The sequence below is a fragment of the Desmodus rotundus genome, chromosome 3 (assembly GCF_022682495.2).
Source record: "Desmodus rotundus isolate HL8 chromosome 3, HLdesRot8A.1, whole genome shotgun sequence".
Lineage (NCBI taxonomy): Eukaryota > Metazoa > Chordata > Mammalia > Chiroptera > Phyllostomidae > Desmodus > Desmodus rotundus.
The window spans coordinates 139,147,761-139,219,849 of NC_071389.1; the positions used below are offsets into that span (position 1 = coordinate 139,147,761).

The window sequence follows — 72,089 nt, forward strand, 5'->3', positions numbered from 1 at the left end:
ATTTCAGTGAACCAGATGGATTTGCTGATAGATGTAACAATCTTCTATTAGCTCAGTCCCTAGGGAAGAGGCAGGTGACAGAAGGATTTAGGCAGTGAAATGAACCTGAGAACAAAAAGTGGTGTCATTGCTTGGAGCCACAGTGCTGTTCAGGTGCTATGGGCTCAAGTTTCCCAGGCAGGTGACTGTGAGGACAATTCAGCTTACTCTACCTCCTTAAGAGGTTTTGAACTCTGCAGTGTGATTTCTCCACATGTGGGCTGCTTCCTGAGATTAGTTTGGCCTTCCTGAGATATGTCTGGCTTTATAAAAGCTGCAAGTGAATACAACAACTAGTACTGTATGGTAATTTAAGGACATTATACTCTTCAGAAGACAAAATGCTGTTCAGGTGCTACTTATCTGTGCCAATTGAGTAAGAAAGGGAGATGATTCATAGCCCAGTCCAGTGGGATAAGTGAAAGGCCTGATTACATCTTGGTTCCAGGCTGTCTTGTGGAACAAATGCCTTGGCATTGGTGGGTTCCAGAAGGACTGTAATGATTGCACATTGTCCAAGATTTAACTTGGGATTGGCTTTTATGAGAGTGAACACACAGATGTTAGATCCATTGTGGACAGGATCTTTTCTGTTTACTACCTGAGGTAGATTAAATATTCCAGTTAAATATGTAAATTGTAGCTCCAAAGAAATCAGATGGAGATGGCTATCTTTATGGCAGCTGGCTAAATGGCAACTATCTAAATAAAAACAAAGGAGACGTTATGATTTCCCCGGAGCTAAGGGAATATTTCCCCGGAGCTAAGAGAATATTAACAAATAAAAAGTTTTAGTGCATTAAGATAAGTCATCTTTGTATACATAGCTGTCTCATAAATATATTATGACACAAACCAATTGGTAATAAACTTTTGGCAGGGTTCATTACACTAAGTTTATAAATCAAGCTTCTAGACTTAAGGAGTACCAACCCTTTGTTCTGGGAAGCTGCAAATGAGAAAGTTTTGATAAGAAAGTGCTAGAAAGACTCCAGCTGTTAGCCATTATTATGTTTCTTTTGAATGCACTACACAAGGCACGTACAGTTACAGGGAGAGCATCTGAGGAGATTAAATACCATGGTTACACTAACGCACGCCTATCTCAGGGGACCAGCACTCACTTTTCTTTCATAAGGAACGCCTCCTGCAGATTCCCTGCCTCACCTGGTGCGCTGTTGGAATCTGCAGGGCCTCAGGTCACCTTCAGTAGTGCTGGAGGATGGAAGCTGAAGGGGTTCAGAACAGGTCTCCCCAGAATGTGCCACTTTGGCATGCAGACTATTTTGAGCGGAAGACAATCAAGGCCCAGAAGATGAAGAACTTTTCCATTAAGGCAGAACAGATGCTAGGGGCAAGATAGCTAATAATCCATTTGAGTGTGAGTCAAGAATGTGTGTGGCAGCTGAAACATCTTCACACACAAATGGTACATTGCTGGAGGTAGAATGACATCCAGATAACTACTGTTTCAAAGTGATGTTAATCGTCTTTAATACAATTAAATCTAAAGTCTTCCACCCGTGTGGAAATCATCTGAGCTCAGAAAAAGCATATCTGAATACCAATGAGGTGGTAAAAATCATTAATTGTTGCAAGCTTTCTTAATGCCCATTTCATTTTTTATTTTTATTTTTTTAACCTACTACTGTAAGCAAAGATTACTATTTTGAGAACTTTTAACTTATTCGAGAACTTATTTTAAACCAGGTTTCCAGAACCTCTGTGTGGCAACCAGGGCAGATTCTCTGAAGGGCCAGCCTCTCACTGGGCAGAGTTTTCTGAGGTAACAGGCCACCGTTTTTCCCTCCTCCTGTAACAAGAAGCCAAGAGGCACAAATTCCTACTTAGGCCACAGGAAAATGACTGGATTTGATTCTTCAACTCACCACATTTGTCATGCGCTGCAGTCAAGCTACAGTCTTTCCTTCACACTTGAGAGGTGACGAATGTTGGAGGGGAGGGCCCCGCTTTGGGGGCTCTTGCTTTCAGTGTGAGAGGGCAGCCTGTTCAGCCAGCCGTCAAGGGATCAGGCAGCCCCGTGGCACTCTCTTCTAAAGAGTGAAGACTTAGAGTTCAGGTAGGTGTATGCACAAGCTGTTATTTCTGGGGAATACTTGACTGATTTTCAAAGAGACATAAGTTAATACAGCACTTCATTATGTGTGCATATTCAAAACTGTAACGAAGAGAAGCACGTGACTTTCACAGCGCACCCTGTCTCCCGAGTCTCCTAGGGCAGGGCAGTGGCCAGTTAACACGCATGCTTATTTCACAATGGACTGCTGATTGTCAAAGCGATTCTAGTGACTTCATTTATAAAATGGGAGTGGGGGTTTATGGGGTGGGACCAAATGTTTTCTTACGTCTCTTTTGTGATTTATTTAGAATCAGAAAAATACCCACCCCCGACATATTGCATCTTTATTTAAAAAAATATGATCCCTATTTATTCCTTTTTCTTTATGACCAAGAAAAATTATTTTGTATCACTGAAGTCAGGGTGAGTGCTGGAATTTCCTTTTCTTGGCTCTTCAGTGTATATTTCAAAATACAGTCTTCCTTGGTTACATTTTGCATATCTCTGTATGTGAAGATTACTCTGGGTCAGTTATCAGTCATGGGCAAGTTACTTACCCGCTCTGTGCCTCAGTTTCCTCATTTGTAAAACAAGAATAATAATATTTCTACTTTATAGAATTGTTGTGAGTATTAAACAAATTGATATATGTAAAGCTCCCTTAGATGAGTACTTGGCATATAGTATAGTGTTTATTATTATTATTATTATTATTATTATTATATTATGACCAAGGTTTTCAAAGTCTTTACTATTTACCTATGGCTTTCCTAAGCACAGGGTAGAGAAGTAGTGGAGCAGAGACACTGAAGTTTAGGAAACACTACAACCTTCTAGGATCTTATAATCTAATGCACGCAAAAAATGACATATATTGGGAACTACATGGAATAATATGCTATAATATGTATTTGGTATCAAATGCTGATTTCAGGTGCTGCAGTAATAGAAAGAATGAGATCAAGTGGGATTATACACCTCAGGGAGATTGAACTGGGCTGAAGAATAGGTAGGGTTGAGATAGGTAGAGAGAAGTGATGGGGGGGAGCATGCCAGAGAACATGCAAGAAAGCAGAGAGACCAGAAAGAGCATGAAATGGTCTTGGGACAATGGAGGAACAGAGCTGGTAAAGCAGGTGAGTGGAAGAAAATAAGGTTGTGCAGAATGGAGTCATATTATGTAAATCCTAGAAAGTTCTCTCTACTTAGAGGATTCTTCACCTGATGGGAATGGAAACAGGGGGAAGTGAAAGTTTCTGAGTAAAGGAGAGAAAATAAACAAGGTCTCAGAGAAGATTTCCATGGTTTGGGGGTTGGAGGCTTTCCACAGAGACTAGTGAGGAGGTGGCTGCTCTGATCGTGTTAGTGCGGGGAGATGGGGGCTGGTCTGGAGCATAGCAGAGGGATGACGAGGAAAAAAAGACTGAAGTGGCATTTCACGGAAAAATTAGTGGAAAAGTTAGCAAGACCTAGTCTGTCAGCTGACTGGATAATGTTCAAATCTGTGGGTCTGAGAATTAGAGATATCAAAGAATAACTGGAGGAGAACTAATTAAAGGGGGAGAGAAGCAACTAAGGAGTTTGGAATTGTGTAAATTGAGTTTGCAGTGATAGTGTGATCTCCAGAAACGATAGCTAACATTTATTTACTATGTGCCAGGTACTATGTGTTCCCACATATAAACTCATTTAATGCTCATGGAAACTGTTTGAGATTGGTATTACTATTACTACCATTGAAGGATGAGAAGTTAAATATTGCTAAACTGAGATTCTATAAGGTTAAATTGAGATTTAAATCCAAGCCTCTGATTCCAGTGCTTATATTAACCACTACAGTTACTTTCAGGAAGTCCACTCTGAAAAGAAGCGAAGACTGAAAATAACAGTTGGGAGTCGTCAGCAAAGAGGTGTTAATTGCAGTTATGGGAATGAATGAGCTTTCTGAGGGAGAAAGTGTGCAGAAAGGGGAGCAGATGGCCAAGACTAAATGCTGAGGGAGGTCCACACTGAGAAGTCAGCCATAGGGAAGGTGCCCAGCCCAAGCCTGCAGGCCCCCAGCCTGTTAGGGTGAACAGATCAGATAACAGGCTGCAGGCTTGGCCTTGGAAGGACTGGTTTGGGGAGGGACCTGCAGATGGAAATTAGGGTTAAGGAGAGAAAACTTCAACACAGACTGGAGGGGTAAGTGACTAAGTTTGTCAGAGAAATGAAGAATAAAGAAGGGTTTGTTTTTCTTTTCTTTTTTGTTTTTCCCCCAAATAAGAGAGACCTATAACTCAAGAAGCTAGAGGAAAGAGGGAGAAGGCAATATGAAGAAGGGAGTGAATACATGCAGAGAAAAAAGATCTTGTATTAGTCATAAAAAGGAGAAATATTACTCTGGCTGCGAGGACTATTGAAATGTCAAGTCTCAGGGTTGGAAATGGGCCTTAAAATCTGGTCTCCAGTCTGGCCCTTGTGATGCACTCTATACAGGAGGATAAACTTGAACGTGCATCCCCCCAAGTTCATTTATTCAGCAAAGAAATACATGTAGCAGCTTGACTTGTATGTCTTTTAGGCATTTCAAATTAATAAGTGCAAAATAACTCCCAATTTTTCACCCTGCATCTGTACCTTGCATTGAACAGTTTTCTCCTCCATCCTTCTAGTTGCTTGGACTAAAAAGCTTGGCTTCATCCTTAACTTATCTGTTTTTCTAAAACACAACATCTAATCCATCAGCAAGTCTTGTCCGTCTTTAAGATTTATTGATAATCTGATCACTTTTCATCGTCTCCATTGATACCCTACTCCACTGATACTAGAAATCTGTATATATAAGTATAGGTACCTGACTTTTTAAAAAGTCACGTTGTTACAAAAAGTGGAGGTAATTACTATTTATTTTTTATAAATCAAAATTATACCTATTTTTTTAGTCAGATCGGCAAAAAATATGTATTTTTGGTGCACCACAGAATTTTAGTAGCTAGTTTATGTGTGTCATGAGATGAAAAAGGTTGAAAATCACTGCCCTTCCCTAAGCCGCCAATTGTGTTTGCCTGGACTAGTGTGGTCTCCCTGCTCCCACCCTAGTTCCCTGACAGCCTATTTGTCTCCAGAAGCAAGGGTAGTTCTGCAACAATGTCAATCATATCGTGACACTCCGATGCCCAGAACTCTGCAATGGATTTTCATCTGTCTCAGAATAAAACCCAGAGTCCTTGCCATGGTCTGTCTACAAGAGGTTATTGCCTACCATTTCTCCCTAGGCTTCCTCTGCTCCGTATGCGTTGGCATTCTTGAACAAGCCAAGGATGTTCTTGTGCCGGGACCTTTGTAAAACACATGCTGTTCCCTATGCCTTGAGTCAGTCATTCAACAAATGTTTCTTGAGTGCCTACTATGTGTCGGGTACTATTCTGGGTAGCTGGGATACATCAGTATGCAAGATAGTTAAATAACTTTGTCCTTGCTCTGCTTATGTTTTCAGCATGTCTGCATCTGTTGTTCCTTTTGCTCAACTGCCACCTTATCAGAGAGGCCATCCCTTTGCTTGTTTTAGTCTTTGCTGTAGTTCTAGGATAAGACCCAGCACATAGAAGGTGCTTTCAAATATTTGCTGAATAAAATAATGCACGTGCTTGGTGAGCACTTTTAATTTGGAAACACATGTTTTCAATTCTGGGGCCTTTCCTTGCATTTAAAAAAAAATAATTTCTTTCTCTACATTCCCCCCCCCCCCCCCGCTTTTCTCTTTCTCAAACTCCTAGTATAATGTCAGAATTTGGAACTCCTCAATGACTGTTGATTTTTATTGTCTTTTATTTATTTTTAAGGATTTTTCTTTTTGATCTAACTTCTGGAAGATAACCTCAACTTTACTTTCTTTTATATGGCAGTTTAAAATTCTGCTATGTGTTTAGTTGCTAAGAATTCTTTTATGTTCCCCCATTGTTCCTATTGAACTGGTATAATCATTTTACTTATAAGCTAGACTGAAAAAAATAAAGCAGAAATTTACTTTGTTCTTTCCCATCTCTCCCTGTTAAATCCCATTCCTGGATGTAATCTCAGCTAACTACCAAACCTTTTCAGTAATTCTTAGATAGGAAAAAAAAAATCCCTTGTTCACTTTTAGTCACAAAAATAGCCTCCTATTGGTGGCTTTTATTAAAGTTCCAATATAGAATAATACTCTGAGGCAGTTCCTTTTTCCTTTCCTTCTGCCACCCCTCCCCCACCCCCCAAATTGTGCCTGACTGGTGAGAGAAGCATAACTGACTTCTCTACTTCTTGTTTTACCGCCTCCTTCAATATCGCCTTGTTTTCTGGGTGCCATTTCTGACCTTGCCATGGCCAGGCTTAGAAGAAGAGGGGACTAATGAAAAAGTCCTTTTGTGGCTTGTGCAGCCTGTAAACTGATGACTTCCTCCGAGGTGGCAGGTGCACAATTGCTGGCTCTTTCCCTTGAGGGATGTTTTGGAGGTGTGCCCACTGAGGACCTCTGACTGTGGCTCCCTTGGTGTGGGTAGGGCTGCACCCCTGCAGCCACCATGATCCCACCCTTGACACCCGAACTTCTGGCAACCCACCAGTGTGTCACATTTACCCTCTCGGCAATGCCCTTAGGTAGGAAGGAACAGACCCCAAGTTGGCTCCCTCCCATCTGTTTAACTTGATCCACAAGGAAACTGAGACATTCTTGTCCTACTGTGGGCAGAAGTGTCATTTGTTCCTAATGCATCCATCTCTCTTCATTCTGCCATTCCACCAGCAACTATGGCTGTAATAGTTTAACATCGTGTTTCCCCAGGCAGGAAATAGACAATAGCCTTTGTTTCCCAAGGTGCGGCTGTCCACATGTTCCCTTGAAGCTGTTCTCACTCAGCTGGCGATAATCAAAAGAATATTCTTCCCTTTCTCCAAAAGGAGGGTTCAGGGTAGCATGGTGTAGGGCACAGTATGTAAAAAACTGTGGTAGTGAGGAGTGTAGATATTAATTTTTCTCCAACTAGTGGAATAAAAGAGACTTTCTAATAACGTAGCTCTGTAAGCTGCCTAGCGGTTCACCTGATACCATGGGCAGTAGAAATGTCCCACCTTGGCCGCAACCAAAGGAGACATGTATCCCCGGCAAGTCCCTTTAATTTTGAGATCTGTATCTCTTACTCACCACGTTCTAGAATAGTCAAAACATATGCCTCTTGTATGCACAGAGACAGGAAGTAACATTAAGAGAAATGTTATGACAGGCAATCAGTATTTATATATATTTTCAGGGGCCATCAGAGAATACTTGTTAAATGTGATCATGGGCATCAGACAGACCTGGGTATGAGTTTTAGCTGTGCCACCTCTTAGTGTGTGACCTCAGGTAAGTTAATGAACATCTCAGATTTTTAACTGCCAAAAAAAGTTAATGGTAGCACTTACCTCCTAGATACTAGTTGTCTGTGTGCTGCATTGTCTACTGGTAACTTGGCCCCATCAACATCACTCCTAGCTAAGGCTGGAAACTTTCCCATAATCCCCTTTCCTATATGGTTCTGGGTTGGAGTTTGTGAATGAGACTGAGTTTGTGACTTGTGCAAGACTTGGAATGCAGAAGTAAAGAGAGACCATTGTTTTGGGGATAATGGTTGCTAAGGTTCATCAGGGCTCAGCAGACGTGGGCTCACAGCCCTCTGCATGTGCTCTACTCTGTAGCTATGGCAGAATTCTTGGACAATACTGGCCTTCCCCCCACCCCACACCCTCGCCCCAACAATGAGCTGAGTTTCTACACCCACACTCCGAGGCTTCGGACTGAAGACATCAGTGACTCGTTCCACACTCATCTGCTGCCACCTGACCTTTACTCCCCCAGCTCCTCTCTCATCCATTAAGCTGTCATCTCCATACATGAAGCCCCTCTCCACTTACAGTGACTGTTTCCCTAATGGAAACATTGTGACACAGAATATACAGCCTTAAGACACGTAGGAAGCACTCCATAAATATTAGACAATAAGAAGAAGGAAAGGTACTCATAGTAAATTTGAGACTGGGAAATCCGAATGTGAGTTCCACTGTTTAAGAACAGCAAGGATGAGTGGTACAAGAGCAGACTAATACTAAAAATTGCTCATATTTCTACAGCACTTTTCAATTCATGATGTATTTGTACAAACCTTGCTAAGTTTTGCTCAGATGAAGCATAGTTGGAAATGGACACTTGCTTTCTTAACAACAAAACCCCATGATCAAGAGAGCATCATAATTCGAATAGGAAAGTGGCTTATACTGTAAAGAGAACATTTATTTGAAACATAAATTATTTCACAGAGTTTTCTCTCATCAAAAGAGAATGAAGTTGACCTCTGACTCATGGGCCCTCCAGTGTCATGGGGGGAGCCTTGGAACTCAATGAACAGCTGTCCATGTAGCACAGGGGTTAGATTCCAATCAATTTATAAAACACACTTTATGACATGCACATTTCCTATTGTACTGCATGGTAATTTGGCATAAATGGTAGTAGCCAGTTTATAGATGACTAATAATTGGAATTAACTTTAAGGAGACAATATTTTTTCCTCCTTGCTTCATTGATATTGACAATTTTCCTTAATATTGTGTTTTATGTACCTATAGGTAAAAAGACTAGTCCTAGGCTCAGCTCCTCAGGTCCAGTTCCTTTTCCCTTGCTCCCTTTAGGGTTGGAGTTCTTAGGCTCCTCTCAGCTCCATCCTTCCTTTTCTTATGAAATTCATAAAAAGAATGTCCTTCTGGTCCCTTCAGGCATCTGGCTTTTCCAATTGTTTGAAGGGCACCAACATCACCAGCATCTCTGGAAGCACAAAGCTGTGGACCGTCTGCTACAGGCCAAAGCATAACAATGTGTCACACGGAAAGGTAGAGGAGGCAGCCAATGGAAGGGAAAGTAGACAGCAAGATTCAGGGGTTTTGTTTCTGGGGTTTTGAGTCAGGACTGGGGGCACTGGTGCTGACAGGTACCCTCCTTCACTCCTAAAGTTTTGAGGACTGAGACTCTAAGAGCTGCATTGGAACTGGCTCCTCTGTTCCACTGGGAACAGGTACTTTTGTCTATGGCTTCAAATATGTGCTGCTTGTTAGGAACACCGAGTTGCTTTAGGAGCTTATGATGATGTACTGTTCATATCCTGCCCCAAGGAAAGATAGTTGCTGTGGCTCCTAGGAATACACTCCAATGTCAGCCCTTTAGGGATTACTTCCACTACAGAGAGCCATCTTCCCCAAGGCCATGCCCTCCCTAGGGAGGTCCATTATGGCCCAATGCAGGACAACTGTGATAGGCCATTTTAGTTCTGGACTCCCATGGGGTCAGCTGAGGCTGTTATCAGGCCTGCCTTGCAGCTCGACTTCTCCTCAGTTCTGCTCCCTTGCCGTCTCCCTCCTATAGGTGTTGATCCCAAAAGCCCTCACTAATAAACATTCACCACGTTCAACTTCACTGTGTAGTCTGCTTCCCAGAGAACCCAGACTGCACCAGACTCTGCCCTCCATATCACCAATATTTGTCAATATCTCTATTTCACATGTCTCCTCTGTTGTGCTCTTTGACCTCATCAGTTTTACTCACTTATTATCATTTTATGAGGGTTTTAAGAGGGAATAGAGAAAAATGAAAGTGTCTGACCTGTCACTGTATTGGTCAGAGTTAAATTGCAGAGAACATAATTTATTCTATTTATGTAAAACAGAAAGGCTATTTTCAGGATATTCAGTGCTGAGGCAAATTTATTGCAATAATGGCCCCAATTTTTCATCTTTCTTTAACAATGTGACTTTATAACTCCTTCCATTCAGGAGTTGACTCTATTTCTCTACCCCTTGAATCCTGGCTAGACTTTTTTTTGACTTGCTTTGGCTAATGGAATGTTCTAGAAATGATGTGCCATTTCTAAGCCTAATTCTCAAGGGATCTTGCATACTTGGCTCTTCCACTTGGAACTCCATGAAAACAATTCAGGCTAGCCTGCTGGACGATGAAAGCCCACATGGAGCAGTGATAAGACGTTTGAGACCAGTCGTCCTCTGGCTAACCTATCCGATGTCTGACCATGAATAACATGAGCAAGCTCAGTGAGATCAGACAAGCTCAGCCTAGACCAGTAGAACTGACCAGCTGACCCACAGATTAATGAACAACAAATGGATATTGTTTTAAGTTGCTGTGTTTGGGGATGTTTGTTATACAGCATTATTGTGGCAATAGATGATTGAAACAAGTAGCTTACATCATTGGGAAGGCTAAATAGACTCCAGGGCCAAGATTCTTAGGAAGGTAGATAGGTAAGTGTCCTCTGATCTGACCATGACATCTGGTTTTAAGTGGTCAGAGAATAAATGCTTCTAAATCTGCAGAGTAGGCAATTTTACAAAAGTCTGTGTGTCTATAGGTGCTTTTGTAGGGATGGTAATTTAAGACAATGAATAATCAGTGAAGAAAAGGGAAGGCAATTCTTAGATAACAGAACCATCAGCAGTGAAGGTGTTAACATGAATTTTAGGCCTCCAGATTTTGTTCCCTGTGTCTTGTTCAGCAGAGACACAATATATTATTATGATGGCCTGCAGTGGTTTATGCCTTACTGAGAATTACTTCACTCAGCATAGCTTTGTATGGCTAGGAGTTCCTCAGGCTCACACACACACACAAACACACACACACACTATGTATATATATGTTCATGCTGTCAAGAGAACCTGGAGTGCTCCAAAAGGTGCCCCACTGATTCAAAAGGCAGATGGTTCTTCGTCAACAAGGGCAACCCATGGCTGTAAGTCTGGAGGGCTAACTGCACTTGGCTCACTGGTAAGTCTTAATCAGAGAGCCTGTTTATTCTTACTGACGTTAAGGTACAATATCAGCAATTTTGCTTCTGAGACAGAATTCATTGATTTAATTTTCTCATTTTTTTTCAGTTGTGCAATCACAAATTCATGTGAAGAAAAAGAAGTTAATACCTATGGAAAAATGACAAAGAAAGTGTTTTTTCTAGGTGATTCTCAAGACTGAGAGCCTTTTGGCAAAGGCTAAGCTCAAGATTACCAAGGAAAGTCCAGTTAAGCATGACCCCTGAGGAAAAGCTCAAGAGCTTTACTAAGCCTGGAAATTGAAATTTCAAGTTACCTTGTAAGGTATTTCAGAGAAAGTTATATATATGCAAGTACAGGCTGAAATGTTGAGAAAACTGTAGTTTCTGCTTTACTTTGATTTCTGAAGCAACAAGGAAATAAAAGACAGACAACAGACAGCAAGTAATTTACCTTTTCGGGAACCAATATTGAGAAAATGTTAGTTAAATCTTCCCCAGGATAATCTGGCCTGGATTCAGCTACCTAGGTCAGAACAAAAGAGAAAGTGAAAGGTCCTCCAGATCAGGTGTTTCCCAGGATGGAATTTAAAAGCAGCTCCCTTATCCTGTCTGCCCTTTAATCCCGAGTCATAGAACAAATTTTCTGGCACTAGATTTAAAAGCATCTTCAGAATAGAAGGGTGCTCACATTTAGCCCCTTCCTTGCTTTCGTTTTTCATTTCCTGTGGTCTTTGTGTCTGTACCCCCAAATTGATTATAATCAGATTTGAAGGCAGGAGCTGTGTCTTAACTCATCTTTGTATATTTTCTTATAACTCTTATTGTTTGACTCTGTTTCTATTTGTATATAATAAATTTTTGTATGTTAAATAAAATTAAATATAGTTAGAGGCAATTACAAATGATACTGTTTTACTTGCTACTAAGAAAACAAAGGGAGAGTGTTAGATTTGTGATGTCAATGACTTCCTGTTTTTAATAGAATGAGTAGTATATTTATATTTCAAGTGCAAATAAAAGTTGCTTTAAAGGATTTTGATGTTTTCATCTCAAAGAAGCAACAGCCTTATTGTGATATATATATAAATCAAAGTGAATTTAAGAAGGTTCGATGGAAGGAGTTATGTAAAGAGGAAAGCCCTAATAATAGTTACCAATACCTTAAAGTTTCCATATATTTATAAGTCGAATAAAATGTTTTTCATCTTCATAGCTGCTGCTAATGCAGTTGAACTCACGAGTGAGGGGGAAAGTGTCTGTGAAAGATGTCATTACATGATATTTTTTTCTTCATCTTTCTTTTACTCCAGCTTATGGTACAGTATCACACTCTTCTACACCTTGCTTTTTTTTAAGATCCTACACTGCTAGCTTCCTGTTCGGTCTGCTAAGAAAGGACCCTAGTGACCAGAATGCTCTCTTTTCCTTATTGTTAAGGTGTTACTCCATTGTGTGCACTTCTTTGTAGTCTCCAGGGTTTCTTCCCCCTTTTCCTTTTTTTTTTGTCATTTCCAATTTTGTCCCCTCAGAGGTACCAGCACTAGCCAAGCCAGTGACCCCTTCTCAGAGCTGACCATGAGGCCTCTCCAGCAGACTTCTGTGTTCATGTAACCTCAACATTTCCCTCTATTCTTCCAGCCTCAGGGGTGTGAACTGTTTCCTGGAATATTAAAAAACAGATTTTTTAAAATCCTTACCTGAGAACGTTTTAAAATTGCTTTTACATAGTGAGGGAGAGAGAAACATTGATGTGAGAAAAAAACATTGATTTGTTACCTTCTTGTACACACTATGACCGGGGCTCAAACCCACAACCTTTTAGTCTACAGGATAATGCTCCAGCCAACCACAGTGGCCAGGATGCTTCCTGGAATTACTATCCTCTCTCTCTCCTTTTAGCTTTTTAAAGTTCTCTGATAACTAATTAACCAAAAGCTTGTATTAAGTTTTATTTGTTGAAATTCTTCTGATGGTTTCTATTTTCCTGGCTGGACCCTGATGAATATAGTACTTAGAACCTGAAGGGGGTCCACCCCAACAGGGACTCCCCTTGGATCTGCCAGGTTAGAAGACCTGAGGAGCAGAGCAGCCTGCAGGGGCACGTGAACCTACTGCACAGCCTATTCTTGCTCTGGATCCTAAAGAAACTGTCATGTATTTAACTAGTCTCCTGCAGATGGATGTTTACATTGCTTCTAACTTTTGTTACTGTAGACAATGCAGTAAACAAGCTCAAATAAATATTTTTCACATATGGGCAAGTATAACGTCATGATAAAGTTACAAAAGTGGAATTGTTGGGTTAAAAGAAAGGATTGCACAGTTATTCTTTATAGAGGTTGTAACAATTTAGTCTCCTGAAGGCAATAAACAGAAATTTATTTGTCTGAGAAACAGAGATATTAACAAAGGGAAGAGGGAGCCCTTGTCCCGGTAAGAGAGAATTAACTGGTGGAAGAGAGAAGCTCATCTGAGTACAGAATGAGATCGACCGAGGAATTACTTTCTGGCCCAGACTCCACATACTTCACTTTGAGCCCTTTGGAGAGAAGGGAGGGTAAAATACAAATGGAAAAGTTCTTTTCAATATTTTGGTACTCACTTAATAGAGGGTAACACAAAAAAGGAAGAAAGGCTTGCCTGAGATGACCAACAGGGTCGGGCTGTCTGAGGAGGTTTCATGCTGGGCCCAGGCAGACTCAGTACCCAGCAAATGTGCCTGTGGTGACCAGCAGCAAGAGTGACATCTACAGAGAAGCAGCAACTTAAAAGATAAGCTTACAGATAAGCTATTGGCAGTGCTGCTGGGCATCGTTTACGTGGTAGCTGCAAGCACACGTGAGACACTTTCTAGGGATGCCCCAAAACACTTGCGTGGAACTTTGTAGGATACTGGGTCTGTTTCCAGCAGTATCAGAGTGTAAGAGCAGGTACAGGCTACAAACCCTCATTTGCTAAGGCTGTCCCTTTTTCTCACTTCTACATCTTTGCCTCAAAAACGGGTAGGCTTTCACTGAAAAATAAAGTAAAATATTCTCTTCCTTTAACACATATTAGCAAATTCAGGCTGCAACTACATTATTTTTACCATCTGCTGGCTGGTTTTCTTGTCAATTATTCCCTGTTCAGCAGAGCTCTCCTCCTGCAGTTATCACTGCCCTTGTTCCGTACAAAGGCTACATTCCACATGCCTGCTTTCCCTGATTTCACCACAGGATCACGTGGTCAGAACGCTGTGTTCAGCCCGAGCTGTGTCTTTCCCACCCTGTGAGATCTGGGCTGCTTTCCTGCAGAGGACTTTCGCTTTATGTTCCATTGTGTCTTGTTTGTGCCGTTCTTAATTTCCACAGCAGAGACGCTGTCATCACCAATTAACATTTCTCAAGGGCCTCCCTGCATGCATGGCACAAAGGGCCTGATTGAATATTCTCTTTGTTTCAGATGTCAGGTGGATCCTTCAAAAGAATTTTTAAGTATCTCAGTGATGATGGAGAAGAACAGAGATATAAATGAGGATTCAGGAAGACAAGCCTTTGCAGAACATGCTTTAAAAACCCCCACCAAGCACTGGTATTAATTATTTGAAAATTTAAAAGAGGGGATATACTTTTCTTCAGTCAACAAATGACAAAAGTAAAAGGCACTGAATTCCTTGTCCCTGGAAGAAGCCCGGCACCATTCCATTCAGACATCTGTCTGCCCTTCGATCATCCCATTTCCCCCTTATTTCAGTCCCTCTAATCTTCAAGGCTGAGTCTGAATATTTCCTCCCAAGGCTTTTTCTACTCATCTCTGCCCTCAGGGATGACCCCCTCCTCCAATTCCTATAGCTCTTATCACTTACACCTGTCATTTGGAAATTTACCACATGACACGGCATACCATTATTGAATAAATATGTATTCTCCTCGAGTATATTAGAGAACTGTCGAGACGATTTCTTACTCATTCTCAGGGTCAGCACAGTGTTCTGTCAATGGTGGAATCATGTTATTAATAGTAAGTCTATTAAAATCATATAGAATTTAAAAAAAGAGAGAGGAGACACTTGAGAGTCACCAACACCATTAATGTTTTCCAATCTGAGTTATATGTACAGTTTTTTGAGGCGGGATGATGGGAGGCAAGAACACCCCTGAAAGTCGGCAGTTTGCGTTTCAAGATTGAATAAAGAGACGTTTTGGGTTTTTTTTGCCCTGCCTAAGCTGTATTTATTTTTTGGCGTTTCCTTGTCGAAGGGACAGTTAAGTAGTCGAACAGGGCTTTCTTTCGATTGTAGCAACTGACATTCAGGAGAATATACCTAAACATTTTTACTTGGGAAAAACGAGCATTCGGTCCGTCATACATCCTGTAGTTAAGAACACACCTTCATGCTTTGTGACGTCAGGAACCTCGGCCCAGCGAGGCCGGCCACACACAAACCCGACCGGCAGCAACTGCCACTGTGGCGCTGGAGCCCGCGACACCAGCGGCCAGAGAGCGATCCTGTAGACGATGCTCCCGCGGGGCCCCGCCCACCGCGGTTCTGGGAGCCTCATTGGCTGGTCTTCCGCCCGCCGTCTCCATTAGCCTTCCGGATTTGGCACGGGAGGCGGGCGTCCCCCTTTCGGGCAACGATTGGGGAAATCTTAATGACGGCAAGCAGTTTTCCAAGTTTCTATTGGTTTTTAGGCTTCAGAATGGGCGGGGAAAGGTAGAGCGACGTGACTCAAGGAGGGAAGAGAGGAATGCGCCGGCGCGTAGTCGGGGACGCCAGGCTGAGGGTTTTGCTAGGGAACCGACTGTTGTTTGCCCCGCCCCCTCGGGGCTTTTTGTCCCATTAACTGTCGGAGCGCGGGGGGCTCCAGCGCCGGGCGACATGCCGGTGCGCTTCAAGGTGAGGCCGGGGTCCCCGGGCCCGAAGGCTGTTGGGGGGAGCCGTGGCGAGGCGGGTGCGGGGCGCGGGGGGCCTCCCCGGCGTTCATGCGCTGCGCCCCTCGGTCCCGCAGAGTCTGTCTGCCCCCCGAATCTGCCTGCCACCGTCCTGCTCTCCTGGCTCTCTCCGCTCACACTCACTTCCGAGTTACCGTGTCGTAGAGTTAGATGGTGCTGAGATAGGCTTGGGAGGCTCAGAGGAGTGGAGAAGGAGAGAGAGGACTTTATAACGGGCTTCAGATTGGGACACGGGTGGCCACAGCTTGGCATTTACCACCTTTCCCTTTTAAAACTTTAAAGTGCGTATGTCTTTTAAAGGCTTGAGAAATGGAACCTTGGCAGGATAAAGACAGGGTATAAGAAATACACATTATTCATAGCTGTGCATTTGGTTCGTTAAAAGTTCCAGGTAGCTGTCAGGCAGGGTCAAGCACCCTTCAACATTTACAGTTGACCACAGCTTTCCACAAACCCTTACTGTCTTTGCCTTTTTATTTTAAGGGTTTGAATTCAGAATGGGAGGGGAACTTCTTTTTTTAGTTCACTCTACAGAATTTTGGAAGTTACTAGGCATAATACATAATACTGTGTATTCGAGACCTTAATTAGGATAATTACAGTAATGAAGATTTAGTTTGTCACTGTTATTAGAGAAGAGCTCAGGCTTTGGAATCAGCCAGCCAGCGTAAGGGCAGACATCTGGCCTCAGATTCTGGCTAGCATCTGCCTCAAGTGGTTGTGAGGATTAAAGGATATGACACGTGAACTGCTTAGTACAGGGCTGGGTAAATATTAGCTATTATTATTAAAATTTTTTTTATTGTGCAATCACAGTTGTCCCCATTTCCCCCCTATTACTCTCCCCTGACCTACCCACCCCCCACCTTCCACTTTCAATCCTCCCCGCACCTTGTCTCTGTCCACGGGTCCTTTATACAAGATCCTTGACTTGACCCTTCCCCTTCTTTTTCCTGTTAAGCCCCCCTCTGGTTACTGTTAATTTGTTCTTTTTTTCCATGTCTCTGGTTCTATTTTGCTCACTTGTTTGTTTTGTTGATTCCTACCCTTCAAAACAGCATGGATGGATCTGGAGAGCATTATGCTAAGTGAAATAAGCCAGGTGGTGAAATACTAGCTATTATTAAGGAGATTTTTGTTGAATTATCAATCTTAACTCTTACAACTCTTTTTAGAGGTTCAGAAATTATTTCTACTGATGCCTGCTTTAAAACAACATTCATTAATTGCATTGTAGTCAAACTGTACTTTGCATTTACAGGGGCTGAGTGAATACCAGAGGAACTTTCTGTGGAAAAAGTCATACTTGTCGGAGTCCTGTAATTCCTCAGTGGGACGAAGGTACCCATGGGCTGGACTTAGATCAGATCAATTAGGTAAGTCGGGCAAACTGAAATTCATTATAACTTGAATAAGCCTTGGGGTAAGTTTGCAAAATGATAAAAAATTGTGCAGCATTTGTCAATTGGCCTGGTTGACTTATGCATTAGTTTATTTAACAAATATTTATTGAGGGTTTACTCAATAAATGTTGAGGGTTTAGGCCAGGAGTATTCCTAGCTTCTAGGGATATAGCCTCAAACTAGATAAAGACCCTTAACAGTGGTGAAGAACAGTGAACAAGTAACTCAGTAAATAAATTAGGGGATTTCAGGTTGTTATATAAAATTGTAGACTAGCATGATAGATAACTTGAGGGAGGGATGGATTGGAGGAACTATGCTGTAGATTTGATATTTGAGCTGAGACATGAAAGCTGAGAGTAATAAGCCTGGGAAGGAGCACTCCTAAGGTGTTGAGGAATTGAAGCTTAGATACATTAAGTCGGTTGTGCCAGGTTCACAGCTAGTAAATAATAGAACCCTGATTTGAAGTCAGATCTGTACTGTTCAAACCCCATGAATTCAGAGGCCACATTTTTGTCAGCATGCACACTTCCTCCCTGTATACCAGCGAAGTTAGAGCCCTGTTTCCTGGAGCGTGCTGGGGGGAAAAGAGGTAGACTGACTGTTCTACCCGCTTGCTTAGTTCTCGCTCACTGTAGTATAAGATCTCTGCGAGCAAGGCTCTTGTCTGTTTGTCTTCACCACCTCGTTACTGTGCAGTACCTGACGCACTCTAGTGCTTATTAAAACTAGAATGAAGGAATAAACCTGAGCTTGAATCCACATTAGCTGTGTGACCTTGGGCAAATTTGGCCTGTTTCTCCAAGTGGATTTAGGAAGCGCATTGCACAGGATTGCTGGGAGGGATTAAATGAGATGTTGCCTGTTAATGGCCAGGGGCATATATACAGATGAAGGAATGCTGGTGCCTCCCGTGTGACGTGTGAGAGTGCCTCTGTGTGGTATAGAAGTTCCTCAAATGTTAGATATTTTAAGCCAGGAAAAGAATAGGCTTATGAGTGGGATACCAAGCCTGGGAAATTAGTAAAATGAGAGTGTTTCCAGGATTAGGTTTGGAGAATAAAGGGAAGAGTTGGCTAGAGGGGTGGCTCTTTTAGGGATCGTTTGAAGTGTTAGGATCCTTCGCCCAGAGCCTGACTTCAGGCTGGATGTCCCTACTTCTTGGGCAGGATGGTGCCCATAATCCTCTCCAAATGACCAGAAATTCCACAAATTTGAGGCTCCATTAGATTAAGAATCCAAAATAAATCTTGTTAAAGTCTAGATGCCCTGCTGGGGGCCTAGAGGGATACTATGACACTGGGAAATTGGGTAACCAAATAGTTGCCCCCATGACATTTTAGCTTAGATGAGGTGTACTTGAGGGTTGAGAGGTGATTAAGTGAGACCGTGGGAGCAAAGCCACTTTGGAGAATGATTCATTACAAAAGGATGGATAGTTTAGGGGAGGAGACATGATAATGGGGAATGTCGAATATTAGGGAGGGGGAGGCCAGAGTGAGAACTCCAGGATGTTCCTAAAGGGAGGCGGGAGGCAAGCCAGAAACAGCAGCAGTGTTGCCTGGGCCTGGCTGGACATTCTGTTAATAGAGTGGGTTTTGTCCCCGTCGTGTATTTTTGCTGGTCCTGGGAGACAAGGGCAGGCCACTTGAGAATCGCCCCCTTTAATTTGCTCTGCTACCTGAAGCCTCTTTCCATGTTAAAGCAGGGAGGAGTCTAGGGCAGTGGTCTTCAAACTTTGAAGCTTTCATACTCCCTAAAAGAACTTAGAAGGTCTTTGTATTGCTTTACATTTTTAAGTTGATATTTAATTGTTTTTATCCTAAAAGTAAAAAATAGCTTTGAAGAATGTGATTTCTGGTATATTAAATATTGTACATGTATTTTGTTAAAACTGGAGCTGCTGGAGCTGCCACTTAGCTCAGTTTACGGTAAATGTTCATCATAGGTAAAGTTGGTAAAGGTTGTCCTCCTTGGCAAAACTAATGGAAATTATTTCCTGTGAGAGAAAAGGTCTAACTTTTTCAATCCAAAGAAATGTGTTAATATGCATATATACGTTTCACATCATAGCACTCTTATACCTGAATTTTAATTCTAAGATAGGTAGATGGAAAGATGTGAAACTGGATGAAATAAGGTGCTGTTCCTTTGTTATTTCTAATCTCTGCCTTCTTTGTGTCGCTGTCAAATATTCTCCCTCGGGAATTAGGCTTTCTTGAATTGTCCCTTTGTTTTCTTTCCCTACCTATGAGATATTTTTTATTCCCTGGGGCTGGTTGAGAGGTGTGTCTTTCTTTTGTGAAGTGGGGAAGGGGTGATTAGGAAGGGGATGGTGGGAAATAAAACTCCAGATGGCAGATGATCTCTGCCATCTCTTACGGAGATCAGTGTCAGGAAGTGAGACATATGGAAGTTAGGATCTGGAAAATGATTCCCTGAAGCTGCCCACCCCCTCACCCCCGCCCCCAATGTCTGTATGTGCCGCTAGACATATATGCACTCAGTTTGAAGACCACTAGTCTAGGGAAACCATGTAAGGTTGGGGACTCTGTGTTCAACGGCTGAAACATCCATGACAGCGGCTAAAGAACCCTGGCTTTTATTTACCTCTTGCCGGATTTTCTTTCACTCCCGTCTCCTTCCCTTCCCTTCTGGTCTTATCTTTTTTCCCCCACCCTGCCCAGTCTCCGTTCTATTTAAAGAATGGCCCCAAACTGGGGCAGTATCTTAGTGGCTGTCATTCCACAGAGCTCCTCTTACCTGGGCAGAAGGTTAAGTTTTTTCGGACATTTGCTTGCCAGACAGAAATATAGAGAAATAGTATCTCAGCTCTTGTTTAAAGGGTTCATTCTCTTTAATTCTCAGGAAATCAAGGCAAATGTAGAACCAAGATCCAGCATAATGCCATCTCATCCCTTCTCATCTTGGTCTGCTCTGCATAAGAGAAGCTTTGTGAAAAGTTCCAAATTTTGACACTACCAGGGCCCATTGTTCTGTTAAGTAGCACAGTAAAGTAATTAGAAACGGAGGCAGCAGCGTGTGCTGCCTGACTTGCCAGGTCCATCACGTTGCAGTTCTAGTGACTTGTGTGAGGCTAACTTGAACATTGTGACCCTAATTAAAAAATTTTAATGGTCAAACTTATCATATTTCTTTGAAACAAAATTAAAGATTTCATGTTGAAAAACTATGCTTATGTTCTCCACTGAATTTTAAATTTCATTTCTCCTCTCATAGGTGTTACTAAAATTTGTCTTTGCAACTTTTTTGGTAGTCACTACTTTTGTTTGCTCTATTTTGTAGGAATCACGAGAGAGCCAAGTTTTATTTCAAAAAGAAGAGTCCCTTACCATGACCCACAGATTTCAAAATCTCTTGAGTGGAATGGAGCTCTCTCAGAGAATGATGTGGTTGTGTCACCACAACCTCAAGCCCCAGAAACACCAGAGTCACAACAGGCAGAACACAAAGAAGACGTTCACCAAGAAAGAGTTCTTGCACTAGAAGCCTCCAGGGTCCCCAAGGGAACCAGATCTCACTCTGCAGAATCCAAAGCTGAAGGGGCTTCAGATATTGTGGAAAATAATAAGGATATAATAGGAAACCATATACCAGTTAGTGAAAATGTGCAAGTGGAACATTCTACCAAGCTTCTCTCAGAAAACATAGATAATAAGGTAAGTATCTTCACCGTATTTGTTTACAAAAGCATAGAATTCTTTGTAGATTTCATCATTTTCAAAATATTTCATTTTGTGATTAAAATTTTTCTATTGTTGTTTTCTTGTCTATAGAGTAGTTAACAAGAGGCTATTGATTTTATTGTGAACTAGTTCTTTTCTTGATAGTCACTTTGTACTAGTTATACTAAGGTATCTCTTCATTGGGTGGACAGCTTGCTTCTGGATTTTATTCATCATATATCAGCACCTGAGTCCTAAGGGAGAGATCAAGTTGAGACAGAGAAGGGGAGTAGGTCATTAGTGCTGGCAGGGACGGTGAGCTGGCTTCTACTTAGGCTCTTTTCAATTTATTATTGTATACCTGCAAGGAAAAAAACAACAACAACAACAGAATCTCAATTGATGAAATGCAAAAAAAAGGAGAGTTTTGGCTGGACCTCAAAGACCTTGTAGTTCTTCTCTCTTATGTCATAGCTGGCCTGCAGAAGGTCCCTGAGAGCACATAAGTGGAGGCTGCAGGGACCTGTGCAGACATCTCACTGCCTCCCACATTTTTCTCCTTGCCACTGTGCTTCTTCCCCATTTCATGTCCTCCGCTGACTGGACCCACCGAGAGCCATTTAGAAGTGTTGGAGAAGAACCCATGGCTTGTGAAAACTAGGGGGCCTAGGGGAATCAAAAAAAGTGATGTGTGAGTCTGGTGGGCAGGGGAAGGGGTGTCCCAGAAGCAATGTGTGCATAAAGCAAGGGGCTGTTGTTTCTTAGTAATAGGTTTAATTATAAATAATTGGTAAGAAGGAATTGAGACATGTTAATATTTGGTGGGATGCATAATAATTTCTTGACAGTATTAGAAAAGGAATTTTAAATAGTTTGACAATTTAAAAGGGAGATTTTCAATTGAGAAAAGTTAGTTGTACAACAATGAGGATATAATTAAGTAATGCTGTACTGGATGTTTATTTTACCACAGTAAAAAAAATTTTTTGGATGGAAATTTTCAATGATTTGGAGTGGGATTTGTTTTCCTTAACAGTTGGATAGATTTCTACAGAAGAAAGCTGGATTGAATGTTGTTCCTTCACATAGTGTCTTGAGAAATTCTGAATATCAAAGACAGTTTGTTTGGAAGACCCCTAAAGAAACTGCTCCAGTTTTTGCAGCCAATCAGGTAGCTCAATAGATATAGTATGTTTTTTATTATGTTTAATCTAGTTATGCAGATTTACATAGAACTAATTGCTGAAAGAAATGAGATACTTAAATAGGCCTGGAGGTGGGTTCTAGCAAAGTGAAAATGAGAGTGTTGCTAAAATCATTCTATTACTCGTGATTTATAGTAGTAACAGTGTACTGTCCTAGGCTGCTGCTCATCATTGTGGCCATATCCATTATATATACCAAATATGAGACAGATAATGAAAACATAGGCACTGGTAAGTTTTTGTATGCTGGGAGTTCTCTTATTTATTAAAAAAAATATTGAATTGGTTTGATTATGTGTACAGTTGACCAATATATTGTAGGTTTTCTGTCCTATAAGGAAGACAGAAAACATATGTTTACATTATAATTGCTTTGGATATTTATTTAGTAAATATAAAATATTTTATAGTAATAGATACATAATTTTATCGTTTCATTAAATGAAGTGTAACAGGAACTGACAGTGTAACTATATTTTTAAAATTCAAAAGCTATAATGATAACTAAATGTGATATTAGATTCCTTGTATGCCTGCACAATTTTAGTACTGGATTACCATTATTAATAAATCCTCTTTTGTTTCACTACCGCCTTCCTCTAAACTGTTCTTCAGCTCTTAACTCTCATTTACATTCCTAAACATACTCCAAGGTCTAGGTAGGAAATACTTCCATTGAAGATATCCCCAGAGGCTCCTGACAGCCAGACTTTTGTTTCTCCTCATCTTTGTGTTTTTCTTTATGAACATACTTGTGTGCACACCGTGCACACCCCCTCACATTCATTTACTATATTTCCCTGAGGACTAAGAGGACAGATTCGGCAAGGCAAGAATATCAGTCATCTTACACCACGATAATAGTAGCAGTGATCCTATAAATTGTGGAAGCTCTGGTCTTATTTACTTGTTATTCAGTTTTATAAAAAAGCCTAAAATTTATATAACATTTTAGGAACATATAAAATAATATAAAGTGATATGTACACTTTATGAACCTAGTAAATAGGATCAGTACTTCTTTCGCTGGTTTACAAGTATTCTTGGATAGTAAGTACACCTAAAAATTACTTAATACTTGAAAATTGTGAATTCTTCAGTTTTCATAGAGTATTTCACTTTTAAAATAGAACTGATTCAAATTAAAGCCCCATTAACAACTTTTATATATTTCAGTGAAAGTATTATATAAAAGTGTTTTTTTAATAGGATCAGAAGTATAATATAGATCATTAGCAACACTTTAGTAGTTTTATTGCTTTCATTATGAGGGTTTCAAAGAATTTGAGTGGAATGCAAATACTGTTTGTTACTTCAAAGAATATCAATTTCAGGGTCTATGGACTGAAGAGCTCTGTGACAGAAATTGAATGCTTGTTGATGGGGACCTCTGAAAGAGCTATTTAGTTCTGTTTTATCAGACACCTGTTTTCTGAAAGGATGTCTTGTATTAACATGTAAATGAGTTAGAGCAATTTTCGCTGGAAAAATACTACAGGTTATACTGAATCTTAAAAAGATAAACTGTTTGGATTCAATCTATATGAAGATACACTGTCTAGAGTTATAAAGCAATGATATACTTTATCTGAGTTCCATCTTTTTCATTTGCTTTCCTTATAATCAGTAATCATATGCCATAAAATGGAAAACATTATGAAGTATTAAGGATAAAAGGAAACATTTAAAAATAGAAACATAATAATTACAGAACTTTTCCCTTGCCTTAAGCTAAAAATAAGCAAGCACAGAAACAAAAAACTGAAAAATGAACATACCAGACAATTAAAATGTTAAGAATTTTCTGTTTTTTGCAGGAAGAAAAAAATTCATGTTGAGGAAAAAAACCTGTAGAGCTGACAACAGAGTTGCCTTATAAAGCTAATGTCTATGTTCATATTATTAAAATATGCCTATTCTACTAATCCCATTACCAGACTGATGAGAGACTTTGGGAGGAAAGATATGGTCCATTACTTCTTTTGGCTTAAGCATGATTTTGATTACAGTAGCTATTATTCAAAAAATAGTGTTAATGAATATAGAAAATTGACCTTTGGATTTTTCCCCAGCTTTATTGAGGTATAATTGACAAAAAATAATATATTTATGTATAGAATGTAATGTCTTGATATATGTATATATTGTGAAATAATTACTATAATCAAACTAATACATCTATCACTTCGCATAGTTACCTTTTTTGTGGCGAGAACTCTTAAGATCTACCCTCTTAGCTAGTTTCAAGTATATAATACAGTATTATCAACTATAGTTACCTTGCTGTACTTGAGATCTGAAGAACTTATTTGTCCTGCAGTATTGAAATTTGGGACTCTCTGACCAACATCTCTCTCTGTTCCCCACCCACGAGCCCCTGGCAGCCACCATCCTGCTCTGCTTCTATGAGTTCAACTGTTATAGACTCCACATACAAGTGCAATCATGCAGTATTTATCTTTCTGTGCCTGACTTATTTCACTTAGTATATGTTCTACAGGTTCATCCATGTTGCAAATGACAAGATTTTTTCTATTTTTTAAAGCTGAATAATATTCCATTGTATATGCATGCCACATTTTCTTTATCCATTCAAATATTGATGGACACTTAGGTTCATTTCATATCTCGGCTATTGTGAATAATGCTTCAGTGAACAAGGAAGTGCAGATAAACTTTGAGATACAGGTTTCACTTCCTTTGGAAATATACCCAGAAATGGAATTGCTGAATCATGTGGTAGTTTTGTTTTCAATTTTTTGAGGAACCTCCATACTGTTTTTGAATATCATCATAAGGGCTCTACTAATTTACATTCCCACTGATAGCAGAGGTTCCCCACATCCTTGCCAACTTACCTTTTATATTTTTGATAATAGCTATTCTAACAGATCTTAGATCTGTTAGAATATTGTCTCATTGTGGTTTTGATTTACATTTTCCTCATGATTAATGATATTGATCAGTTGTTTGTGTACCCCCTAGCCATTATATCTTTTCTTTGGAAAAATGTCTATTCAGTTCCTCTGCCTGTTTTTAATTGAATTTTATGGTTATTTTCTTTTGAGTTCTATGACTTCCATTATTATTATTGTAATTTAATAATCCATTATTAAATATATGATTTGCAAATATTTTCTCTCATTTCATAGATTGCTTTTGTTGATGGTTTCCTTTGCTATAGGGAAGACTTTTAGTTTGATGTAGTCCTACTTGTTTATTTTTGCTTTTTTGTTGCCTTTAGTTTTGGTGTCAAATTAAAAAAATCATTGCCAAGGCCAATGTCAAGGTGCTTATCCCCTATTTTTTCTTCCTAGGAGTTTTTATGGTTTTAGTTACATTCAAGTTTTAATCCATTTTGAGTTGATCTTTGTGTATGGTGTAAGACTGTGTGGCTCAGTTTCATCCTTTTGGATAACACAGCCTAGTCTTACCATTACCATTTATTGAAGAGACTGTCCTATTATCATTATATATTCTTGGCTCCTTTGTCATAAGTTAACTGACCATATATGTGTGGGTTTATATCTGGACTTCCTATTCTATTGCATTGATCAATGTGTTTGTTTTTATGCCTCTTTGCCCACTTTTAAACTGGGTTGTTTTCTTGCTGTTGAGTTGAGTTCCTTAATATATGTTGAATATTGACCTCTTATGAGATCTAAGGTTTGCATATATTTTCTCCCATTCCATAGATTGTCTCTTTACTCTGTTTTCTTTACACAAGCTTTTTAGTTCAATGCAATCTCATTTGTCTATTTTTGCTTTTGTTGCCCTTTGGATATTAATTAGTCATGTCAAATGAAATTATAGAGTCATACATAATTTTGCCTTTTTTTGTATACTGCGATATACTATGGTTCAACTTTGTGTGTGAAATTTTTTTAGCTGTTGAAAAACTGAGTTCTGTATATTTAACCAACAAAAAACTAAACTAATTTTTGTTTTAAGGTTTTCCACAATAAAAGCAAATTTGTTCCGCAATTCAAAGGTAATTCAATAATCCATGAAACGGAATACAAAAGAAATTTCAAGGGTTTATCTCCAGTGAAAGAACCAAAATTAAGAAATGATTTGAAAGAGAATGAACATTTGGAAATAATATCTCCCGAAAAACAGGTATTTATCAACTCTTTGAAAACAAAACAAAATCCTCATTTTAGTCTCTACTACATGTTTTTTTTTTTCACTTGGTACCACTTGAAATTTTTGTTTTTAGCTAGTTCATTAAGTCATTTGTTTGTTCATTAAATGCCAGATGTTCTTGGGCACTTAGTAGGAGCTGGGCATTGGGTAGCTAGTGAGAATACAGTTATAACCACCTTAAGCTCTAAGCAGCTCTTGGGCTATTGGGGAGACAGAGGTGGAAGTAGTAAAATATAATACAGTGTAATGAATGCTTTGCAAGTCTAATATCAGATGTTTGACTTTACAGTAATACGGGCTCCAAGGGTAACAGTAGTGACAGAAACTCATACAATACTTTAAATTAAATAATGGAAATCAAACACAAACACACATACATACATGCATTTTAAACCAAAGTTATAGCATGCCAAGTTATAGCCAGTATAATTCACGTGATTTATCTCAGGATATACAAAGACCTACTTCTGTGTGAAATTACAGCTATTTAAATTGCAGCATCAGGTTAAAGTTATTGTAAATTATAAGTAAACAGGGTATAAGTCTTATTATTTAATTTCCTGGAAGGTCATACCTGATATTTTGTGGGCTCTAAAAATAGAAATTATATGACTAAAGTAAAATTTTATATAATATATGTAAATTTTTTTGGACCTATGATCTTGCAGAGAGAAAAAGAATGATTAAGTTATTCAGTAAACAATGTGGTAAATTATTAATTGGAGCCTTACATTTAATTACTATAACACAATTAAATATAAATTTTGAATATCAAGGGCAAATGGAAGATTACTACTTAAAAGGTAGTGATGTAAAGTTTATTTATTTAGGTATTTAGTTGTTAATTATTTTTTTCCTAGCCAAGGATCTAAAGTTTTAATTGTTAGAAATTGAAACTATATCCTGAGTTATACTTCAAAAACACTAACCAGATATACTAGTTTCAAAACTTGTTTGTTAATTCCTTGTGATTTCTCTGTTATCTTTGGTTACATCTTACTTCTAAAAACAGAATTGTAATACAGTATCCAACATATTTTATAACATTTATGCTTTGACTTTACTGTATAAAATATTTTTAGCATAAAAAGTTTAAATTTTGTCATTTTAGTGTAATAAAACAGACGATTCTTTAAAATTAGAAGCAGAGATGGAATCAAAAGGCTTAAACCAACCTAAAAAGAAGTTCATTCCTTGGAGACATCAAAGACTTGGGTATGTGTTTTTACGAAAGATAAATAGCATAGTATTTAGATGATTGAGTTGGTGATATATTTACCCTTATTTTATTTCTGTCAGGAAAGTGAATTCTGAATATAGAGCAAAATTTCTGAGCCCAGCCCAATATTTATATAAAGCTGGGGCTTGGACGCATGTGAAGGAAAACATACCAAGTCAGGTGAGTACGCGTAAGCTCAGTAAGCCCACATTTTCTTTGAGCCTTTATCAGTTTAATTTTACAATGAGTTTAATTTAGTAATAGAGACAATTTAAAGGTGTATGATAAAATAATAGCCATGTAAATATTAGGAAATTAAAGTTGTATGTATTAGGATATACTTTATCAGTGTGTTTACTTTTTTAAATAATAACTAGCTCCTTAGAGATTATATTTATTATTATGAAGTCCTTAAAGTTAAAAATGTTTTTTACAGTCAATATTTGATTATATTAATAAAGTTAGCTTATAGAATTATAGCATGATAGATTTGATTATAACATCCAGACCTCCACCCTCACAGCTGAAGATTAATTAATTTTCAAGATTAGTTTGTCTGGCAGTGGTACCCTTATCAGTGTGTACTGTTACAGTCTGTAAGTACAGGGAAGGAGTGGCCTGTGCTGATTGAGGTTTGAGTTACGGTGTTGTCTGGATCCCCTGACACACGGGGGAAATTCTGAGGATTCTAAAGAAAGGTTTGAGGGAAAGGGTAATCCTTGAATTGGGAAGTGCTAGTTCAGTTCTAGCTTCTTATAGTCAGAGGATAAACTGGAGCTTTTTTGGTTATTGAATAATTGTCATCTTTTAAATTGTATCTTGATGGTTTTCTGCCTTTTCTATGTGAATTAACTAAATTAAAAAGTTTAGATTGGATATCAGTAAACACTCCCTCTTCCTATCATGGTAAAGGGAAAGATGATTTGTATGAGGAATGAATCTTTTATTTAGCTCCGTACTTAAAACCATGGCTAACAATTACACGTCATCAGTTTCTGGGAGAGGGTGTTGGCACTTTGAGCTGCTGGCTTTTTGCACTGTCAGCTCCCAGACCCATATTCTGGTGACCCCTGTGCTCCAAATGTTGTTTCAAGAGGTTACCTGATTCCTCCCACCCATGGCTCTCTTGGTACTCTCTACTTCCCTGCTTGAACATGGCTCAGAGGCAATGCAGGCGAGTACGAGACGAAGCTCAACGCTGTCCCAGAGATTATTGGGGCCAAAACTCATATATTCACCCTGGTAAGAGCAAGTTAAAAATATATGCGTTGAACAGTTGAAGACCATGCCAGACCAGCTCTGTGTCTAAAGAGTCTGATGGGGAATAAGGAAAACCTGGGGGCAAAGGCAGGGCGCAGAATGTGGCCGTAGAGGGCTAATGGGGTGTCAGCTGTTCACCACTAGCCTGCCCTGAGAAGTTCCTTGTTTTGGAAAAATTATCGTAGTCTCTGAGACTTCTTTAAACTAAGATGAATTGGTATTTAGACCTCAGATTTAAACATTTAATGAGCTGAGGAGATTATTATGTCTGAAGTTAGAAGTTGATAGTCCTTATCCTGTCCTGGTGGAAGAGAACATTTTTGTTGTTAGTTTAAGATCTGTCTTTTCAAGGATTCCTATTATGATACCTTGGTAACGTGACTTTGGGAGGGAGTTTGTTTTGTCAATTTCTGTTGGTGGTTGTAAATATTTCAGTTAGTGGTACAGTTTGCCTTGACTTCTATGGGCAAAATAATTCAAAAAGTAAATTGGAGTTAGAAAAGAATAAGAATTTTTAGTAAAGAGGCCAGTGATTACCGATGGTGATAAATGTCTATGACCAAGTCATGGACATTTAATATGGCCATGTTTTATTTAAGTCTTATATGTATATTATTTTACTGGAAGACACTTAACGATATGTGGCTGCTTATGATGTAACTAAACATGAGGTACTCCCCCATTTTCCCATTCCTAACATTTCATGAAAGAATATTACTCACACTCATCAGATGCACTTGGGAAATCAATGACTTTGTTATCATTAGAATGTTAACTCATTTTTTGAATCATGTTACAGTTTTCTAGCCCATATATCATTTTCATTTCCTTCTATGTTGTTCGCAATATTGTACTTTAAAATCTATAGTTTAGTCATTGGGTATTTAATCCTGAGTCCCAAGTACATATTCATATAACATTGGGGTACTTGGTTATATTCATCCAGTGGTTGTATATTTATCTCCATAACATAAACACTGGCACTATTTCTTCTTAAAATGCTTACTTAATGGGTTATTTTTAATAAAACCAGATATTATAACTGTTAGCTCCTATCCTTAGAATAACTACTGAATCTGTGTTAGATTTCCTTTTTTTATTGTTAGGTAATCTAATACTTAAAATTGGTTGAAGTAATTTAAAATTTTTAAAAATAATTATACTTGACTTACAGTATTATATTAGTTTTAGGTATACAACATAGTGATAAGACATTTATATACCTTATAAAGTGGTTATACATGGTAATTACAATATTACTGACTATATTCTCTGTGCTGTACTTTATGTTCTTGTGACATTTAATACCCAATTTGTGCTTCTTAGTCCCTTTCATTTTTTTCACCAATTACCCAAGCCCTCCCATCTCATGACCATCAAATTGTTCTCTTGGTAATTTTTTTCTAATGTGTCTTTCAAGATAAAGTCCCACATTCTGTAATTTGACAGACATTTTAAGAACTACTAGGTATAAAGATGACTCCTCACTTTTGGAGGATGATTTTAGAGGAAAAAGTTTTTAATTTTTTCTTCCTCAATTTTCTAAGTTTGAATTTTCTGTATATATGAATTTTAAGTGATTTAGTTACGTTCTTAATTTGGGAAAAGAAATTCAGAAATCAAAACATTCTACTTATAGTTCTTATTATATCATATAATTGGATCACATTACTTTACCTGGAAAGAGATGTGTGTGTTGTTTTAATTGAGTTTGGAATGGTCTATTTATGTCCTTTTTAGTGCCTCTGGTTCTTGGCTGTGGGGATTGTTCTTAATATTGAGTTCACACCACTGATTTCCTTTTTTTTTTTTTTTCATTTTTACTCTTTCTAGTAGAACACCTTACTTGGGTATCAACCTCCTGATTTTTTATCTTAGTATAGGATTATAGAAGTTTAAAATTATGTAGTTGCAAAACATAACATTAGCACTAATATTAATAAAGATTGCTGATGAAGTAACTTTTAAACATTGTTTAAAAGAACTGAGTGAACCAAGTTTTACGGTATTTCTGTAAGTATTTCCTTTCCCTCCTTTAAGGAAACCGATGTCAAATAAAACTGGATCACCATGTACATGGAGGGGATATTCGTCCATCCTCTCATTTATCAAACAGTAAGGTCCTCCCACATGGATAGAATGCAGCCTTCTTCACTGCCCCTTCCCACTCCACCCTGTACATAGCATAGGACTGATAGACTCCTCTTTTGATGGACTCCTTCAACTTATATTTCATTTTTTTTTATGGCATAAGCCATACCATTATTATGATAACTTTTATCATAGAGGAGATCTGCTTCTTCTACCAAACTGTGAGCACGTTGAATACAGGGACTTTTTTGCTCACCTTCAACTACCAGCCTTTTAGCTCGGGCCTAGCACTTAGTACACACCCAGGACAGGTTGTGGAAACAATGTTTAAATCTGCATTCTTTCTCACCTCAAGGAGTTCATAGGTTAATGGGAGAGAATGACACAAGCGATTAATTCCAGACGGATACAATAGGAACTACTTGGGGGAGGTTACAGGGTGGAGGGATTCAGCAAAAAGGAAAAAGGACTCATGGACGTGAACAACAGTGTGGTGATTGCTGGGGGGAAGGGCGTAAGAGGGGACTAAATGCTAATGGGAAAAATACAAGAAAAAAGAACCAGTGGGGTTATGTATGAAGGCCTTTAAGAACACAGGAGGAAGAGATGCTGAGGCTTGCAGATTTTATCATGTAGGTAGTGGAGTAGCCATGAAACACTTGAAACTTGGGATATGTATTAGAAATTTGGATTATAAAAAGTCCTGTGTATTCAGAATACCTTGGTTAGTACTGGTTATTCAACATTCAACCCACATGTCTCACTTCTACCTGTTAAAAGCAAAATCCACTAAAGTAAGTCCTCACTTAACATCATTGATGGGTTCTGTGACTTTGAGCAAAATGACTATCATGAAACCAGTTTTACCATAGGCTACTTGATATAAAAAGGAGTTACATTCCTGTGGCATCTCATGAATGTTATAATGAAGAGACATTGAGCGAAATGACATTATTTGAGGACCTGCTGTACTCATAATTTTCTTCAAAGTATAGGAGTTGACAGAAATAAGTGAGCATGGCTCAATTTTTGGGGGCAGTGAAGAAAATATTTTGAATTATCCTTTAGTAATGTTTCAGATTTGGCTTATTAGAACATTGGGACTGTTATTTGGCTTAGTTATTATTTTTCTCCCCCAGCTTTATTGAGAATATAGACATGTATATAAAATACATATATATTTCTCAATAAAGCTATATATATATGGTTTGTTGTGCCATGACTGATACTGTCCTTTGACTTTGGCTAAGTCCCTACAGATGTAACTTTTTTTTTTTTTTGCATTCCATAATGTCTTGTTAAGGAGCTGAGGATATGTTTCTTCAATTGTTTTTGCAATGCTAAGTTTTAGTACTGTTATGTTTCCAAGTGAAGGCAAAGCAATTTAATCAGACAGTATCCAGATACCCTTTTCATGCTAATATTCCATCTTTATGCTAGAAAAAAATTTTGTTTTTTGAGAAATACAGATTATTTTATTTTATTTATTTTAATTTTTATTGAGGTATCATTGGTTTGTAACATTAAACAGATTATTTTAAACAGAGTTTTGAGGGGCAATTTAATTTTTTTACATTGTGCAATTGTATTTATAGAAGCCAGCAGGTGGCAGTATTATGTATAAAATGAAAGGGTTTCAAAAGACGATAAAAGGCTCCATTTCACATGCAAATTATGGAATTTGTACATTAGGGAATTCAAATTGCTTTATAGTTCATCAGAGTAGTTTTTTGTATTCTGTTATTTTGTTAAATGTATTATAATTCCTATTTTGTGAGATTAAAAATTAGTATATACTTAATACATTTTTTAAAAGTTGAGGTTTTGCCGATTCCAAGGAAATGCTGAGGCATTTGGAGGGGAAACCTTGTGACTCTCTCACTGTGGGGGTTTCTTTGCTGAGAGCAACTGTATATAAAACTAGGAAATTAAGACTGGGGCTAGGGGTTTTGGGCTTTTTGATAATCCAGTGGTAGGGAAGTAGGAATAGTAATTAAGTAACCTGTCACGGACAGCATCCCAGCCATGCAATACTGTGGCTGGTTTTTGAGGTAATATTAACATGTCTTGGTTACTGAATTAAATGTTACTAAAATATACTAAAAAATTTGGTTGACAAATTTGGTGTATATATACATTTAGAAGGAAGAATAATAGGTTTTTCATTGATTCCCATTAATAGTACATTGTGGCATTAACCTGTCATTAAGTATGTTTCTGTATTCCTTCCCTAGGGTTCTCTAAATGCAATGTGGTATGCAGAGGTTGGTTGCTTTTGAGTTTTTAAAATATTGTAATAATGCATAGAACACTTGTGTAATTTCAGTTCAAATAAGAAGTAGATGTCAATATTTTTCTTAGCTGCTACAAATCTCTCCCTGTATGCTGGCCTAAAATAACTGCATTGTGCTTTAGCGTGACTGTTTTAATTTCTGCTTAAAAATGCACATAGTTTGATGAATATATGTGGCTAGTTTTGCCTTCCTTTCTCTTTGGTCTCTGGCTGTATGTGCGCAATGTCTTAGATATGCTGCCTGGTGGTATTTGTGAAGGAGCATTTACAGTAATACGTGATGTCTTACTTCTCCTATGTAGGTTAAAGAACTCCGAGAGAAGGCTGAGTTTTATAGGAAACGAGTTCAGGGAACACATTTTTCTCGGGACCATCTGAATCAGATTTTGTCTGATAAGAACTGCTTTTGGGATGTCTCCTCAACCACGAGCTCAGAAGGAACTATTAGTAGTAACATTAGAGCACTAGACCTTGCTGGGTGAGATGCTTTTTGTATGTGGTGAAAAAGTATGTTGTAGCTTAAGTAGACCATGGAATTATATAGGTGAATGACATACAACTCAAAACTCATTTAGTTAAATGGAGATATGCTAGCCATTATATTTCATTATTTATAGTTTATTTCTGAAAAATAAAACTATGTACTTTAAGCGTTTGTGTGTAAATAATACATAATGTAAATCCAGAAGACTGGATTTTATAATATTTTTTGTTAACAATTAAAAGTAGAATAGGAATGATTATATAGTAGCTGTAAAAGAACTTTAAAAGTAAGTTATTAGTACATATCCATTATCATTTATTAATAAATTTTCATGGTTGATATGGAACTTAGGTCCTGCTTCTATGGGAGAATTCTCTGCTGTGTTGGGTTTTAAAGTGAAATGATTTAACTTTTTATAAGAGAAATAGCACACTGATTTGTAGCAAATAAAATAGTTTTTAGTTGTTACAGCATGTTAATATAGTCACACATACCAAATTGACCTGTAAATGCTACTTAGGTGACATCTGATTTTAAAAATTCATCACAAAATCTGTTCTTTAGTTAATGTCAGGAAAAGATTACTCTATCTAAATTATAAAATTTGAATCAGCTTGCTAGATCCACAGGAACAGCCGAGTTTGTGCACAAACTCCGATGGAGTAACTGAACAAGTTAGACTGTCTGCACATACAAATGCCAGTTCTGGGGACACGGATGAGTTTTGTCAGTAGCGGTGCAGGCATGTCTGTGTGAAGGTGGGAGTAAGAGGAGATAAGTGTATTTTATTTTGGAGTATTTTAATAGCAACTCCAGATCATAACTCTATTATAATGTAAAATGAACTCTTTAAAAAAAACCCGATTTTATTTATTTATAGAGAGAGGGGAAGGGAGGGAGAAAAAGAGGGAGAGAGACACATTGAAGTGAAGGGGAAACATTGATCAGTTGTCTCTCTACGCGCCCTGACTGGGGACCAAACCTGCAACCCAGGTATGTGCTCCTATTGGGAATCGAGCCAGTGACCTTTCACTTTGTGGGACGATGCTGATCCAACTGAGCCACACTGATCAGGGCTAAAATGAACTTAGATTTCTTTCTTCAGTATCTGGGCTAGGCAATATCTGTGGGAAATACGTAGTTGTGAACAGTAAAAGGGAATGATGGCTCATTGAAATTAGTATAAACTAGGAACCTGAAGCTACTCAAGTTTAAAATAAAACTTACTTTGTTATGCAGAGATCCTACAAGCCATAAGAATTTGCAGAAATATCCTTCTACAAAACTAGAAGAAAAAAGACCTATCTTGGAAGAACAGCCCCAGAAAAATACCACAGAAAAATTGGGCGTGTCAGATGCTACCACTGTACCTGTTAGAAGGCGTTTGGCTTGGGATGCAGAGGAAACCAATGAAGATATACAAAAACAGACGAGAGAAGAGGAAGAGGAAGAGGAAAGGGAAAGGGACAAGCAGGTTTATATGGGAGAGTTAGAGAAGTTGAAAGTACATGAAAAATCTAAGGCAGGCAAGATAAAAGAAGGGTGAGAGTTTAAATTAATCAGTATATAGCAACATTATTATACATGGCTAATACATATTTTGTTTTGTCACTAAGTATAGTGGTTTATGCTTTTGGTTTTATGACTGATAAAGAGATTTTATTTTAATGTCAGGAAGTAGGCATTCTATATGATTTATAATTTGAGTCAGTCAGGTATTTGAGTTACCACTAATTGGTAATTGAACACTTGAACACTGAGCTGCATGGGGAGGGAATAGTTAGTGTTATTTTCATTTATGTCTTGCTAATTATGATTTGCAAATGTGCCTGGAAGAATGACTTTCTTTATGATTTAAGAAAAATAGCTGATATTCTTAAATATCAGATGGTTATACCAAAAAAGAAAGGATAATGTTTTATAATATTAAAATAAGTGATTTTGGCAAAGAGCTAATTCCTGTTGATTTGTATGTAGATTTCTTTGGGGAGTGATTCTCCACCATTGATAGTGGTGCTTTTCTTTCATGAGTTTTGCAGTTAATATGGGATTTAGGCCCTCATTTAATGGAAGCATTTTCTGCGTGTTCTTGCTGACTTGCAGTGATCTGCACTCTTCCAATATGCAGTCGCTCTTACCTGCATGTGGGTTTATTTATTTTTTTCAGAAACAAAAAGGTCTTATCTTAAAAGTTTTATACTTTATTATTGCATAATGATGGCAAAGTATTTTTGGTCATATTTCCTAGAAGAATGGTTTCATATAGATTATTTTAATTTTTTAGGTCAGATTCTTCTTCTGTATCCTCAGAAAAAGGAGGCAGGCTTCCTACTCCGAAGCTGAGAGAACTTGGTGGGATTCAAAGGACTCATCATGACCTTACCACTCCAGCTGTTGGTAATAGGAAAACACCATGCAGTTCATATTTCACCTGCCTTTTCTACAGGAAAATTTAGTTTGATTGAAACTTACCATCTTCTGCATTTTTCTAGGTGGTGCTGTTTTAGTGTCTCCATCTAAAGTGAAGCCCCCAGTCCCAGAACAGAGGAAAAGAATGTCTTCTCAGGATGGCGTAGAAACTCCAAAGAGTGATTTTAGGAAGGTAAATATTTTTATTTTGGGGAGAAACATTTTGTCAGGAAGTTATTTTTTTAGTCACATGTCATAAATGAATGATAGGTTCAGATTTTAGAAAATTTGTATGTCATATGTGGAGACAGTCTGTTAATCTATTTTTAGTAAGGCAGAGCATTGAACTGTTTCTTCCGGTACTGACATTGTATTTCTGCTGATATACTTTCAAATCTTGTCAGTAGTGACTCAACAGGAAGAGAGAAGAGAAACGGTTCTATTTATTGAGCATCTAATGAGGCATTTGTGTTCCGACTATGTTCCAGGCACCATTTTAGCACCAGAGATAACAGTGAAAGAAACAGACAAAAATCCTGGCCCTTACTGAACTTATATTCTAGTGGAGGAGAGATACAATAAATAGTATAACTAGGTAAAGTACAGTGTATGTTAGGTAATGTTAAATACTACAAAGAAAGATAAGACAGGGGAAGTGAATAGGAAGTGCCCAGGAAAGTTCTTACTGAGAGGGTGGCATTTGAGCAGAATCTGAAGATGGTGAAGGATGGACCCATGTGTGTATCTAGGAAGGCATTCTAGGCAAAAGAGCAGCAAGCGCGAAGTCAGCGAGGTGAGAAGATAGCTCCTTTTCTGAGGAACGGCCAGGAGCAGTGTGGCTGGAGTAGAGAGCAAGAGAGGGAGTATAGTATGGACAGTGAGTTCGGAAGCATACTGGGCGACTAAATTGTGTAGGGCCTTATAAGTCATAGCAAAGGTTTTCAGTTTTGGTCTGAGTGAAATGGGAAGCCTTTGGAGGAGCAGGGGATGACAGGAGTCAGTAGCAGCATCCAGGCGAGAGTGGTGGTCGTTTGGATCATTGCAGTGGTAATGCAGGTGATATGATGAAGTGTGATTCTGGATATTCAACGACAGTAAGCTGAGAAGATTTGCTGATGTGTAAGATATGGGGTGGGAGGAAGAGAGAAATCAAGCATAACTCAGGATTTCTGGCCTGAGCAATAATGGCCAAATTGCCGTTTCACTGATATGAGGATAACAGTATGAGGAAAAAAACTTTCAGGGAAGACCAGGAGTCCTGTTTTGGACACATTAAACTTGAGAAGCTTATTAGACATACAAGTAGACATGTTGAGTAGGCAGTTGATTTTGGAGTATGGAGGAGAGGTTGGGTTCACATAGAGGTTTGAGGCTCTTTATCATACAGGTGTGCAAGCTCTTGAGACTGGGGAAGGTCATCAGGAAGTGGATTTAGGCAGAAAGAGGAAGTGTAGACAGGTCTGAGCCCCAGGTTTTTGACACTGGGAAGCTGAGGAGTAACCAGCAAAGAGACTGCAAAGGAATAGCCATGAGGTAGTGGGAAACGGGATTGTGGTGTCCTGGAGGTGTCAAGGAGGAGAGCGTGTCATGGAAATTATCGGATTTAGCAACAAGGAGGTTATTGGTGACCTTGACAGAGGGTAGTTTTGCTAGTAGTGTGGGATAAAAGCCTAAATGCACGTGAGTTCAAGAGAACAAAGAGGAGAGGAGCTAAAGACAGCATCACAGACAAGTCTGTGAAGAGTTTTTCCCATGAAAGGGAGCAGAGTAAGGGAGTGGGAGTTGGAAGAAGTAAAATCAAGAAAGAGAAGAGGATAACATTTGTATGTTGATGAAAACAATTTTACAGAGAGAGAAAAGGTGATACAGGAGTGGGAGGAAAATTGTGGGACAGATATTCTTGAGTAGGAGAAAGGGCATAGGATTTGGTGCGGGTGTGGAAAGGTTCGCCTTAGGCACTGTGACAGTTCCTTCATTGTTAAAAAGGGAAGGCAGAGTCGATTATATGGGCACTGCTGATGAAACAAAGGAAAATGTGGTGGGAGCTTTTGGAAAGTCTCTTTTGCTTTTGGCAGAATATGAAGAAAGATCCTTGCGGGGAATGAGGCAGGGGAAGAAAATTTTGGAGGGCTGAGGAAAGAGAATAAGGCTGAAATAGTCTTTGCGGATAGTGGGAGAGTTAGTGGACCAGGGAAATGTTAGATATTGCAGGGCAACATTAAGGGGCCCTGTTAGGTTAGTGGTCATACATTTGATGTAAGACCAGTCGGGATGCTGTGTGTGTGTTCCTCCAGACATGTGTGGCTGCAGGGGTGCAGGGTAAGTACACAGTTGGATTTGACTGAGGTTCATGTTTTGTCAAGGGAGTAAGACAAAGTGAGAAAACGGGTAGCGGAGCTCAGGTATATGTAGGGAAGTGATTACAGTGACTACCCATGGAAGTTGAGTTGGTCGGGGAGGGAAAAATAGAACTGAAGAAAGTAAGTTCAGTGCAAAGATGACAGGATCAGTAGATGGGGACAGTCTCGTCAGCCTTAAGGACTAGTTGGACTTGGGGTACCTGTGGGTCGGTTTTAAAATTAGGAGATTCTGAAGAGGTTGCAGTTACTAGTGACGACAAGACTTAATATGTAGGGTAAGTGGCTGAGTTAGAATAGAGAATATTCAAAGAAAAGGTTGAATTTCTCTAGGATGTTTTGCTGAAGGCTGTTCATAAGTTCAGAGGGCACGGTGGGGGGTTTTCAGGTATTGGGGAGAGGTGGGAGGTGGGATCGGAGTCCAGTCCCCCCAAACCTAGGACTTAGAGCCCAGCTCAAGGCCAGCACCCAGTGTGTTGAAGGACTGTTAATGGAGTAACAGATTATCTAAACTGTTTCCTGTTGCTTACATATACATTGGTTTATTAAAAGAAATGTGACAATAGGAATTTAGAGGCTTGCTCAGAACTAGATTTAAGAATCTCTTGCCCCCCCCCCCCGGTGGACTATTGTGTTCCTTCCTTAGGAATCCAGGCTGTCACCTGGAAGGTGTGAGTTTCTAGTTAGTTTCGCCCATAGGGCTGACTATCCTAAGCTAAAATGAGTGGCCCTAATCCATATTTCCATATTTGCAGCTGGATTTATATGTATTATTTTCATTTATTGTGGAATTAATTAATTTTTTGAATAATAAAGTTACTTTAATTAAAATGGAGTAATATTGTCCTTTAACATTTTAATGCCAATCTCTACCTGATCATGTATATAACAGAGTTGTAGCATTTTAATTATAAACTCCTCTAAAATAATCAGGCTTCTTATTAACAACTTGATTAGTACTCCCTCCATGTGAATTTTCTGCCACCTGCACTACCAGTGGCTGTACCAGGAGCTAGATTTGGTTATGTCCCAGTGTCTACCCCTTGATTGCTGGGAGGCAGCAATCATTTTTGCCCTTTATTTTCTTTCTTTCTTTTTAATTATAGTGATTTTATTATTTTTTAAAAGATTTTATTGGAGAGAAACATCAATGTGTGGTTGCCTCTCGCACAACCCAGGCATGTGCCCTGACTGGGAATCGAACTGACGATTCTGCTTCGCAGGCCTGTGCTCGATCCACTGAGCTACACCAGCCATGGCTTTTCCTTTATTTTCTTATAAAAGCTAATATTATAATAAATAAGCTATTCAGTTTCCAATAGATTAATTAATTAATTAGTTCATATCATTCTACTTTTTACCATAGAAATGAGGGAGAATATATTATCATAATGTCCAGAAATTTTTTCACTGTTAACTTTTAATGACATACTTTGAATTGTGGGAGTATTAGGGGATAGCAGCAATTTGGGTAACTTATATGGGGCTGGTCATAATAGGTAGCATTTCCTGAGTGCTTACTTTTTCTAGGCCCTGTGCTAGTGCTTTACGTGTCTTTATAAGGACTCTGGGAGTTATTATTCTCAGTCAGATGATGAAACTGGGGTCCCATGGCTGCCGAGTGGTGGAGTAGAGTTTGGGTCTAGGCAGTCTATTCTCAGAGCACACATTTTGAACCCCTGAACAATACTGCCTCACAGAACTTTAGAATTCTCATGGTACTGTTTTAATCAAGTACCATTTACACATTTCATAAATGTTATTAAAAACCCAGTGTCTGTTAGCTCACTTCATTTATTCATTCAGTAGATTTTTCTTATCCACTTACCCACATGAGGTAGCAAAATAGACATGGTACACAATCTTATGGAACTTACAGCCCAGTGAGAGCGATTCACGTTATTCAAAGAATTACACTCCTAAAAAAGGTAAAGTTAAAACTAATAAGAGTTTCAGAGTGCTATATAGTGCTATTCTGGAAGGAATTGGCATAGTCCTAGGAGTCAGGAAGCTTCTTGGAAGTCATAATAAAGTCATAATAAATATTTAGCTGAGATAATAAAGGAAGAGGAAGAATTAACCAGGTGAAAGGGTGGGAGGAGAAGTGTAGTTTGTGCCAAGATTCCACAGAGAGAAACCAGGCAGGGTTTTAAGAAACAGATCAGTATAGGGCATGGCAGGGAGCGGGTACAAGGTGAGGCTAGAAAAGACAGCCATATTGAGAGTTTCTGTCGTCATCTCAAGAGCAGTGGGGAGCCATTGAAATATTTTAAAGATCTTTCTGGCTGCCACAGAAGGTGAGAGTGGACTGTGGATACCTGTAAAAAAGGCCATTGTAGTAGTCTAGGTAGGAAATGTTGATAGCTTGAACTGAGGAGGGTGGGCATAGATAGAAGAGCATGAACCTGAAGAAATGTATACGGGGAACAATGGCAAGGCTTAGTGCTGGGTTGGATAATAGGGGATGAGAGACCATGAACGGCTTCTGGGTTCTGGCTTGCCCAAAAGGACTGGTAGGGGGTGCTATGTACTGAGTAAGAGAACGCTGGACCCGTCTTTTGAGGAGAATATCAGGAGTTTCATATTCATTCACTCAGCTCAGTGTTTAAGGTGCTCTTATCTAGAGATTCACTGGTGATCGGCACAAAATCCCTGATGGAGGTTGCTACCATCATGGAGCTTGCGTTTTTTATTGGAAGAAATAGACAAACAAGTTTAAGAAAGACAATTCCAGGTAGTAGTGAGTGCTGTGAGTTAAGTAAAACCACAAGTGATTTCCAAGGGGTGGATGAGGCTGCCTTACTTTGGGCCATCTGGACAGGCACCTCTGAGGAGGTGACATTTTATCTAAGACCTGAAAGATGGGGGAGATGCCCACACAGAGATCTGGGGCACAGATTGTTTTCCAGGTAGAAAAAACAGCAAGTCCAAGTGTACAACAGTGAGAGTTTTTAGAGTGAAAAGGCCAGTGTGACTGGAGTCTAGAGAGGGAAGAAGAGAGGGTAGGAAATGAGGATGGAAAAGGGAGGCTGGGTAAGGAATGGAGATGTTACTCTGATGGCACTGGGAAGCCCTTGGAGGATTGGAAGCAACAAAGCAAATATAAATATCTGACTTACATGGTAAGGAAAATCACTCACTACTCAGTGGAGAATAGACTCAGTGGGGGTGAGTGGAAGCACTGAGGCCAATAAGGGGGCTTTAAGCTCAAAAATAGATCACAAAGTCAGTTAAATTAAACCTGGGAACCCTCTGTGTTTAAAATATTGTACAGATTTTATTCAAGTCTTTTTAATAATAGTAAAACCAATTTGACAGAGATCTCAAAGTATTTTCACATATATATAAAGAAAAAAACCAAAGAACAGTTTTCCTGAGTGATACAGCTAAAAGGGGTAGCAAGAAGATTTGTGGTTTTTATCTTAGATCTTGATGTAAAAATATATGTTTGTCGGATAAGACCCTAGGCCATCTGCACTTTGAAGCAGTAAACTCTTAAATTGCAGAAAATGATTCCTAAGGTCAGAAAGCAGTGTTTTGATGTTGCATTGATAAACTCAAAGTTAATAACTAAAGGCAACAAGGAATAACCGGGGAAGTTTGGAACTGTATTTGATTTTACTGGTTTGTATTCTCTTAAAAAGTAAAACTATATGGGGACTTTTAGGATAGTAATGTTATTGTAGAAAACAAAAAATACCACAATAAAGAAGAAAATAAATGATGTCACACCTATTGTTCATGGACATCACTGTTGAATTTTTGAGTTATTTAGGTATATAGTGTATTTGTTGTTATACTGTAGATAAGGCTTCATAATCTATTTTTTCCATTAGTGTATTGTAAACATACTTCCATCTAATTAAATATCATTTCTATCTGATTTTTAATAACATGATATGCAGTCTGTAGTTGTACTTTAGTTGTTTTAAGTAGAAGCTTATTGAAATTTTTTTCCTTTAGATTTTATTTATTTATTTTTAGATAGCGGATGGGAGGGAGAAAGAGGGAGAGAAACAACGTGTGGTTGCCTCTTGTGTGCCCCCCACTGGGGACCTGGCTTGCAACCCAGGCATATGCCTGGACTGGGAATTGAACCAGAGACTTTTTGTTTCTCAGGCCAGCACTCAATTCACTGAGTCACACCAATCAGGGATGAAATTTTTTAAAAGTAGATGCCTATTGTTATTTCTTAATTTGCCTATTATGAAGTCCATCCTTTAGCTACATTTTTGTTTGTACTCTTATTATCCCCTTTTGTGTAAATACTCCCTAAGTATTATTGTATGGCCAAAGAATCAAAGTTTTAAGGCTTGCCATGTTTTGACAGCTCCCCAAAAGACTGTGTTCCCAACAACACGGTATTGCCAATTTTCCTACATTCTTGCCAGCTCTGCGTATTATAGTTTGTTTTTTCCAGAAAGTAATCTTTGTAATTTTGGAAGTGAAAAACTAGTACCTCAATGCTTCTATTTTGAAATTATTTGATTATCAATGAAGAGAATGTTTGACATTTATATTTTGTATATATATGAATTGCTTATAGGTATTGAAATTGACTTTTTAATTAGGTTTATCTCTTGTTATTTAAAAAGAAGTACTTATGTAGAAATGGAAGTAATTCATCAGTCATCTAATTTATATATTTTCCTGGTTTGATTTTTCTTTTATTTTTTTAATGTTTGTATATTTTTTTATGTAGCTGAATTTGTTTATCTGTATTGGTTGTTAGGCTTATGCAATCTTCTCCACATGGAGGTTACATAAAGTTTCCCTATATTTTCTCCTGCTGTGTTTATAACAACATACTTTTGTGTGCGTTTAAATGTTTGGTTTAGTTATGTAGGAGATCTGTCCATAAAGTATTCAGCCATGTGCTATGAAAAATAGAGACATTTATTGAAGAAGATACAAGATACAAGAAACATTGTACATAGGACAGCGATGCCTCAGTCCCCTTCAAAGGCGGCACCTTGGGACCTCACACAGTTCTCCCAGTTGCCATTAGCTGCCCCATTGTATTTTCCTGAATTTCATTGACGGTCTGGAATCTCTTCCCTTTCAAAAGTGATTTTAGTTTTGGGAAAAGCCAAAAGTCGCAGGGCACCAAATCTGGGCTGTAGTGGGGCTGAGTCACCTGCATTATTTGATGTTTTGCCAAAAAACTCCATGTGAGATTTGGTGCATGAGAAGCCATGTTGTCACGATGAAACTGCCAATCACCAGCTGCCCACAGCTGCACCTTCTGAGTCATCTGAATAGTTTCCACGAAGACATGCTCAGGCTTAACGCAAAATTTGATGGAGATTCATTGCTCTATCTGCACAATCATTTTGATGTGATGGCCACACAGTACACGTGCTCACTCAACAGTGTCTACCGCCCCCACTGACTAGTTCAGTGAAGTCATCTTTGTTCACACATTCACGCTCCAGTCCACTCTCCTTGGTTGCCAGGTTACATCGATGTGGTGCAAACCATTCTTATTTTGTTAACAATGACTGGACTTTTTCCAGACACACCACATATACATACACATGTATATATCTTTATTTCATTTTGTTTTTTGGTCATTTAGAAAGAAAGTCATGCAATAGCCCTTGTGACTTCGCCAGCTGCTGGTGTGAAAACAGTTGATCCCCTGCCTTTGAGGGAAGATTCTGAAATCAATATCCGCAAATTGTCTGAGGCATCTCTTCCAGTGTCAAAAATTCGAGAATGTCCAACAAACACGCCTGGACAGTCTCCTCCTCCACCCTGTGCTTCATCCTACTGGCATCCCTCTCGTCGAATTCAGGGCTGTCTGAGAGATCCAGAATTTCAGCATAATGGTAATTATTTCGGTTTTAGTTTTTCGTCTTTTAAAATGAAAGTCTTACACTCATAGGTACAAAGGCTCTGAGTATCTCCTCTTATGTTAATAAATTATGCTATCTAGTTTTTTAAAATTAATGTAATTTCTTTCTTTCTTTTTTTTTTTAAATATATTTATTGATTATGCTATTACAGTTGTCCTATTTCCCCCCCCACTCCACTCCATCCTGCCCACCCCCTTCCCTCCCACATTCCCCCCCCATAGTTCATGTCCATGGGTCATACTTATAAGTTCTTTGGCTTCTACATTTCCTACACTATTTTTACCCTCCCCCTGTTTATTTTCCACCTATCATCTATGCTACTTATTCTCTGTACCTTTACCCCCCTCTCCCCCTCCCACTCCCTTATTGACAACCCTCATGTTCTAGTTGTTTGCCTAGTTTGCTCTCGTTTTTGTTTTATGTGTGGTCGTTAATAACTGTGAGTTTGCTGTCATTTTTACTGTTCCTATTTTTGATCTTTTTCTTAGGTAACTCCCTTTAACATTTCATATAATAAGGGCTTGGTGATGATGAGCCTCTTCAACTTGACCTTATCTGAGAAGCACTTTATCCTCCCTTCCATTCTAAATGATAGCTTTGCTGGATACAGTAATCTTGGACGTAGGTCCTTGCGTTTAATCTTGGGTAATGTAATTATGATGTGTCTTGTTGTGTTCCTCCTTGGGTCCAGCTTCTTTGGGACTCTCTGAGCTTCCTGGACTTCCCGGAAGTCTATTTCCTTTGCCAGATCGGGGAAGTTCTCCATTATTTGTTCAAATAAGTTTTCAATTTTTTGTTCTTCCTCTTCTCCTTCTGGCACCCCTATAATTCGGATGTTGGAACGTTTCAAGGTGTCCTGGAGGTTCCTAAGCCTCTCCTCATTTTTCCAAGTTCTTGTTTCTTCATTCTTTTCTGGTTGAATGTTTGTTTCTTCCTTCTGGTCCATACCATTGATTTGAGTCCCAGTTTCCTTCTCATCACTATTGGTTCCCTGTACATTTTCCTTTGTTTCTCTTAGCATAGGCTTCATTTTTTCATCTGTTTTTCGAATAGATTCAACCAAGTCTGTGAGCATATTGATAACCAGTGCTTTGAACTGTGCATCCGATAGGTTGGCTATCTCTTCGTCGCTTAGTTGTATTTTTTCTGGAGCTTTGAAGTGTTCTGTCATTTGGGCCATTTTTTTTGTTTGTTTGTCTTGGCGCGTCTGTTACTTTAAGGGGCGGAGCCTTAGGTGTTCACCAGGGCGGGGTAATGCTGGTCGCTGGGCTGTGATGCTGTACGTGGGGGCGGGGCCGAGAGGGAGCAATGGCACCCGCTTCACTCTCCTCCGGATTTCAGTCTTTCACTCCGCTACCCACAATCAAACTGGGCCCCTCTGGTGCTGGTTCCCGAGAAAGTGGGCCTGTGCACACTCTAGGCCCCTGTGGGTCTCTGCAACAACCTCTCCTGTGAGGCTGGGAGTCTCTCCTGCTGCCGCCCCAACCCCCAGGGGCGCTTTCAATCAGAGGTTTGAGGCTTTATTTCCCCGAGCTGGAGCCCTGGGTTGCGCAGCGGTCTGCTTCGCTGCCCGCCGTTCGTCCGGTTTATCTGTGGGCGAATGTGGTGCCACAATGTGCTATCCGCCACTCTGCCTGCCCCACTCTCCGCCACTCTGAGTCCGGCCCTCTGGGTTTATCTGTGCAAATGTGGGGCCGCAGGGTCTGCTAGTGCTCGGACTGCCTGCGCCATTTGTCCCACACTCCGCCAGTCTCAGTCCCGCCACAGCCACGCGAGTCCTCTCCACCCCGGTGCCCGTCTCCGCCCCTCCTACCAGTCTGGATGAATGATTATTTTCTGTTTCCTTGGTGTTGGTCCCCCTTGCTGTTCAATTCTCTGTCAGTTCTGGTTGTGCGAGGAGGCGCAGTGTGTCTACCTACGCCGCCATCTTGGTTCTCCCTCTGTAATTTCTTTAAGTAGGAATACTCTCAACTTTGGAACAGTTAATGGTACTGTACCCAAGTTTACTTTTGTATAAGTGAGAGGTGTCTCTCAAGTTCTTTCCCATACATGTACAGGCAATGCACCAGGTGCCTTAGCACCCCTTCCTCAGGTGTGACAACCACCAATGTCTTTAGACATTGCCAAACGTGCCAAATGTTGCCTGGATATAGAATTCAAGGGCATAAATTATTTTCCTTTAGTTTTATTTGGCATCGCTCTGCTCTTTTCTAGCTTACATTATTACTGTTGAGAAATTGGATGACTTTTTACTTTTGATCTTTCATATGTGGCTTCTTTTCCTGACAGCTTTTTGGGATCTTTTCTTTACACCTAATGCTCTGAAAGTTTACAGTGTGTTTCTTTTCGTTCATTTTGCTGGCGCTCAGTAGACGTTTTCAGTCTGGAAACTCAGTTCCTCACTTCTGGGAAATTGTCTTGAACTATTTAGTCAGTAATTTCTTCCCTTTCAGTTTCTGTTTTCTTTTTTCTGGCACTCCTATTGTTCAGATATTGGACACGTTGACCATAATCTTATTTTCTTACCTTACCTCTCCTATGTGCCATCTCTGTCTTTTTATTTTAATTTGAAAAGGTTGCTAATTTTTATCTTCTACCTCTTCTGGGTTTTAAAAAAGAATTTGGCTATATTTTTAATTTCTAAGAATTTTTTAACACTGCATATTCCTTTTATATAGTGTGTTGTTTTTATTTTATGGATCGTATGTTTTGTCTCTTCCAGAAGATGATATATATATAACCTCCCTGTTTTGAATACAGTCTCCCTTGCCCTCAGTTGAACCTGGTATCCTTTAGTCAGGAGCTTTAATAAACCTTTAGAGACAAAACCTCCATTTCTCTTTTGGGAGATGGGCAGTCACCCACCTGGGCAAATTTAAAGAAGGATCTGGGAGGTGTATTTTATTTTTAAGTTATAGTTACTTTTAATATTTTGTATTAGTTTCAGGTGTACAGCACAGTGATTAGGCAATCATATACTATACATAGTGTTCCCCCGATATTTTCAGTAGCCAACCAGTTTCCTGGTCCAGTCCGAGGGTCACTCCAACCCTCAGTGCTACTCAGGACTCCCAAATGCTGAGCCATTAGGGGAACAAAGTGGTTGCTTCTTGGTTTCCCTCCTCTGCTGCCTTAGGATTCAACTTGCTTGAGTATGTTAATAACACTCATTCCCCTTCATCTGCTTTCCACTTTCCAAAATTTTGTTGCTATGTTCTTGTCTCCCGTTTTCTTTCCTATGGTTTTATATCATATTTGTAAATGTGTGCATTCCACCTATATCTTTAAACAGAACCCTACTACATTCTTTTAAATTTGGAAAAGAGCAATATAATCATTGAAAAGAATTATAGGAGGTTACCCGTTGTTTATTTACATATTTGTTAATAATAAACACATGAATTAATGAATGGCCCTTCAATACTAATTTCTATAAAATATTTAAAATTAATAGAATTTTGACAGCCTACTTTCACTAAGGGTTTTGGTAAATGACATACCGTTGGGTAGCTTCGAAAGATAATTTCTTCTCTCTCTTTTTAAGTTGGAAAAGCAAGGAAGAACAATTTCCAGTTACCCCAGCATGAAGCCTTTAATGATGAAGGTATTTCCATAGTCCATAACACAAGATAAAAGTATGAGGTTTTATTATATGACAGTTTATTATAGTATAATGATCTTACAATTGATTAGCACTATAGACTTTACATAGTACTTTCACAGATGTTGCTTCATTGGATCCTTGAAATCTTGTCAGAGGGGTAAAATTATCTCCAGGGCAGTTAGATGACAAGAAATTGAACCTCACGGCACACAGAGGTCCCTACCCTTTTTGTTTTCTACCCTGTCTAGGAGGGGGCTCAGGAATTTGGCCTAGCATTATATCCATCACTTTTTCCAAATGCATATATGTTCTTACCAATTTTCAACTCTCAAGAAAAATATGAAAAATGAACTTTTTCCTCCTGTGTAGTTTTCATGATGACAAATTCACTTGCTTCTAATAGTGGCAGGAAGAATTTTAAATTCTTGATGTGAACAATTGAAACTACAATTTTAATTCATCCTTAGAAGTATGAAACTATAGAATTTATAAATTTTGGATTTGCAATTAAATTTGAATTAATAATTTATGTATTTTAAGTTTATGCACATTAAATGTTTTCTTTCCTCTTGGCAAGTTGGGACTTCTTTCAGAATTGAGTGAGCTAGGGCAAATTAACTTGTTACATTTTCAAATGCAAATATCTGGACAGTTTGAATCCATTTCTGTTTTTAATGGAAGAACAATGTTTACAAATAATCTTATAGTAAATTTGATTACACAGAGTAAGGAATTTCAGTAATAATCAAAGGGCAGCATATTAAAATTAAATATTATTTCTATATTAAGTAAGATTATTTTAGAAATGTGATGTAAGTACCATGTGAAGCTATGGCATTTTATTTTTAGGAAGTTTTGAAAAGCTTTTTGCTGTACTTTTTAAAGTAGGACAGGACAGTGTGAAGATGAACTGTTTCCAGGTAATACTGAAATCATAAGCTGTGTGTTGAGGTAAATGACACTGTAGGACTTCAGGAAGGAAACAGTGCCCATTTAACATTTAAACGTTTGATTTCTAAATATGGTAAACTTGGAAAATTACTATGAACTATCCTGAAAATGTTAATATCTTATATTGCAATAGATACTTTTTTCTGTCAGAGTCAGTATTGACATTATAAAGCCTGATGCTTTTCTGGAAGACAATATTGCACTGACAATAATTCTTTCATTACAGATGAGGACAGATTATCTGAGATTTCTGCTCGCTCTGCAGCTTCTAGTCTCCAGGCTTTTCAAACTCTGGCACGAGCACAGAAAAGGAAGGAGAATTTCTGGGGCAAAACATAATTAAACACATACCTGGCCGAGTCGCTTTTATCTAGGGAACCACTGGCACAATTTTTCTTTATAAGCTTAGCTATGTTAGGGCTTTTCAAGTGTTTGGGTTTTTTCCCCTAACTTTTCCTACTTAAGCAGAATTCTTTGATTTTTTCAATTTACTTGGAAAATTTTAACACACGTTGATACAAATTTAACTTTTAAAGAATTCTTTTTACATCTATTCCAAATTATAAAGACATAGATTATATAGTTCTTCATATGTTCTAACTTTTGTATTAGTTGTCATGGATAACTGGCAGAATCGTGAATTTTACCTATCTAGAGAATATTCTAAAAAGTGAACAAAGTGAAGTAAAAATTAAGATCCCAGTATGAAGCACAAGGTCTGTCCAGAAAGTATCCAGCCACACGCTATGAAAAATAGAGACCTTTATTGAAGAAGATACAAGAAACACTGTACACAGGACAGTGATGCCTCAGTTCCCTTCAAAGTAGGGGAGGACCTCACACAGTTCTCCCAGCATTTCTTCCACTGTTCAAAACACTCTGCAAAATCCTTCATTGTAATTGCTGCCCCATCATATTTTTCTGGATCTCATTGACAGTCTGAAATCTCTTTCCCTTCAAAAGAGATTTTAGTTTTGGGAAAAGCCAGTAGTTTTGGAAACCCTCCAGATGGGCTTCTAGTTCTCGCACTGTCAGTTGCCAATCTTTGTTGACTGCAGCCCATACACGTTCAACATTCCCAGGTGTTCTGCTTGTTGCAGACCTTCCAGAATGTGGATCACTTTCAACAGATTCTCCACCATCTTTGAAGCATTTGTGCTGCACTTTCATTTGCACTGTACTCATTGTAGTGTTCCTGAAAGCCTTCTGAATCATCCAAATAGTTTATGCTGAGGAATGTTCAAGTTTACTGCAAAATTTGATGCAGATTCGTTGCTCTACTTGCTCAGTCATTTTGACTATGACGGCCACACAGCACACACACAATGGTTCAGTCACCCCCACTGACTAGTACAGTGAGGTTGTCATTATTCACACATGCGCATTCCAGTCCACTCTCCTTGGCTGCCAGGTTACATTGATGTTGCACAAACCGTTCTCTATATTAACAATGGCTGGACTTTTTCGGGACAGACCTCGTATATATTTCCCTAAGATTGGTTCTATTATCTTTATAGTTGTAGATGTCATAAAATGAATTTTTTGTGCTTTTAAGTTTTTCTGTAGTGTTTTTTAGTACCTTCTGTATGTGGTTACAATGTTAAGATATTTTATCTTAGATTTAAAAGAGCAACTGTATATATTTTATATATGTAACAAAGTTTGCTGAAAGAATATGTATATTTTTATCTTTGTGTGTATTCAATTTGTATGAGGACTGGCTTACATTTGAATAATGTCTGAATTTTGAAAAAGTATTTGTATAATGGAAAAGTAAAACTTTGTAGACATTTCAAAATAAAAATCAAGTATTTCAATTCTGTTTATTTCAAGTGTGTGGTTTCTCCAGAATGTTATTACATGGAAAATATAATTATCTTTTAGAAACATTCTACTCATAACAGGTTAGTCAAACGTTATAGTTCTTTTGTAGCAAACCAAAGTCCACAACATCTTTGCATAAATGTAGGAAAAGTATAGAATTTCCAAGGCAGAATCAATTTTTAAAAATTTAACATATACTTTTTTACTATACTTCTTCTCTTGTAGAACATATTCTGTTTCTTACTCTTTATCTTGCAAATCATGATTAATTTTTAAAAACTATAGACTTGATAAAATAAAACAATACATAAAATACACTAGTACATAAAAGGTACTGGAGATAACTGATTGTGCTTATAGGTTTGAAAACAAATAAATAATCTGTTCTAAATTGCTTTATTTGGTCAAAGTGCTTGTACAAAATCATTGATTCACAGTAAGACAGTTTGTTAAAGATCTTATCATGGACTTATAAAAAACAGGGCATACACGTATTTGCTTACATTGCACTGATGTTTTAAAATAGTTTGTTTGATTTAAAAAAAAGTTACCAAGGTACTAAGATGGAAATAAAAGTTAGAAATTAGTACATAATTGGATTTTAAAATACGAGTCACCTCAGCTTCTGTACAAATACATACTGAGGCATACTGTAAAGTAAGTTAGGGACTGAAAGTTGGTCAGGACAGAGTTTTCAATGGCTGGCCACTGATCGACAGTGAAGGAAGGAATTACAGCCAGCTTGCAGGGAGCTGCGCATAACTCCCAGTTTATCTTACCTAAGACTGTAAAGTCTGTTCCCCCACTGGAATAAGTCACTCCCCATGAACTGGGTGCATTGGGTGGTAGATGGGTTACGGTGTGGTTCTCACAAGGTTGAGGTCATTACCCCAGTGTCCGTGTGACAGTGAATCCTTGCAGTGTACTACTTGCTGCCTCTCAAAAGCCCTGCTCAGTGGCCCAGGGGAAAGACCAGTGTTGAGGGGTCAGTATTGTTCTGTCACTACATTATAGAGCAATTCAAAGGACATGCACTTGAATTGGTGGGTAAGTTTACTTGAGAAATGTTCCGTGAGATTTGTTGGTACTTAGAAGCTGGGATTGTTAATTCAATATTTTAATCAATTTTTATTAAAGTATAGTTTCATGTAGAATAAACTGCAATCATTGAAAAAATTAGAGCTCAATGAGTTTGGAAAGAATGTATACATCTGTGAAAGCAGCACCACAACCAAGAAACATTCCATTTCCATTGTCCTAAAAGTTTCCTCATCTCCTCTTGCCGTTCATTCCATCCCCCTGGACAGTATATACCCAAATTAATATGAACTGGTGGTAATAATTTTTGTTGAGATTGTTATTTCACAAGCTGGACTGGGGAGAGAACATTAGAATCACAATGGAAGTTTTTCCAAAGTACACAAACCTCCCACCCCAGTTTATCCTTCCCTCCATCTTCACCCTACATGCTGAGATACCCATGTGTCCCTGGTTGAGAAACCAGGTAAAAATGCCCAAAATATGCATATACAGAGACTGAATGTTCATTTCTGCTCTCATCCCTGGATCTCTGGGAATCTGAACTCCTAAAAATCCCTGAAGGATGACTGAGAAGTGAGGATAAAAAACATGATAAATTACTTGGTACATGGTAGGAAATGTTACCCTCAGATTTAAGCGTAAATATCTTCATTTTACAGATGGGAAAACACTCTCAGATTAAATAACTGGACCAAGATCTTGTAGCTGGTTGTGAGAGTCCTACTGTGATTCAGTTCTCTGGTTGATTCATTTGGGAATTAAAATTTTAACTTTGCCTTCTTAGAAGATAAATGAAACACCTACCTTTCAAGTCAGGAAAAAAAAGAGTATATGGGCATGTGCATATATTGTACAAATGGGTTCAATCAGAATGAAACTGGGCTAACACTGAACACAAGTCTGTCCTTATATTCAGAGCAGTGTGGTGTTTGGCTACTCAGGGAGCTCAAGGATGGATTTTATGCCTTCGTGGTGGTACAAACACTCAGAAAGTATTTATCCTGACTTCTGGAAGTTTACCAAAGAAGTAATCTAAAATATAAGGGATCCTAGAATCACTTACATGTATTTGGTTTTGGAATGTGTTTTTGATACTTTTTACATGTGGTGGCATTTGGCATGGTAGTGCGTGCTCAGGGACCCATGCCGTGCCAAATTGCCATCGTCACTCAGTTTCCCTAGATGAGTCTGATGCACAAAGGCTACTTTAGGAAAGAACAATCTCTCTCATCGGGCTAGCTCCGGTGGTTCCCCGGTTGGGTCTGGCCACGTGGGAGCTTTGAGAAGCCATTCTGTTTCTCTAGTGTAACTCATGAATTAAAAGCAGCCCAGTGATATCTCCAGCCTTCACGTTAATGTTGATCCTGCGCTGGGTTTTGACTGTGTCTTTCTCCTGGTGAGTGGACACAGAAAGGCTTAGCTCTTTTTTTTTTTTTTTCCCTCTCAGGTTAAAAACACAATGTATTTCGTGTTTCTTCTCACCCTGGTCTTACAGGCCCGTCAAGGATAGCTGCCTCTCTCAAGTGGAGCGCAGCTCTCCTATTGCACTGCCCCTGCTATCAGCAGGTAGGGAGGGAAGAGCAGTCATCCTACCACTAAAGATGCCATCCACTTCTCTTCCATTAGCCAGGGGTGTCGAGCTCATTTTCACCGGGGGCCACATCAGCCTCGCGGTTGCCTTCAAAGGGCCGAATGTAATGTCAGGATTGTATAAATGTAACTGCTCCTTAACCGTTAAGTGAGAGCTCGGTGCTGCTGTGGGGTAGAAACAAGGTGCCGGCCTGATGAAACAAGGTGGAGGCCGGGATTCGGCCTGCAGGCCTGGTGTGTGCCACTAGTCCCATCTACACCATCAGCATGCCCCAGGCCTCTATATCAGAGCATGCTGTTGGAAACTGAGTGGGAGATAAGGACTGGAGGGCACTCAGGCACCCTTGGGAGTCAGAACAGGAGACCAACAGAGTGATTTGGGGGGAGTTCCCACCCAATTCGAACCGCCTAATGGGCAATTGAGATAATGTTGGGAAATTGTTCAGTTTCCCCCCAATACATTCTAAACCTAGTAGTATGTTGAACCCGGTTTTGGGCCTATTGTTAAATATTTAGAAATTTTGTGAGCAGGTTATCAAACCATCAGTAGTTTGAAATTTGCCACAGTGGGAGTATTTATACCATAGAAATGAGCAAATGCTGTAAGTCAGGGCTTCCTCCCAGTTCCCTGCCAGGGCAGTTGACCAGCCCGCCACAGCAGCCACTGTACCCGCCCGTCTTGGCTTTCTTTCTGTAGCATTTTCGATAAAATCTATTCCAGAGAAAAGAGGCAGTTCAAGATAAGCTCCTGTTTATACTACTGTTCACTTATTCCTCAACTTATTAAAATAAAGTACATTGGTTTAGTTTCCTTTCTTTGCTGAAGTCCACCTACAAAATAAAAATAAGACACAAATAGCAGATAATAGATTGTAGAGGGAAATTACCCATGATCCACCCATGAAACTAGCTAGAGATGGGGCCTGGAAATCTGTATGTGTAATTCCAGGTGATTCTGATATTCCGGTAGTTGGAAACCACTGGCTTTGTTTATACGAAGTTTGAGCAAACTGGTTAAACTTCTTTGAGCCCGTGTTCCTCATCTGGAAAATTTACGATTCCACAGCTTGTGGACTGTAAAGGTGTTTCCTATAGGCAGTGTTATTTCATTCAAGATGTTTGTTCTATTGTGTTGAAGGCAAATTTTAAAACAATGGGAGCAAAAGACGTGTTTTGGAGAGGCAAAGGTTGAATCTGGAAAGCAGGAGGAAGTGCACACTGCAATCCTGGCATCTCGCATCACAGCCCTGTCTGTGATGACCTACATTCAGCTCACACAGAGACAGTTTGGGGCAGGGGTGCTGAAATGATTCGTCTACTTCCGTTATGTGGTAAAGCAAAAATGTCTGTGACTCCAGTGTTGTGACTCAGCGACTCTAGAAGGTGGAATCAATTACCTGATGTATGCAAACTGCATTAGTGTAACTATGAATTGGAGATGTTATCAGGCATGTGTCAGGCTACGCGGAAACAAAGGGCCCACGATAATACTGATGAAAGGAAAGATAGTAAGGCTGGTCCCTGAATGAATGTGCAGCCAATATCAAGATTTCCTATCCTGCTTCAAGTTTGGTTTTTTTTTGAAAAGATAAATTAAAACTCGAAGTTTTATAATTTCAAGAAGAAAATGTAAATGCTACATATGGGAAAAGACAGAAGCTTTACACTAAAAAATCCAGTTATAGCCACAGTTTGGGTATGTCACCCAGGAAAATTTTGCCCGAAATGAGTACCTTCGCATTTGATGTTCTTGTTAAAAATTATGCAGGTCAAACAGTTAAGGTTCTTGAGAAACCAAAGAAAATTGAAAATTGCTTTGTATGACCATGCTCACACTTTTGATTCCTAAAGAATCAAATAATGCTATAAACTGTAACTTGTAATTTTGCAAGATGAAACATCTGAAGCGCTTTACTAATTAGAGAGTATAACCTGGCATAACACCCTGAATCACCCTAAATTAATCATAAGCTAATTACTGTGAATGGTAGCTGCCAAAACATTAAAAATATCACAGATCCATGTTCTAAGAACATAACAGTTTCCCCATCTTTCAGAATGAAAATAGGGGAACCAAGAAAACAAATTTTCATTCAGATTTGTTTTTCCAATTTGAAGAAATATAAAAACACAGAATAGTAGAGAGTAATAATAAAATAAAAATAAAACCTAGAAGCTAAATACTTTTGATTAGAGAAGCTCCTAGAAAAACGTGATGACCCTCATTTTATATAAGTTGTGATGATGTTCATTCATTAAAACTGCATGCAAAAATTGCACAGATATTTTCTGCTATGCACAACACACGAATCTTGTGTCTCTTCAGAAAATAATCCACTTAATCTCATCAGTCACACGTTGCAAAATTAGTTACTAGACATTTAGTAATTGTCTTTTGCTAATTCCATATAAGGAGAAAGGTCACGTGCCACTTGTGCTTCACGAATTTTCAAATTTCCTATGACAAATATTTTCCATTTCTTCTCTCTGAAGGTCAGCATACCCAGCAAGTGAGTCTTCCTCTTCTTTTCCTGTGTCAGGTTCCCCTTGTTAAACTACTAGGTGCTAATAATGAAAACCCAAGTCACGATAAAATATGCTATGTGGGGTTCCTGTGTGCACGAGTGTTCACATGTGTTAGTCACACCAACACACTACCCTGTATCATCCACTGCAGTCGCTTTATTCATATTAATTAAAATAAAAACATAACAAATCTTGTGAACTTCTCCCTCTGCCAAGTCAATTTGCTTTAAAAAATGTTTGCCCTGTCTTTGCCTTCTGGTTTTCCATGGGTCTAAGGCACTGGTTAACTTTAAAATTTATCTTTTCCATGGTCTCTGCAAGGTGCCTCGAATCCAGACTCAGTGAAGATACAAGGTCAGAGGTGTTAGAGTACGTTACCATAGTTTCCTCCTGCTGAATAAGTCAATTTCCACATCGTCCTATAATAAATTTCTTTACCAACCTTAACAAGACCACAAAGAAGCTTAGAAAAAGAAGCACCCGAAAGTGTTCATTTTAAACAGCTTATATTCTTGGGTCAGATGAGAGTTTGAATTTTGATTCTGCCACTTGTTAATTGTGTGATCCTGGGCAGGTTACTTAATTACTCAGAGCTTCAATTAGTGAGTATGTTAAATAGGGATAATAATAAAAGTTGTCTCAAGTGGTTATTGTGAGAAATAAGTTTAAGCATGTGAAGCACTTAATGCTGGTACATAGAACTCAATAACCACAACTATTAATGTTATTTTCTATCTCATATGATAAAACTGCTCTATTCTAAATAAGGTGAGGGATGCCAAGAGAAACAAAAATTTTTTAAACTTAGTCTTTTAAGCAAGTGAGACAGGAATTTAGGGCAGTGGCCATGGGCCAGGAGGACCAACGCCAACAGGTGTGATATAGCACATTGACAGCTTTTTGTCTGGACCTCAAGAGTTCTCTCCACTGAGTCCATTCTACCACCCACCTGAATGGGACTTCAATGAGAAGTTAGAAAAAAGAGAGAAAAGACAGAAGATACTTTTCATATTGAAGACAAATACAGCAAATGTGTCTACTCTGGAGATTAATCAGAGAAGTATCCAATAAACAGGTGTATTATTAAACTAGCTACCATGCTGACTAACTGGAGCTTAGTGCAGCTGGGAAAACTCCGGGAGCTCATAGCTCAGCACTGAAGGTTGTGGGAGTTCCCATCAGTCACTGGCTGAAGGATGCTGGGATGAGGAGGGACGTGAATGAGCATTAATTGCATCAATGCCCTGGCAACTGCTGCCCTGGAAGGAATGAGAAAGCCCTCAGACCAAGGGGAGCAGTTGCGGCAGTTGGAAGTCCGTGGGGTTCACTAAAAATGTTGGGGGGCAGGTGGAGGGGCATTCCTAGTGTCTGCTCCATGCCTTGTTCTTTTGTCCTCTGTTGTTCTGACTACTTGAAGTCAAGTTCTAAAAGTCTGAGTACCGCCCCACAGCTACCTACCTTGTAAAAATGTGCAACTATTTTTTAAATATTGTACTAATTTGTTAGGGTTTTCATAATGAATTGTTTCGTAACAATTTGGGTGGCTTAAACAAAAAAATTATTTTCTCACATTTCTGTAGGCTAGGAGCTTGAGATCAAGGTGTTGGCAGGGTTGGTTTCCTCTCAGGTCTCTCTTCTAGGCTTGCAGATGACTTTTTCTTGTGTCTTCACATGGTCTTCCTCTGCGTCCCAGTCTCCTCTGCTTTTAAGGACCAGTAGAGCCTGCTTAGATGACCTCATTTTAACTTGCTTACCTCTTTAAAGACTCTCTCTCCAAATGTAGTTGCATTCGAGGTACTGGGACTAGAACTTCACCATATGAATTTTGGGGAGGGAGGACGTAATTCAACCCATAGCAGGTATATATCAAAACAAAATAAAATTGTTTGGTCAAAGATTGTGTACATTTTAAATTTTAAAACATTGGCCAAAGTGCCATGTTAAAAAAGTTAATTTTCATTATAGAGAAAAATAAGTGAAACTGTGTTTTTTGCATGCTTGAATTTGTAGCCTGAGCATCCACCAAAGCACATGCTGTGCCTTCGCCATGTGGGGGATGAAGAGGGGGAATAATCTCTGGCAGCCGTGCTGGAGGTGTTTTGCGAGGTGAGAGAGGGAGTGAATTTTCTGTAATGTAGTGAGCTATTATTTTGATATAGTAAGTCATTCCTACCGCCATCCTCCAATCTGATATTTTCTCTTCCAATTCAAAACTAGACAATAAGCAATGATTACCTGCCACTGAATAACTAGTGAAGTAGAGTCAAGCTTTTGAATTTTGTTTTAAAAAATCTGGAAAAACTGGTTGACTCTGTGGTCAGGCAAAGCCATTGTTTCTAGCCCCCCAAAGACCTAAAGTAGCCAGACTAGGGATGGAAATGGGAAGGAGAAGGGTAGATGTTGGTGGGTTGTTGAGGAGGGGTGCTTCCCTGAGCCTGGGACCCTCCCAGATGGAGACCTGGGTTGACAGAGTGAGTGAGGAGCCTAATTCAGAGAGTTTGGGGCAATGGTGTTCTGGAGCCGGCTGCACCTGCTCGTGGGAGCCAAGCATGGCATCTCTTCCCAAGTCCAGCTTCAGTGTTCTCACACTGGTAGCTTAAAATTGGCTATGTTGGGAATATTTATACTGCAGAAACTGGAAACTGACAAATCAAGACCTCTGCCCTTGAAGACCTGGTTGACAAACATTTATCAGCACGCCCCTGGTTTGGGATATGTGAGGAGCCAGGGCGTCTCTGCCTTACTTTCTGGGTAAAGTCTACAGAGGTGGCAAACCTCGGGAGATTTGCCACATATTTAGCCCATGTTTGGCAAAAAAGTAGAGATGACTGTATGGCCTGTGGTGGATCTTAGTAGAAAGGTTGTAAGACTATCCCAGAGTTTCCCATGCCACAGATGGCATAAGAGAGCACTCAAATTTGTCCTGTACTTCTGAGAGGGGCTCAGAAGTAATTGAACGGAGACATGCCCATGGACTTTGACGATCAACAACCAGTCGGGAAGATGTGTATATCTCAGCAGATAACAGTGATGACCACGGAGGAATTAGTCTCCTCCTTGCCGCCACTGGTGAGCAAGAATGATAGAGAAGTGTGAGGGATACTTAAATGATTGTGGTTACCTGGACTCCATGCTACCACCCACCTGAATGGGACTTGAAAGAAAGTCCCATTAGAGAGAAAAATGAATGCAATTGTATTTTTTTCACACCTGAGCTTGTAGCTGAGCTTTATACTCACCAGTTGAACTCTTTACCATCTGGGGTGTCTCTGCATCAACTAGTTGAGAACCACTTCTCTAGGCCCTTTAAACATTTGGTAAGTAAAAGCAACATGGTAATAATCAACTTGTGATATCTTTGTTGAAAAAGCATCTCCTTGGGTGATGTGGTGGTTCAGCATGTAGGCTGTGGAGTCAGACTTACTGGGTTCAGATCTTTGTTTTGTGGTGTTGGTGTCATCTCTTAGGCAAGTATTGAGTGGCTCCTCTGAATAGGTCCCTACACAGTGCCTTGTATACAGCAAGCACTCAGGAAACTGTAGCTATTATTAGAAGGGAAGTAACAGTAATCAATGCCATTTTATGTGACTTGTCCTCTGTCAATATTATTTAATTCATTTTTCCGAAAAATCTTATGAGTTTTGTCTCTCTTCCACCAGTAAAGAATATCGAGGCTGAGATAAGTTGGAATCCAAACACAGATCTTTTAATTACAGAACCATGCATGCTCCTCCCCACCGCCATGGGGAAGCGGACAAGGGGCACGCAGCTACAGCCTTCTCTCAAGTCATTGACAAATTGATAGTTGCATGGTACTTAAACCAGCTGCAAGAGATTCTGATTCTAAAATCACGAGGAGCTACATAAAATATTTTGGACTTTTGAATATAATAAAAAACTAAAAGGTTTCCATTAGAGAAGAATAAAGAAAACCATGTTTATTCTAAACAAAGATAGTTCAATCACTTCAGTCTAAGAAAGGTGTTACAGTAGACCAATGCATGCATGTATGTATGTATTCATTGCTCACCTGAGGATATATATTTATTGATTTTAAAGAGAGAGGAAGAGAGAAAGACAGAGAGAGAGAGAGAGAGACAGAGAGAGAGAGAGGTACACCCATTGTTTGCCTCTTGACCAGGGATTGAACCCCTGTGTATTTATTTTTATTTAAAAACAACTATCACAGTATCTTATTCTAAGTTGCATACTACTTTGTTGTGCCAAAGATTTCAGAACTGGGTAGAGATAATCATACGAGGTATATCATATAGTTATATTTTTGCCATGCCTGGGGACAGCCCAGCTGGTCGTTCCACAGAGCCCGAGACTGAGACCCCACTCACTACTCACCTGGTGGCGGCTCCGTAAATGCCAAAGTGGTGACCTCGATAGCCACACCCAGTCTAAGCAGCTTATCCTTAAAAGCACAACCCTGTAACATCACACAGGAGATTGGGTTGTAACAAGTAAAGTTCCACTTGCTTCTCTGAGACAGCAAGGTTTAAGTTAAAAGAGGTTTAAATTAAATAATTAGGTTGGACCATAAGAAATGTCCAGTTTTTCAGGTCCCAAATCTTCAATGTATGTAGTTCAAACTACTGATTAGGTTAAAACTGCAATTCCAGATTAACCTCCTTTCTTCTGCAAAGAAGGACTGGATAAGAATTTTGTGTCATAACAGGGCAAGGGGCCTTTGGTGTTGTAAGCACTTACACTTACTGAGCTCTTATGATGACCTCTGTTCTAGTCAAAGGGTGTTACACATATTAATTCACTTAGTCCCCCAATAACCATATGAAGTAAGAGCTATTATTATTTCCATTTGAAAGATTTATCAGGTTATTTATGGAAGCTTTGAGCTTTGTAATAAATGCTCCACATAAATGAACTTATTACCTATAAGATAAATGCTACTGTTTTCCTTATTCTTCAGAGAGGATCCTGAGATAAGAGAGGTATAGAAATTTTCTGAGGTTCTCAAAACTACTGGTGGGCAGAAGAGGACTTTGAAATGAGGTTGATACAGTTTTGGGCCTCAGAGTGTGACCCTGAAGCTATTCTAGTTCATTCCATTGCCTTTCTGTCCTGCCTCCCCAGATCGAAGCACCTCCCCCCATCTTCTCTGACACTGCAACCAGTCTCACTAAGGGCTTGGCATCGCTGCACACACATTGATTGCAAACGAATTTTGAAAACTCAGCATTGCCAAACTGCTTGTGAAACTAGGCCAATCAAGGGCATTGATGCCAATAAAGGTTTTGCTGAATTTGGCACCCTCGCAAAGCTGCGAGAGGGCCACAGACATACCGCTGGAGTTAAGTGTGCTGGATTTCCCTGAGCGAGACTCCCAGATAAGCACCAGCCTCTTCGAGCTTGTGGTGTCTCAGAGATGACGATAAACGCCCCTGCACCGCTGTGCCGGTGAAATGATTTCTCTGGGTAGTGGTTCGGTTCTTAGTCACCAAGTGTGGTATTTACTGAGTCTCCTTTAGGATACAGATATTACTGTTACCTTGAACCATGGGATGAGAGAATTGAAGAAGCAAACTGAAGAGCAATACAACGAAAGACAAACTGCCCATACCTGTTAGAATGACTATTATTAAAGAGATTAAAAACAAGTGTTGGTGAAAAAAGGGAACCCTCATGCACTGTTGGGGAGAATGGAAACTGGGGCAGCCACTGTGGGAAACAGTATGGAGGTTTTCAACAGAGTTATATTAGAACTGCTGTGTGATCCAGCAATTTCACCTCTGGGTATATGCGTGAAGGAGATGAAATCACTGCCTTGAAGAGCTATATGCACCTCTGTGTTCACTGCAGCGTTGATGATAATAGCGAAGATACGGAGACAATGTAAGTGTCCATCAGTGGATGAATGGGGAAAATGTAGTATGCACACACACACACACACACTGGAATATTATTCAGCCCTAAAAAGTGCAAATTCTACCTTTTATGGTGACATGAATGGCCCTTGAAGGCATTATGCTAAGTGAAATCGGTCTGAGAATGACACATACTACATGATCTCACATAGGTGGAATCTAAAAAAGCCAAACTCATAGAAATAGGAGAACAGTGTTTGCTGGGGGCAGGAGCGTGAGGGAACTGGGGAGCTGTTGACCGAAGGGCACACACTTTCAGCTGTAAGATGAATAGGTCCGAGGAGCTCAGGAACAGCATGCTGACTCTAGTTATCAGTACCGTATTATATACTTGAAGGTTGTTAATGGAGGAGATCTGAAATGTTCTCGCCTCAAAAAAACAAAACAAAACAGAAGGTGAGGTGACAGAGGTGTTAACTTACCTTACTGTGTCATCATTTCACAATTCGTGCATGTACAAAACATCACATTGTGCGCCTTAAACTCACATACATTGTATGTCGATAATATATCAATAAATCCGGGGGGGAAGCTAAGCTGCTATTTGCACCTGTATTAAAAAGATTTTCAGAAGCCAAATAATTGAACTGTGTTAAAGGATAAACGGAGCTCAGTCGAAGATGTGCGACAGCGGAGATTTTCTCCCGCGCAGGGTTAAACTGCTGCAGGTGGCTCGCCCCCCGCTCGGAGGGGCGGTCTGCTAGGCCTGGGACACAAAGAATAGGATCGGCTGAAGGCATTGCCTCACTCATACCCACACCTGCACACACAGGGCTCCAATAGGAGCTGTGCAAATGAGGGCTTCAGTCTCTTAATTTGAATATGAGTTGAAATGAGAAGAAAATGAGAGAAATAGTGACATTTTTGTACCCTTCCTTCAAAACTGCCATGCCTTTGCCTGTTATTTTGCGTGACGAGATTCAGGACAACAGGCCCCTTCGGCACAGGCCGAATAACACCGATGGTTACTCTTTACGAAGCCCTGGCTGTGTGCCAGGCATGGTGCTAAGGGTTCTTGTGCGCATCATTTTCCTAATTATTACCTGCGTTTTGCAGTTGAGGAAACTGAGGTTTACCAAAATTGAATTACTAAGCCAAGTTCATATCCCATACTTGAGGCTGGTATCTGAGCCCCACTTTGGGGACCTCAATCTTAAACACCATGGTGTTATTGCCTCAGAAAATGTAACCAGTAGACAACAGACTGAATCCACCAGACTGCAGAGTGCTGCTTTGCTCGGCATTCCTGGCTCCCTTTTGGTAGGGCCCAGGCTCCCTTTCTTGGGTGAGGGATTGCAATGGCTGTTTATCCGCAAGTACAAACCCAATACTTCCATGTCCTGCCTTCCCTTCAAATATGGAGGTTTCCTTTGATCACTTCCTGTGCTTGAAGATCCTTGAGCAAGTCCATCCTCTAGGCAGAGCCTCCTGTCTATTCGTCATGTGCTAAGCCTTCCTTCAGTGGGAAAAAGTTCTGAGGGGCTTGGTCAGAGGGTTTACCTGAGGATGTGATTTTTATATGTTAACAATAAGTGAAGAGACAAGCCTGGGGTATTTTTCAGTCTTTATATTTTAGTCTGTGCTAAAATATATTGTTATATTTCTTTAAAATTTTAATTTATTGTTTGACAAAATCATATATTCTTTTGGTTCAAAATCAGAGCAATTTAAAATAATTATACATACAGAATTATTTTATATATACAGTATATATATTTGTTTTATCTTTAACCTTGTCCCCATCCACTCTGATTCTCCTTTTAAATTGACTAAGCATTTTTGTTAGTTTCTTGTGTCCTCATCTTGTACTTTTTAAATGCAAATATGACAAATACACACATATTATTTTATTTTCCCTTCTTAGACAAAAGCTTCACTTTTCCCATTTTTCCCTTAACAGATTTCCCAGTAATATTACTTGTGATCTGTTTCTACCCACAGAACACTTCTGACACCAAATGTGTGGGGTTTTCCTTCATATTAAACAGTCTGACACTAATCACCCAGAGTTAATGCAGACTCCATGGCTTAAGGGCCACATCCTGCAAGGCTGCCCCTGTTTCAGAAGCCAGCTGCAAGTAGTGGGGTCCCAGCTTACCCAGAACACACCTCTGTTTGGTTTGGCTACAAATAGAGTTCCCGTGACATCTTCCTCAGTTTCAATAATTTGCTATTATGATTCATAGAACCCAGGGAAACACTTCACTTATTATTACCGGTTTATTATAAAGGACATTATAAAGGATACAAATGATATACAGAAGAAGAGGTACAGAGGGAGAGGTCTGGAAGGGTCCCAAACACAGGAGCTTCTGTCCCTGTGGAGTTTAGGATAATGCTACGAGCTCAGGAGGTGGAAGCATTCAGCAGCTTAGAAGTTCTTCAAACACCTTTGTTTATATGGAGGCTTTGTGACAGGGGCGTGATTGATTAAATCGTTGGCTTGGTGATTAACTGTTTCCAGCCCCTCTTCCCTGCTTGGAGGTCTGGGGGGTGAGGCTGAAAGTTTAATCCCTCCAATCCTCCTCCATCTGGTTTCTCTGGGGACCAGCCACCTCCAGAAGCTAAATTGTGGGCCCAACAGAAGTCACCTCATCAGCATACAAAAAGACACTCTTCTCACTCCTGAGATTCCAAGGGTCTTAGAAGCTCTTGTGTTAGGAATCAGGGAAAAATCAGATGATAGAACGAAAGATGCTCCAATTATTGCTTAGGGAACTACAAGGGTTTTCAGAGCTCTGTGCCAGGTACCAGGGAACAAATATATATTTCTTGTTATATACCAATATCACGCCCGGTGATCTTTCCATATCAATATGGAAAAAGCATACACTTTTGACTGCTTACATCTACATAGTATTCTGTTTGTGTGGCAATACCATAGTTTAACTAGTCCATATTAGTGGGCTTTTAGGACATTAAGATAATCTTAACGGACTTTATGTTTGTTTGAAATCTTGTAATTACAGATAACACTGCAAGGAATAAACCTGTACGAATAATATTTTTCTTATGCATCTATATCTGTAGGATAAAGTCCCAGAAGTGGGATTGCCAGGTTGAAAGGCAAATGCATTTTTGATGGTTATTGTCAATTTTCATTCACGGGAGTCTGGAACCAGCTTGGTAGAGAGCCTCTCTCCACTGCCCGGCCGGTATTGTGCTGCCACGCTCTTGGATTTTTGCCAATCTACGAGGTGAGAAATGGTTTCATAATACGCATCTGACTTACAGTTAATTGTGTTTTTGTGGCTGAGGTTGAGGACCTTTTCGTGCATTCAAGGACATTTATATTTCCGTTCTGTGAAAAATATATAGTAGAGAGATTGTGTTCCCTGAGACATGAGATACAAATATCTTTTCCAGTCTGTTACTTAACTTTTGACTTGCTCTTGGTGTATCATTATTGTTACTATTATTTTGCCATTCAGAGGGTTTTTGTTTGTTATGTAGCTGATGGCATCATCATTCTCTCATAACCTCTGGATTCTGAATCGTAGAAAGACCTACCTTACTCTGATGTTACAAAGGGATTCATTTGTATTTTCTTATATTTTTTAAGGATTCTTCTGTCCCCCCCACCCATAGTAAATCTTTGACTTATTTGATTTATTCTGATGAGTATTATGTTGGTTAATAACTTTGTCTTTTTGCATGTGACTACCCAATGGCCCCAGCACTGTTTTGTTAAAAAGTTCATCTTCATTCCACTGATTTGAGATGCTATCTGTATCATACACTAAATCCCAGTGGGCATTTGGTTTTAATTCCAACTTTCTATTCTTTTCTAATGCTCTATTTCTCTATTCATCTTGCACTATCACGCCACTTCAATTATTGAGATGTTAAATCATATTTTAATAATTTGTGACACTTATTTTAAGGGAGAAAGGAAGTCCTCCTCTTAGTGCCTTAAAAGAGAAGGTTGTTGACTGTAAAATTCTCACCTTTTTACCTATCAGCATATTAGCAGTAGGGTGTCTCCACACTAATTTCTTGGCAAGGAAAGCGGCAGCTCTTATGTACCTGGATTTGGGTGGGGGATGGTCTTTTACGACTTCTAATTTGCAGGGGGAAGAGTTGCATGGGGTTAGGGGGAGAGGGGAGGTGGTCTCCTAGTCTACTTGGATGTTTGAAACAATTCCAGAAAAGGAACCTCCCTGGAGGAGCCCTGAGACAGCAATACAGAGAATATCTGTTACTACAAAATGGCATCTAAGTTGAAAGTCTTATGCTTGATGCCTGTCTCTTGGAGTTCTAAAGTTTTTCTCACTGATTTTCAGAAAGATTTGACTACTTTAGAGCTTGGAAAAGAAAAGGGAGTACTCCCTGACCTTCAGTTAACAAGTCCCCTACACTGTCTTTTGTCTGCCATGTTCTTGAAAAACGGAACCATTGTGTGGGAGATTCTCTAGCATCGTCTTCAGGCAGGACACGTGTGCATGCACCCAGTGTTTCCCAACTCCAAGTGATGCTAAAGAATGGCAATTAATTAAGAGAAAATGGATGCGCAGCATAAAGTAAATCTGTGAATTTCCCCAAGGTGCAGGCTATAGGAAGACGGCCTTTTCATTCAGCCACCATGATGATAGCTTATTATGAGTCTGCCGCTGTGTTTACTCCCTGTGTGCATCCCTTTGTTGGATCTGCAAGCAGCCCTATGTGGTTAGTTCCAAGGGGCTTACTAATTTACAAACTGCGCTGGCAGCAAGAGCATGGCAGAGCTGTTTTTGCGTGCCTGTGTGACTGAGCTGGGCAAGGAGGTGGGGGTGGGAGGGGGCAGGAAACTCTGTTCTTCATACTACAAATCTCTGAGTCATTTTCTTTCTCAGTAGGTACCCATGTTATTAATCCCTAGATCATCTGTGGTTTGTTGTTAGCATCCTTTTACCCCCACCTTCCCATAGTGGGAATACCTCCCTATTTCTTCCCACCACCTTCTCTTTCTCCTTCTTTGCAGTAGCAATTCTATCTTCTCCCATTCTCCATCTAGATCCCTCTGGCGTTTGAAGAAAACATCAACGGCTGTTCTGGGCTTTGGCAGGCGTCCTCACAAGGCTTGTCCTACACATGGACTAAAGATCCATTAATCTATTTAGACAACATTGTACAGTTCTAACAGTGGTGGACTTTTCTCTATAGGTGTTAAAAGTATTTCTTTTACTTTTTTTTAAACAAAAGTAATAGCCACCCTTAGATAAAATCCAAACACTGCAGAAATGAGTACTGTTAAAAGCGAAGGTTTCTTGTAATTCCACTCTGCAGAGAAGACCACTTTGACAACCTAGTGATCCTCAAATTTTCCCCAAAGTATGAGCCGGCTACATTATTCTTATTTTACAAAAGTGGAGTCACGCTATCCATACTGTTTTGCAATTTTCTTTCTTCAGTCAGGAAGCCTACCCAGCTTCTCTATACCTAAATCCCTGTTGTGATGAGGCCAAATACTTTTGCTCCTTCTCACTTCCATTCTCCTATTTTTGGCTCCATGGTTAGGAAAAACATACACTGAAGTAAGAGTGAGTTCTTGTATTTCTGGCCATTAGCTATGGGACTGTAGACAAATTGTTCAGCCTCTTTGGTCTCAGGTTTTGTTTTTTTTTGGTTTTTTTTTGCTTTGTAAAGTTAGGAGAGTGGGCACATGATCTCAAAGGTCCCTCTAGACTCTAACAGATCAGGGAACAATTTGGACTGAGCATCTACTATGTTCCATGCATTGTCCTTGGCACCGAGGAAGCAGCAATGAGCACAAGAAGACCCCTACCCTGGTAGAGCTTACATTTCAATGTTGCATGTCTCCCCCTCTGAAGAGCAAAATCAAGTTTCCTCAAAAGATCTGTCTCCCCTCTTTTTATTTTGTCATCCCCCACCTCAATTATTCTCCAGCCCATAGCAACCATGTTCTTGCTTCAACTACCCCTACAGAAGTGCTCTAACAAACGTCAACAGTTATCTTATGTTTGCATCACCTGGGGGTTCTTACTAAGTCTGTGTTTTACTTGAGTGCTGTGTGGAATGTGAAACTGTTTTTTGTTTTCTCCTTTTACTGGAGACTGATTTCTTTTGAGATGACCTTTCCTTCTATTAATATATGTATACATACTGTAAATACAAATACAGTAAATCTTCATTATTTTCAGATTCTCTATATGAGGAATCATGTACCAGAAAAAACTTCGTAACCCTTTCCTAGGCCTTCAGTTACATGTCTAAGCTCAGCTATATACTTCCTCTCATCCTCCGAGTTCCAGCAACCCCCACCATTTCCAACACTGAAGAAAGTCCCAAATAGCTTTAAAGCGGCAACAAATCACCTTTTGCACTATGTTTGCAAAATGTAAAATGTTTCTATGCCATTATTTTTTTCCCATGGAAAAATAACGGGTTTACTGATAGAATTGTTATATCATTTTGATTTGCATATATTATAATTTCTATTTATTCTATTCAAATTGGGAGACTTGATAACCAGTGTAATATGATAATAGACACCAAGGAAAGAAATCATTTCTTCCCTGTGGCATAATGGTTTTTTTGAAATGGTTTTAAGTTGGTTTAAGCAGGACTTTATACGAAAAGCATAGGTGGGAAGCAGGCAAAGGTGGGGGGAATGCGACACATGTATTAGTGGCAACAATAAAATAAAGGGAAAAATTAAACAATGAAGTGCATGTATTGATTTTTAAAAAACCTTAAAAAGTAAAGCACAAAAAGAAAAATACAAAACAGTGCACAGCAATACTTAATTTTTGTAACGTAAGAGTAATCTAGGTAGTGTATCTACAGAACACTGCAGAGGGATAAACACGAGGCTGTTGAAGAAGTTTTTCCTGAAGGGCAAGGTCACAGGAGACCTTCACTGTCAGCATTACAGATTTCTTGCTTTGCTCTGCAAAAGTGTGCAGAAAATATTAGGAAAAATGTTTATTTATAGCTTTATTCTGGGGGCTATTTTTTCATCTTCTAAGTGGAAGTGTTGTCTAAAACAATCAATTAATGATTTGGCTAATTACTGTTGTTGCTGCCCTTATTCCACTTTATCTCTTTCTAAAATTTTTTATTTTTAAAAGATAATTCTCTTAAGTTTTTTATTTATCTTATTAATTTATTTTTTTGCTTGGGGAGGAAAGATGGCCAGTCTGTGAGAGGAGAAAGGCAAGCCTCTTTCTCAATGGGCTTTTACTGGGTTTAGTTTGCATAGGAATACAGGGCTTATACATAAAGCTCATCAATCATTGTCAGGCAGTAAGGATCAAGGAATAGATAACATTCCAAGAACTATAAGGGCTTTAATTTTTAAAATATATAATCTTTATTATATTTTTTCCATTACCATTTAGTTCCTTTACACCCCTCTGCCCCCAGCAGTCCCCACACCATTGTCCATGTCCATGAGCCCTTTTTCCTTTTTACTCAATCCCTCCACCCCCTAACCTGCCTCTCCCAGAACTAGCTGTCATCTGCTTTGCATCTAGGAGTCTGTCTCTGTTTTGCTTGTTAGTTCAGTTTATTCATTAGATTCCACATATGAGTGAAGTCTTATGGTATTTGTCTTTCTCTGACTGGCTTATTTCACATAGCATAATGTTCTCCAGGTCCATCCATGCTGTTGCAAAGGGTAAAATTTTCTTCTTTTTTACATATAAGTAGAATTCCATTGTGTAAATGTCCCATAGTTGTTCTATCCACTTATCTATTGATGGACACTTGGGCTGATTCCATATCTTGGTGATTGTAAATAATGTTGCAATGAACACAGAGGTAGGGGGTGCTTATATTCTTTTGAATTAGTGTTTTGGGTTCCTTCTGATAAATTCCTGGAAGTGGGATTGCTGGGTCAAAAGGCAGGTCCATTTTTAAAATTTTGGGGTATCTCCATACTACTTTTACAGTGGCTGCACCAGTCTGGATTCCCACCAATAGTGCAATAGGGTTCCCCTTTTCCCACATCCTCATCAGCACTTGTTGTTTGTTGATTTATTGATGATAGCCTTTCTGACAGGTGTGAGATGGTATCTCATTGTGTTTTTTTATTTGCATTTCTCTGATGATTAGTGATGTTGAACAATTTTTCATATGTCTATTGGCTATCTGTATGCCCTCTTTGGAGAAGTGTCTACTCAGGCCCTTTGCCCATTTTTTAATTGGATTGTTTTGGTGTTGAGTTTTGTAAGTATTTTGTAAATTTTGGATATTAACCCCTTATCAGATATATTGGCAAATATGTTCTCCAGTTCTGTGGGTTGTATTTTTATTTTGTTGATGATTTGCTTTGCTGTTCAAAAACTTTTTAATTTGACGAAGTACCATCTGTTTATTTTTTCTTTTGTTTCCCTTGCCTGGGGAAATATATCTGATAAAAAATTTCTATGAGCAATGTGTGAGATTTTGCTGCCTATGTTTTCTTCTAGGGTTTTTTTTTGATTTTGGGTCTAACATTTAAGTCTTTGATCCATTTTTAATTTATTCTCCTTTGTGTGTGGTATAAGAAGGTGGTCTGGTTTCATTATTCTGCGTGTATCTGTTCAGTTTTCCCAACACCATTTATTGAATAGACTATCTTTAGCCCACTGTATGTGCTTGCTTCCTCTGTTGAATATTAATTGACTGTAAAGATGTGGGTTTATTTCCAGGCTCTCTATTCTGTTTCATTGATATATGTGTCAGTTTTTATGCCAGTACCATGCTGTTTTGATACTATGGCCTTGTAGTATAGTTTGATATTACGTAGCATGATTCCTTCAACTTTGTTGTTCTTTCTCAGGATTGCTGTTGCTATGAGGGGCCTTGTATAGTTTCATATGAATTTTTGAAATATTTATTCTAGTTCTGTGAAATGCGTCATTGGAATCCTGACAGGATTTGCATTGAATCTATAGATTGCTTTGGGTAATCTGGGCATTTTAATGATGTTAATTCATCCTATCTGTGAACATGGTATGTGCTTCCACTTATTTGATATTTTCTTCAATTTCTTTCTTCAGTGTCTTATAGTTTTCTGAGTATAGGTCATTTATATCCTTGGTTAGGTTTATTCGTAGGTATTTCATTCTGTTTGAAACAGTTGTGAATGGGATTGTTTTCTTAATTTCCCTTTCTGTTGTTTCATTATTGGCATATAAAAATGGAACTGATTTATGAATATTAATTTTGCATCCTGCTACTTTGCTGAATTCACTTATCAGTTCTAGTAGTTTCTTGGTGAAATCTTTGGGGTTCTGTATGTACAGAATCATGTCATCTGCAAATAAAGACAGTTTTACCACTTCTTTTCCAATTTGGATGCATTTTATTTCTTCTTCTTGTCTTGATCATGGTAGATGATCTTTTTGATGCCTTGCTGTATTCGGTTTGCTAATATTTTGTTTAAGGATTTTAGCATCTATGTTCATCAGTGATATTGGCCTATACTTTTCTTTCTTTGTAGTGTCTTTATCTAGTTTTGGAATTAGGATAATGCTGGCTTCATAAAATGAGTTTGGGAGCCTTTCCTCTTCTTGAATTTTATGAAATAGTTTGAGAAGGGGTGGTGTTAGTTCTTCTTGGAATATTTGGTAAAATTCACCTGTGTTCCATTTTATCTTAACACTGGGAAAAATGTTTTCTATCTTGGCCTCTTTGTCATGCAATTACTACCAATTGAAAAAAAAAGAAAAGGAACAAGTTATCATTCTCAGAGCATAGCCTATCTAAGCAAGTATCTTTTGTTAAAATATTTGGGGATATATTTTTCTCCAATAACATTTTGTAAAAGCCTAAGACTTTCATAAGTCAGTGAATAATAATGTCCCCCCCAAACTAAAATTTGTCATTTACTTAGAACAAGGAATTTCCAAGTTGTGAGACTACTTCAACAGTAGGTGGTACTCTGGGGATGTGGTGGGTGCATCTCCATCAGTGAAGGTGATGAGGGCTTGTGCCATAACTATATGGGTCATGCTCTAAGTCAGGAAGGACCTCAGGGAATAGAGTTCAAATGCCACAACAGACGCAAGAGTCCCCCCGCAACATCCATAAATATACTGTTTCCAACTCTTTGATCTCTTCCCAACATCGAAACTCCTTGATGTGGTCTAGGAGCTCTTCCACAGTCTAGCTTCTGCTGATCTCTCCAATTTTGTTTCATGTATTCATCAAATCATTTGTTCATTCCTTCATCAACAACTGAGCACTTACTGGTGTTTTAGGCACTATTTTGAGAATTCACCAGTAAATAAAATAAGAGAAAATACCGTTGGAGATTACATTCCAGTGGACTAGGACAGGCAATAAACAAGTCAGTAAAATGCATTATGCATGTGGTAATGAAAGCCCTGACAGAAAATAAAGCATAGAAGATGTAATGATTTTAAATATGTTCACA

General features: G+C 39.1%; 1 protein-coding gene across 3 annotated transcripts; it reads left to right on the forward strand.

Annotated features, from left to right (window-relative positions):
* Nucleotides 1-15,688: 15,688 nt before the first annotated feature.
* On the forward strand, nucleotides 15,689-49,825 carry MDM1 (Mdm1 nuclear protein). 3 transcript variants are annotated; one of them, XM_053921173.2, is made up of 15 exons: nucleotides 15,689-15,829; nucleotides 17,147-17,261; nucleotides 20,598-20,971; nucleotides 22,014-22,148; nucleotides 26,134-26,301; nucleotides 27,440-27,543; nucleotides 27,628-27,727; nucleotides 33,133-33,162; nucleotides 33,494-33,669; nucleotides 34,915-35,217; nucleotides 35,960-36,072; nucleotides 36,168-36,277; nucleotides 44,020-44,272; nucleotides 47,844-47,903; nucleotides 49,081-49,825. In XM_053921173.2, the coding sequence occupies exons 1-15, from the start codon at nucleotides 15,812-15,814 to the stop codon at nucleotides 49,191-49,193; spliced, it is 2,172 nt and encodes a 723-aa protein (XP_053777148.1). In that variant the 5' UTR covers nucleotides 15,689-15,811; the 3' UTR covers nucleotides 49,194-49,825. The 3 variants fall into 3 exon arrangements, with proteins under 3 accessions (XP_053777148.1, XP_053777149.1, XP_053777150.1); XM_053921174.2 differs by lacking the exon at nucleotides 33,133-33,162; XM_053921175.1 differs by lacking the exons at nucleotides 20,598-20,971; nucleotides 22,014-22,148; nucleotides 26,134-26,301; ... (8 more) ...; nucleotides 47,844-47,903; nucleotides 49,081-49,825 and adding an exon at nucleotides 20,160-20,478.
* The last annotated feature ends 22,264 nt before the right edge of the window (nucleotides 49,826-72,089 follow it).

Coding starts and splice junctions, on each gene's coding strand:
- MDM1 (XM_053921173.2), top strand. Junction 20,972..22,013: donor CAGAAAACATAGATAATAAG/GTAAGTATCTTC, acceptor TTTCCTTAACAG/TTGGATAGATTTCTACAGAA. Junction 33,163..33,493: donor ATGCAATGTGGTATGCAGAG/GTTGGTTGCTTT, acceptor TCTCCTATGTAG/GTTAAAGAACTCCGAGAGAA.